The sequence below is a fragment of the Actinia tenebrosa genome, unplaced genomic scaffold, assembly GCF_029948245.1.
Source record: "Actinia tenebrosa isolate PJP-AT-01 unplaced genomic scaffold, QUT_ActTen_1.0 PGA_scaffold5__44_contigs__length_20552954, whole genome shotgun sequence".
NCBI classification, from domain to species: domain Eukaryota; kingdom Metazoa; phylum Cnidaria; class Anthozoa; order Actiniaria; family Actiniidae; genus Actinia; species Actinia tenebrosa.
In genome coordinates this window covers 13,240,483-13,312,571 of record NW_028292582.1, presented here as the reverse complement: position 1 = coordinate 13,312,571, position 72,089 = coordinate 13,240,483, and the positions used below count along the sequence as shown (strand labels likewise).

The 72,089-nt window shown below is 38.4% G+C and overlaps 3 protein-coding genes and 2 long non-coding RNA genes across 5 annotated transcripts; 3 read left to right on the top strand and 2 right to left on the bottom strand.

Annotated features, from left to right (window-relative positions):
- The first annotated feature begins 25,364 nt into the window (after window positions 1-25,364).
- Window positions 25,365-28,397, top strand: LOC148906618 (uncharacterized). Its single transcript, XM_089037732.1, has 7 exons — window positions 25,365-25,832; window positions 25,907-26,009; window positions 26,621-26,841; window positions 26,999-27,048; window positions 27,260-27,341; window positions 27,800-27,970; window positions 28,262-28,397. Exons 1-6 carry the CDS (start codon window positions 25,422-25,424, stop codon window positions 27,950-27,952), a joined length of 1,020 nt encoding a protein of 339 aa, XP_088893858.1. The 5' UTR covers window positions 25,365-25,421; the 3' UTR covers window positions 27,953-27,970; window positions 28,262-28,397.
- A 447-nt stretch (window positions 28,398-28,844) lies between these two features.
- On the top strand, window positions 28,845-45,167 carry LOC148906616 (uncharacterized). The gene is made up of 3 exons (XR_016121293.1): window positions 28,845-28,899; window positions 29,185-29,268; window positions 44,856-45,167. It is a non-coding gene; the product is annotated as an uncharacterized LOC148906616 (long non-coding RNA).
- LOC148906617 (uncharacterized) lies at window positions 29,613-37,935 on the top strand. Its single transcript, XM_089037646.1, has 7 exons — window positions 29,613-29,968; window positions 30,502-30,573; window positions 31,260-31,320; window positions 31,490-31,555; window positions 31,710-31,897; window positions 32,115-32,232; window positions 37,180-37,935. The coding sequence occupies exons 3-7, from the start codon at window positions 31,313-31,315 to the stop codon at window positions 37,700-37,702; spliced, it is 903 nt and encodes a 300-aa protein (XP_088893772.1). The 5' UTR covers window positions 29,613-29,968; window positions 30,502-30,573; window positions 31,260-31,312; the 3' UTR covers window positions 37,703-37,935.
- On the bottom strand, window positions 41,555-48,224 carry LOC148906615 (uncharacterized). The gene is made up of 6 exons (XM_089037731.1): window positions 47,674-48,224; window positions 46,696-46,876; window positions 46,063-46,244; window positions 44,131-44,275; window positions 43,675-43,734; window positions 41,555-43,405 (listed from the first exon to the last, which is right to left on the bottom strand). The coding sequence occupies exons 1-6, from the start codon at window positions 47,827-47,829 to the stop codon at window positions 42,600-42,602; spliced, it is 1,530 nt and encodes a 509-aa protein (XP_088893857.1). The 5' UTR covers window positions 47,830-48,224; the 3' UTR covers window positions 41,555-42,599.
- A 780-nt stretch (window positions 48,225-49,004) lies between these two features.
- On the bottom strand, window positions 49,005-50,138 carry LOC148906614 (uncharacterized). Its single transcript, XR_016121329.1, has 3 exons — window positions 50,072-50,138; window positions 49,428-49,499; window positions 49,005-49,047 (listed from the first exon to the last, which is right to left on the bottom strand). It is a non-coding gene; the product is annotated as an uncharacterized LOC148906614 (long non-coding RNA).
- Between the last annotated feature and the right edge of the window lie 21,951 nt (window positions 50,139-72,089).

Genomic DNA, 72,089 nt, shown 5'->3' with positions numbered 1-72,089 from the left:
GCTACGGACATCAAATACACAACGTTACGCAGGAGAAGGTGTCACTGTCCGCATTTGACGGCAAGAGGTGGATGTGTGATGATGGTATCCATACGATAGCATTTGGACATCACACGATAAGCAGTTCTTCTTTGACGAACCCACGTGTGGGACCATCATGGAGATAATACAAGATGGGCTGACCCTTCTTAGCTAGCGCACTTCGGATCTGGTAAGTTTCCAAAGACCAATTAGGATCCGTAGCTCTTTTGGATCCTCCTTCTAATTCACCTGGCTCATAGAGATATCGAACCGTGACATCGCCTAATCTCTTTTCCTGGGGGAAGACCGCCCTCGACCTTCTGACGTAGGACTTGTGTTCCACGTGTTTCTTTTTTATAGCATCCTTGGGTTTCATTCCCGTAGCCCTGGCCGCCTCGTTGTTTAAAGCCGCGACGACCTGGGGGAGCCTCTGAGTCCATTCCCTGTTGCGTTTGGAGGGATCTTCCAGCTCTTTCCAATACTGGTATCCAAAGAGACGCTCGGCCAAGGTCTTATTGAATCTTTCGACGATGCTCTGACCCCTGTGGTACTCAGCTTCGGCTCTCCTAATCTTGGTGTCGTGGTCTTTCAGGGTCTTGGTAACCACGCCCATGAACTCTGTCCCCGCATCCACTTGCAGCAGCTTAGGCCATTTCAAGACGCGCTTATAAATCCTACCTAGGGCTTCTGCGACTTCCCCAGAATCCTTGCTGGTTATGGGTTCGGCGTCCTTATATCCGCTTGCGATATCAACTACGGTCAAAGCGTATCTATAGGTCTTTCTTCTCACCTTGTCGTGCGGTAAGAAAAGCAAATCCGCCTGATGAACTTCATTGGGGGCATTTACGGTAAAGCTGGGCCTGGGAATGTACTTAGGCACGGGAAGATAGACCTGCCAGAGGGTTTGTTTTTCTAACCAGTTCATGGCCGTTTCTTCTGATACCCTGGCCGCGGCTGCAAGTTTCTTGATGGCCGACGCTCCTCTCCAATAGCCTTCGGGTCCATAGTAAATCCTTTTGAGTTTGTCCTCTACGCGGCCCATTATATGAATTCCAAAACAAGATTGATCTTACGTCCGTTGAAATCCACCGTCTTTCCGTCCACTTTAATGGTGATGTTTATGTTTTCTACCAAATTAGACAAATCATAGCTCAAAGAAATGGGAGCGTATTCACCAGGTCAAATGGATTACCTTTGGGCAGAAACTTGGACATGAGAGAAGACTTTTCTCCATTGCTGTAACTATTGACCAAGTCGCAATAGACTTCGTAAGAGGATGCGACTTTCCATTTCACGGGTATGGCCGTGTCGGTAATCGTCTTGCCCGAGGCACATAATAAAGATCCCAATGGGTCAAACTTTCCAAAAGTTACTGAATAGTTTGGCATATTGTGTTTGAGGGTCATTTCGTGTGGTAATCCTGTGGTGAGAGTATAACCGCGCTTGGCGAGCTCCTTAGCAAGGGTGATTGGCGTGTAATGTCCATCGGGTAGCGTTACCAGTTGATAACTGCCGGGCCCAATAAGTACGTTGACCATGCCATTGACTAAATTATACCAAGAATTGTACAAAGAGCAACTTATGAGCCTAACCTTATGGGCTTTGATGGGGGGATTCAAATAAGTGGTAAAGTTATTTTTGTCGCTTTCCAAAAAGACGATCATATATTAGACTAAATACGACAAAGCCGCGCCTCCTGCCAGCCCTGCAACTCCTACGAATACCAGCTCATTGTCTTTTTGTTTCTTAGAAGGCTGGTAGTAATTCTTAAACTGAGGCCTTTTCAACCCCGTCGATGCCGCGGGGTGCGCCTGTGCATAGAGCTTAAAGGCGTAGTCTGCATTTTCGATGTTCCTATCCGCCTGCATCTTGTCTTGGTAGTTCTTATCCAACCAATCCCTGTAAGCTTGTCTTTTTTCATTCCAAGCTGCCACGTCCCGCTGATATTTCTCCAGCGCTAAGTCGTGTCTCTTCCTTTCGGCTTCGAGACTACTTCCGCCAGTTGCTGCCTTTTCTATGTACTTAGCCGCGTAATTGGCGCCAGTAAATGCTAAAGCAGCAATTAGTGAACCTCCTATCATAGCAGCCATTATACATTAGGTAGGTACTTTTCCTTCCGTAGGTAATCCTTTACCATGATAGCCCCGCCAACGGCAGCGGTCATCTTAGCAAAATTAGCGAAGCTTTTGCTTGGGTCTTCGGTAAAGTCTTCTTTGAGCACTTTCTTACCTACCCAACCAATACCCGCAACAATGGAAGTAATGATAGCTGCCTCTTCAACAGTTTTCAATAACGCGGTTGACATTATATTACAGAGCGAGAAGGTCATTACTCCATCACGGGTATTTTACTCATAGGCTCCTGCATTGCATGTACGGGTTCTACTTTTGGCTTCGTAGCCCGCCATTGTAAGTAGAGGCTGCCTGCTGCTATAGCAACTCCTAATGCGCCGATGACGTACCCAGGATTAATAAAGGATTCCTCTTCTTTTTCCTCCACCTTTTCTTCTTTTTTGGCTTTGTTCTTCCTGTTCATCTCCGCGAGCTTCTTTCCGGCAGCAACTCTGCCTGGAGATTTAGCCTTGGTAATCTTTTGCTCGGGTTCCTCCACCTTTGATTCGGCTTCACTCATTTATATCTAAGGACTTGAAGGACTTGATAAGTAACTTAAGGATGACTTGATAAGTACTTGAGGCGACCTGGGTAACTCCTGAGGATGACTTGACTAAGTACTTGAGGCGACTTGATCAGGTACCTCAGCAAGTGCCGCCTCGAATACCCTTTCGACTTCTCTGTCCTTCTTGAAGTCCTTCCAAGATGTTCCGAAGGAACCTAGTACCTCCTTCAAGTCGACATGCTGAGCTACGTGAAGTGCCGCAGAGGCGACTGCCATTAACTTACCACACTTCAAAGACAACCACCCGCAGGTTATCTTAAGTTCTTGGGCGATGACATAGTCATCTCTTATGTCCTTCTGTAGTTGCTCCACGTCGTCTATGGGCAGCGCAAGTCCGAGAAGCTTGGTGGCAAGTCGGATAGCGGAGTCTGCTACGGCGTCCGTGGTCTTACTTGCAAGGGCAGCCTCATACCTCTTATGGAACTTCTTGACTTCCTCTTCTGACAACTTGTTAACTTGCTCATGGGTAAGTTCCTTGCCTATCATTTCTTTGCACTTCCCCGAAGATACCAGGATGTTAAGTTGTTCCTTAAGGTTACTTTCATTTAGCTGTGTGGGGACTTCATCTATCAACTGCTCAATCTCCATATATGTTAATGGAATACGGAAACCTCAAAGAGAAGATCATTTTGGAATGTTGGTGCGTCTTTAAATGCCGCATGTATTCGCGCAACTGTTCCTTGGATATCTCGCCGCCGTAGTCGCTTAAGATGGTTTCCAGGTCAGACTTACTTGGAGTATAAAATACTACGAGAGATCCTATGTTTTCCCTAAAAGGCTTAGAGACACTGGTAAGCTGCTGCGAGAGCAACCAAACGCTAATGTTGTCATGTCTGCCGCTAAAGTCGAGCTTCACTAATTCGGAAGTGCGTCTTTTTACGTCGTCCCCGCAGGCGATGTCATCCAATATGAGCAAGGTTTGCGTATCTTTAGGGAATTGTTTGTGCCAGAACTTAAGATGTCCAGATAACTCGTTAGGGTCTAAGATATCCACAAAGAAGTCGTCATCTTTCACTCCTATGCCCGTCCAGGTGCGGTTATTCACGTAGGTGGGACAAAGTAGCGCGATATAGTCGAAGCGGTATCTAAAGAGTCCTAATATCTGCTCTACTACGAATTGGGTCTTTCCGCAGCCGGTGGGTCCTACTATCAGAGCGTTACAAGGCATGTGATCTGGGTTCATTTATATCCCTTCTTTCGAAGGAAACTTGTTCCCTGATATATATGGAGGACGTTGACATACCCGTGGAGGCTATCAAGACATTAGTGAGCACCTTAGAGGAGAAGACAGAGTTGCATAAGATGGTAGAGGCCCAAGAGAAGGAGATAGACGTCTTAAATGAGCGCATCAAAGAATTAACGGATCAAATGCACATCCTTAAGCGCGCGGAACGCTTCGGGGCGTTAGTAACCATGGCGAGCTGGGCCAAAGAAAGCGTGGCTGACTTTATGAAGTATCCCATGTAGAATGTTAAGATGTGGTTAAGATTTTGTTAAGGACCCCGCCAAACTCCTTCAAAAGATGCCTTAGAATGTTAAATGGAGGTTAAAATATTGTTAAGGATACCGCCAAACTCCTTTGCGAAATGCCCCAGAATGTTAAATGGAGGTTAAATTATTGTTAAGGAAGGTCGGAAACTATCTCAGAAACCCTCCTAGAATGTTAAGATGTGGTTAAAATATTGTTAAGGTTACCGTCAAACTCCTCCAAAAGATGCCTCAGAATGTTAAATGGAGGTTACAATATTGTTAAGTATATATGGACTGCTTGAAATGTAAGAAGGTATTTAGTACCAAGCAAAGACTACAATACCATGTTTGGCATGGAGTTTGCACAAAGAAACCAATCAGTAAGGCCTGCAATGAATGTAATAGGGAGTTCAGCACTCTTCAAAAGCTGCAGCAACATGTCAAGAAAGGGGTTTGCCGTAGAACTACGCAGTGTAGTTACTGTGCTAAGATCCTTAGTAGCCGCCAACGTCTTCAGACACATAAGCAGAGACATGAGAAGAGTTACCAATACCTTTCAAAGAGGTACGATCTGGAAGGGGTGGATTGTTACCAGTGCGGCGATCTTATGAATTGTGAACATAAGGAGGGTTACCTAAGGAATCGAATAGACCACTTTAGAAAGATAAGCAGAACGCTGCCCCGCTTTGACGCGTTAGAAGGTGTCCCATGGACTAACAGGGAATACTGGAGGCAGCAGTGTGAGAGATGTGGATGCGTAAGAGAGGAGGAGCACATATTCAACTGCCTCTTAACATTCTGAGGTGGTTCCTTAACAATAATTTAACCATATGTTAACATTCTGAGGCGGTTTCTGATATAGTTTCCAACCTTCCTTAACAAAAACTTAACCATATCTTAACATTCTGAGGCATCATTTGGAGGAGTTTGGTGGGTGGCTTAACAAAGTCTTAACCACCATTTAACATTCTGGGATGGTTCCTAGGAGGGTTTCCGACCTTCCTTAACAATAATCTAACCGCATCTTAACATTCTGGGGTGGATATATGTTAGCCTACGCAGCCGCATTCCTAGGAGGATTCCTAATAACCCTTTCAATATATGGACTGTATTACATGCGAACCCCCCGCTGACTGCGTTAAAAAAGAGTCGCCGACCCTCATTGTCGACGACTCCACCTTAGACGCGCCTAACCACATAGGACCGAAGGAAGGATGCACTTTGCGACGTCAAAGGCCCAGCGGCCATCCTTCTTACCATACGACCTCAGATGCGTAAGCTCCTGTCCTTCGATGACGTATCGGACGCGATCTGGCGCCCACAGGCTGTACGTGACACCCTCATGCGCCAATAACAAGCGTAGCCTGTCTTCAAAGGCTACGTAATTTTTTATTTCATACGTTGCGCCCTCCTTTAAGTCTCGCCAATGTATTTGCCTTACCGCGTTAAACGCCATATATTCTATGAAATATCTTTAAGTGCGTCTTTAAAGTGTCCGCGCTCCTAAAGCGCTTGCAGCACCACCTACAAGGCAGGCGAATTCCTCGCGCATACTCTGTGATGCTCCTGCAGATGTCATCGTAGTCGTTGCTTATCAGCACCTTAAATCCATTTTCCTCGTAGCCGTCTAAGAGGCGGCGTTGATCCTCAGACAATACCCCGTTGCCTTTCGGAGTCTTCAGCTCGATGCAGAATCCACGGTACCGCCTGTGAGCATTCAAGATAAGCAGATCAGGCTGGCCGCGTTGATATCCTTTCTGCCAACACTTTATGCGCTTGCCGTCGCTGTCCTGCAGTTCGCCTAGGCCGGGCGTTACGAGCATTTGAGGGTAATACTTGCGAATGTAGTCCACCACCTTTTTATGTAGGTCGAATTCGTTTTCTATTTTGAATACCAACTTGTTAGGACTGTTAAAGCGCTTGTCTAATTCGTACTTACCAGTCTTTCTTAGCGCGGGTAGGACTTCCTCAAAAACCCAATCCTGGAATGCCTCTGCCTTTGGCATCTTCGAACTGAATATCAATTGATACAGCCCAGGTTCGGTTACGTACACAGAATTCGGGTGAATAGTAGATGCATAACGATTCGTTACCCTTAACTCACTCAACTTTTTTTTGTGCTTTTCAGAGACGTGGTCTTTGATAGCCTTTTTGGTGTTCTCATAGTCCAACGCAGCAGCCACTTCCTTCGCCTTAAAGTACAAAGTTTCGCCTTGCACTATGCATTGCAGTTTGGTGTTGTTGTTTTCGAATACGCGAAGCATATTATACATAAGGAATATTTTAATTTTTCGTTCACTTTGTTCACGAAACTAGTAGGCAACGCTCTTTAGTTGATTCATTTCTATGCTCAGTTGCGCGTCAGACACGACGAAGACGTAGCAGTTTATCTTATCGCCGTCGCCCGCGGAGTCATTCTTTGTGCGCTTGATCTCCAATGTTATGCCATCCTGCGTATTTACTAGACGTAACCCCTGGCCATGTAGGTCTTCGGCGTTCGTCGTGCGCATGTCAATCCATAACGCATACTTATCCTTAAAGAATTCCTCAGGGCTAATTTGGTCGCCAAACTTACGCATTGCCTCCCTGTACACGTCTGCGGGCTTTATTCCCTGGGAGTAGACCTTGTTTGGAACGCCGTTGACATTTACCCCCACGTTAGTAATGTTGGGGTTAAAGAACGCCTCGGAGTTGCGCTTGCCGGCCTCATAGGGCTTAGCAAACACCAGCATCAACCCCGTGAGACTTCTTCGGGGGAGGTTAATACTTTGATTGATAACCTCGTCCGTCTTATCCAAGAAGCTGAACGTCTTGTACATCACTACGTGGTCGTAAAGGAATGCCTTACCGGAGCTGTATTCCATGCCAGCGCTACGGGCCAGCTCTTCGCTGTATACCGTCTCATACTGCAGCTCTAAGTTGGTGATAGAATAGGGATCAACAGCCCCGCTAATTGCGCTGTCCATGCCTCCAATGACATTCGTAGTGTCTGCCAAGGTTACTTCAAACTGTAACTCGGATAGCTGTCTGGGGTAGTACGCACCATGATTCGTAATCACTTCGAAATCCAAAGGGATAACGTACTTGCTACCATAGGCGGTCTTTACCCTCGTTGCGTCTGCCACTGCGGTTGCTCCGCTGGAGTCCGTAGGCGCCGGGTTGGTGTCGCTGCGAAGCTTACGTAGAATAACACTACCAATTCCCTGCTCTATCTTTTGTGCACGGTCGAAGGCTGTTAACCACAGATCCTTATACGTGGCGTACAAATCGTACCTGTTCAAGTCCAGCAAGGATTCCCCGGCGAACTTGATTCTCATCTTAGAGACGAGGTTCCTGCCCACGTTATTAACGGTATAGCGCTTGTCTTTGGTACTTGGTTGTATTGCTAGGTCAAACCTTAACGCCAAGGTGCCAGGAACTAAGACTAGGTTATCCGTTAGGCGGGGCACGCCTACGTACAAGGTTTCTCCTGGTTTTGCGCTGGATGACGTGAATGTGACCCGGTGAAAGGTTCGTTCTGCCTTTAGTCCGCCAACCTGCTTAGGTAATACGTTGGGGTTTAACTTTGAGCTTATCATATATAATGGAAGTAGAAGGAACGGATTTTGACCCCCTTACCGAAGAAGGTCAAGTCGACATTAACGACGATGAATATGAGTCCTTGCTTTCCGATGACAAGATAAGCAGACAGGGCCTTTTTGAAAAGCTAAGACGTAGGTATGGTAAAAGGGCCCGCAATGCCATGGATTCCTTAAGGAATAAGTGGCGTAATAGGAACCCTGGTAAGACAATGCCAGAATACTTAAGGCTTAATATCTTGAAACCAACGCAAAATATCGTCGTAAATATCCCTAAGATCGACGCAAGTTCCTACATGGATCGCTTATTACGTTCAACCGTCCCAGAACCACCCAGTTCAACATGGATCTCAGAACTCCAAAAGCAAATGGAAGCCGAGTTGGAGGCTAATAAAGAGCCGGACGATTTCGAGAGAATCAAGGAAGAATTTCCAAACTGGGATGCAACGAAGGTCCAAGTAATGTACGATACTGAAAACGAATGGGATCGCGAAGTCGTAATAGCTAGGCTAGCAAGAGCCGGCTCAAAGCCATACGTAATTAGGGATATCAATGGTAAATACTATGCAAACAAAAACATCCCTAAGACGCTTAAAGACGCATTAGGAAAGCCTACCTTACGAAGTCGGTTGGAGGAAAGCGCGGCAGACACTGCAAAGGTGGTCCAAGCATTTAGCTCATACGTAGATGAAGTCGCCCAAGAACGACAGCAAGTAAATGAACAACTGCAAGGCAACATAGTAGAGGAACAAGCTGAAGAATTAATGCGAGCCGCTGAAAGATATGAGGAAAAGGAAAAGGAATTAAGGTCGGCATTGGAGGAAATTGAAATGCTAAAGCAGGCGATGGATGAGAAAGAAAGTGAGTACATGAAACAATTCAAGCTTGCCGTCGATTCCCATGAAATGGAAGATGAAGACTATAAGGATAGAATTGGTAAATTGATGCGTGAAAGGGATAAAGCCAGATCAAACTTTGACCGCGCAGTGGCAGACATTGGAGACAGAGACGCTGAACTTAGGCGCGTAGGGATATTATTAGAGTCCTCGGTAATGCGGGAACGGCAGCTTAACACGGAAATCAACACCAAAGAAGAGCAAATTCGACAAAGAGATCAGGCCATTGAGGACTTGGAGGGTCAAATACAAAGGCAACGGGAAGTCATCGAGGACCAAAATCGCTCTGAAGAGGAAAGGGAAGCGGCTCAAAGGGAATTAGAGGCTCTTCAGGAAAGACTGGTGGAATTGCGTACGCAAAGAGAAGGCTTGGAGAGGGAGTTGGGGCTTACCACCAAGGAAAAAATAAAGAAAGCTCTCATAAAGTATGGCATTCCCTTAGTAATTTCGGTTGCTATTTCAAGCGTAATATCAGCTATCCTTTACGCTATTAGGGCAACAGGCGCAGGCGTAAATAAATTAGGGGCTGGCTTAACCGAATTAGGAAAAAAGATGGCAGCCTCCTTACCAGGGCTGCTTGGTAGCGTAATTAGCTTGGTGCTTAAGACCGGTGGAGAATTATTAAAGTTCGTAGGTAACAACATCTGGATATTAGTAGTAGCTATTGGGGTGGTCCTCCTGAAGAAGATGAAGGCTTAATCTTGTCCTTATCATCGGGCGGTGTCCTGCTTTGAGGATAATGAAAGACGGTATTAGCACCGCCCTGGTAATTCGGAACCAACGGCAACACACTCATGGTAGAAATGGGCTTATGACTCCAGGCTGCATTAGCGGGCCTGCGACCTATGCGATTTATCCCAAACTTGCCGTCATCAGAAGTGACTTGCAACTTAGCATATTTACAATTGGCTAGCATATGAAAAGTCACTGGCGTTAGGTCTTCAGTGGACTTAGTGTTGGGCTCCATCGAAAAATGGGTAACTTTCCTAGTGTTCGTTGAAGTTCGATAAGGAAGCAGGGGCTTATTATTCTCATCGATAAGCCTAAACCCCACATTTGCATGCGTATTTGCATTAATGCTAATAGTGCAAATGACCAATGCAGTGCCCCCAACTTCAACCCACAGTCCAACGTCATGCCAAGCGCCGTTGTCATATCCTTCTTCATCTAAGCGGTGGGTATAGCGCGTTTCCCTCACGTATGGATTCATATATTTCAAGGATCAAAGATCCTCCTAAAGGCTAACCACCGTCAAAGCGCTGATGGTCATGTGGTTATAGACAGTATTCCTTTGATTTTCTATGCTATTTATGCAAACGCTCCCGGAGTCATCTATGCGCATTTGCAGCTTCACTTTCCCATGGCAGTCGGCAGCTAGGTGAAAAGTCCAAACGGAAAGATTCTCGGCGCTATTCGTTGGCGGCTCTACTGAGAAATGCGTAGGCTCCCTGTTGTTCGTCTTCTCGCGCATGGGCTGTAATACTCCATTGTCGTCGCAGAAACGAAATCCTACGTTCGCATTACTAACGGCTCCCAAAGAAAGACTGCATAAGATTAGCTTCTTCCCAGAGTAGTTCAGATCCCCGGACATCCCCGTGACATCAACCCAAGATGCTTGGGTGTATTTTTTCTCGCCTGTGTAAGTCGTATAAACACAATCTACTCCAGCTACGTAGGGGTTGTTCATCGCCATATATAATAGCTCAGACCAATGCTTGCGGTAGCCAAGCCGGCTTTTAGTAAGTTATGGTCATATTCCTCAGGTATCGTAGGCAGGACCTTCTTCTTGATTACGTTCTTTGGTTTCCCTGCAGGATTCTCTACGTGCTCCTTCTTTGGCTTCTCCACGAAATGGGGAATGTTCCTAAGAGTGTCAGAGTTCACGTCATTCACACCAAACTTCATATCCTTAGTAGCTCGTCGAAGTTTGTTGTTGTAACCCACGACGGAATCGGCGTTGATGACCAAATTACTTGGCATTAGCCAACAACCGGGCGACAAGGCGTAATCTAACCGCACTTTAGATTGCTGCACCGCAAGTTGATACCTTTGAACTGACTTAGAAATCTCATTCTCGATAACAGCGCTTTCGAAGAGGACAAGGAATACTTGTTGTGTTTCCTGTGAAGCACCACTGGCATCTACGATGGGGCTGCGAATGCTAACCTGGGCCCCTAGAATGCAGTAGACAAAGGCTTCGATGCTTCGATTAATCCTTGCTAAATTCTTTAGTCCAATGCCCTTCGCGGCAAAGAAAGGCGCCCATGGATATCTCTGCTTGCTTTCTATGAAGTAGATAGATCAGATTCCCTTTCGTTCCGCTGCCTCCTAAGTCGGAGAATTCGTAGGAACTGGGATACCCCATACCCGGCGTTTCTATGCTGGCACCGACGTAGGAGGCATACGTATATGTTTCTCCTAAACCATGGGCGGCGCCCTCCTTATTGCGGAAGTCGGGGTCGTGGAGATGGAACTCGTTCTTTAGACGCTTCCATACTACTTTATCATATTTGTTATCCATTGCGTCGAATATCTCATCACCGGGCAGCGGCGCACCCAACTCCTTTAAAAGACGTCGCATGGTAAAGGCAACGTGAAATCGTAGGAAAGGAATATGGAACATATCCGAGGCTATACCACATCCTTTAGTAGCAGCCCAGACTGCAAAGTTCAACTGCTGCGGCCAATACCGCATGTTGGGCCTGATAACCATTCTCTGGATTCTTTCCCTGAGGCATGTTTCATGGCAGTTTCTCTAAAGATGTCTCTGACCTTTGTCTTGAAAGTCGTAGGACCCACGGGGATTTCTAAGGAGGTAACCATCTTAGCAAAGTCATCCGCTCCGCCTTTGTTGTCGTAAAATGGGTAATTCTGGGTGGTCACTAATAGATTCTTTGGGAAGTTTGGCTCCTTTTCTACCGTCTTCCTATGTTGAATCTTAGGATGCTCGGCGGTCGCCTTTGGCTCCAAGTCCGCATTACTGTACATTCTTTCGCCGTTGAAGTAAATCCCATCTGGCCTTCTTTCGAACTTACTAGGGTCTGCATGTGGAAACATCTTCCTAAATGCTCTCCAATTCCAGTAGTCCCGATTATCGTGATGTGGCTGCTCCTCAATATCATTCCCAAAAGCGTCGTACATTAGTATATATAATGGATGTTATACCATCAGCACCTCCACTTTATCCTGAACTTCCTAAGGAACCTAACGAAATGAATGCCGAAAACTTCAGACTTAACAAAGCAAACTTAATCCTGGCTTACTTGGAAGGGCAAACAAAACACTACGAAAAAGTTAGGAAGAAATACGTCAGAGCCCGGAGTACGCTACATAAGATTTCGATAACTTCAGGATCCATATCTGTTGTGTTAACGGGCTCCGGCGTTGCTACTTCGCTTACTGGGCCGGGAATAATTGTTGGGGTTCCTTTGGCCGGCGTTGGGGCAGCCTGTGGTATTGTTTCGGCTGTTGCTACGGGCATTATGAAACAGTTGTCAAGCAAAATATCCAAGCATGACACGACAATAGCTCTGTCAAGGGCTAAAGTAAATACAATTACCGATCTTGTCTCAAAGGCTTTGCGTGACAGAAAGATAGACGATGTAGAATTCTCGCTTATCTTAGCCGAAGAGGAAAAGTACAAGAAATTAAAGTCGGACATAAGGAACAAAAAAACAGTCGTAAAAGATCTTTCCGACGAATCTCGCAAAAAGATCTACCAAGAAGCGAAAGAAGAGCTTCAAAGAAAACTCGCTCAGTAAATATTTACTTTGAAAAGAGCGTGACAGGATTCTATTTACATATTGAACGCCGACTGTCTGGTTCATATGCAAATTAGAGTGTAAGACATAAATATAATAATTTTCACATACATAAGCGTCCAGATGTGTCTGGCGTTCGCTTTTGATCGTGGACTTTGGATCTGGGGAGGCCCAGAGTCCCGAGTTCAAGCCTCGCTGCAGACACATTTGGACCGGTTGCTGTGAGTGAAAAAAAAAGCCTCCCCCACTTACAGCAACCGTTAAAAAAAGATAAAAAATGCAATTCAAGAAAAATATATGTGTACTAGAGGGCCTCTGGCGCGGGATGAAATAAGCCTCGTAAGCCCAAAATGTAAAAAACCCCACTGGGGATAGCTTGGTGTTCTGCGCGATGCGTTCCCCAGTGGGGTTTCTGGCAACGCCAGTTTTGCATTTTTATCTTCTCGGAATCCATCCTAACAGGGGGTGGTTGGGGTCTATTTTGTAAAATATTTCGTAAATTACGTCAGGGTAATAAGGAATATCCTTATTCAGCCGACAAAACATCCACTCGGCTTTTGTCATATCAGAAACCTCAGGAATAGACTTACCGGTAATTTCTGACAAAAGATAGGGAATAGCTTTGTAATATTTCCCTAGTTTTAATTTTTTCAGCGTTTTCCGCAGACTTTGCGGGGTTGGCTCTTCTAAGTGGTCTATGATTTTCTTCTTTACTTCGTTGTCTAAATATACCGGGTGTAAACCTTGGATGTGGTCCATCCAGTCCCTAAAATATTTTATTCTCTTATAAGGTGTTTTCTTACGACCTCCATTGGCGTAATACTGCTCTCTGGTAGCATTTGGTACGGCATTACGAATGTTTTTACCACACTCGTAACACTGTGCTGACGTGTCATCTTCTATTTGCATTTTTTTGCCACAACAAATATACTTATTTGGTTTAGTAGGTACAAACTTAGGTTTCAAGCACTTTACACAGAAGTCATAAACAAACTCTTTACATTCTTCGCACTCCATATATAGACTAACATATTTAACTACATAGACACGGGATGCGGGTAATCGCGGTACGAATCGAGGAATTCACTTTAGACGGGTAATCCTCCGGTGGTCGTTGCGCTGGAACCCCCATCCCCTATACTACTACTCTAATAAAAAGAAATACACGTATTTCAATAAAGTTAGTCACCTGAATAGACTCTTCCACAGTCTCTCGCTCGTCCGTTCCGTATCCACGCTTAGAGACTGTAACGGTACAATAACCGAAAGGACTTATGGGTCCCGAAAACTTGGACCCAGCGTGCTTTGGGGACCAAAATACTCGTCCACAGTCTCTCTCGTTTCAATATTTTCAAGATGGCGGTGAAAACGAGAGACTGTGGACGAGTATTTTGGTCCCCAAAGCACGCTGGGTCCAAGTTTTCGGGACCCATAAGTCCTTTCGGTCATTGTACCGTTACAGTCTCTAAGCGTGGAGACGGAACGGACGAGCGAGAGACTGTGGAAGAGTCTATCACCTGAAAAGCTTCAAAGCTGAGACCGACAAGGATTATGGGTAGATACATTTTACATGTTTCAACCGCTTCATAACTGTCGATGGACTTGAGATCTTTTACCAGTTACAAGTTAACCTCCTCTGAGTATCCTCAACTGCTGCAATTTGTGTCAAAAGCTTCATTTGTTGGATATAAAACATTTCCCCATGATTCTCAGCGATCACAGCTTTCTAAGTTTTTTGTGACTAACTTTATTGAAATAAGCATATGAGCACAATAGAAAACGATAGACAATGGACTATCTTTTAGCTAGCTAAAAATTAGCGATTTAAGGTCTTTTAGAATATTGAAATCGAGATCTAGAATGTCACAATCATCCCCCATAGTTTTATACGAGTCTCCCACCCTCCACATCCATAAGACATATATTCTTATACTAACACAGTATTTAGGTTTACGCTGTCTTTAAAATTCACGGAGTCGAGATGTGTTAAGTTATTGCCATCTAAATACCTAAAACAACGGTAATTAAACGAGTAATGAAGTTATAATAATTTGAATATCAGTCATTAGCAGCATTTAATAGGCGCCAACGCCATTCTTTGATTAGATAATTTATACGCCGATTTTGAACCAAGTTATCGAGCTTCGAAACAAGTGTTCAAAACTCGTTTTCTTTATTTTTTAAAAACTACGGTAAAACTAATGGTATCTGAAATTTTACTTCGAGAAACACTTATCCAACCTAAATTTTGCAAAATCTTTACTCCTACTTACACTCTATATAACTTCTTCAGATCTTGAAACGTCCCAGGCTGAACTAACTCAATAAAGTTATTCGACATTTTTCTGAAGGAAAATGATATTCAAACAACATGGGTGATGTGCAATTATTCCAAAATATTGGTATGAGGAAAGACGCGCGCCAGTGTTAGTTAACATAGCGAAAGAAAAAGGAAATAAATATCGTGTTGCTCAGTTTGTGAAAAATGTTTTTCAGTTTGTCTCGATTTAAGCGTATGGTATACTGATATCAATGAGTAACGGACACTGGTTTAGTTAATCAAAAAGAGGTAATGAAGTTCAGTTATTTGCGGTTTTGCATCAAAACAAATACTGAAAATGATTGGTGTTTAATAACCATTCGCCTCGTAAATAATTGACTTTAACTTTTGATTAAAAAGATTGTGTGACTGCAGGAATCAACTATAATAGGCGTGATTTTTTGACTGTTTAATTTAACAATGTTAATTTTTAAAGTATATATAAGTATGATTCAGAATAGTCTCCTTCACAGTTCCCAGCGCCATCTTGGAAGGTAACCGTACCTGTGCATGAAAGCGAGACGAACGATGACCTTGCAATGATAGAGACGTGAATAATTGTTCAAGGTGTTAAAAAAAGGTATCTATCATTGCAAGGTCACCGCCTTCGTCGCTTCGATGCAAACGAACGTTTACCTATCAAGATGGCGCAGGGAAATGTGAAGGAGACTAAGTTTTTGGGATCCGTGTAAGATCCTTACATTGTATTGAGTGACTTCAGGCCCAGTAGCATACGTTGATGGACCAATTTTATGCGGTTGTCTGATAACTCTCTAAAGAAGTGAATAACACATAATAAGAAAAGTATTATTCCTTACATTACGTACGTTATGCAAATCAAACATTGAGTGTCGTATTTCCCTGTGTCTGTTGTCTGCGAGGCAGACCCACGAGTTAGCATCGTCCCCGTATCCTACCTCGATTTTCCAAAGTTTTTCTTTTTTTACTTGTCTTTTTTTTTTTCCTTTTTCTTTTCTTTCCTTATAAAACGACGGCCTTTTTGTTTGCCGCTTTTCCGCACAATCCAAATATGGGATTGATCATACCATATATGGAGTGAGCTTTCTCTACTTCATCTTCGACACTAACATATAGAGTAAAGCTTGATATGGTACATATACGACGTTACCTTTTGCCAATAATAAAAATATTTTGGTAGAAATGCGGTCAGATCACTCTAATGTTACAATAGAAACTACAGAATTTTATCTACTGGTACTTTTGAGGAAATTTTAAACATCTTATTACGGAGAGCCTCAGGATCATGCTAAAATTTTAACATATCGAACGTGGCCTATTTAATTATGTATTTTAAAACTTAAATGTATTTTAAACTATAAAGGTATATTTCCACTCACAAATAATATAAACTTTTCAAGACACTCAGTGCTTTCTGCGAAATCGATTCAATTTTGTTTCTTTGGAGGTATCTGTTATTGGAATTAATAAAAATGAAAATGTAAAAAGTCACTAAAATGTTAAAGTAAAAAAGTAACTGAGAAATTAATAATAAAATAAAAAGCATAAAAAAAAGATGCGGAAAGAGTGAGGGTTTGACAGCTACTTACAGACGCTCAATAGTATTGAGTCCATCGAACGTCCCCGGCATGATAACCAACAAACTATTATATGACAGATGCCTTGAAATGAATATTGAAATGAATTTCTTCAGCTAAAACTGATGTAAAAAATATTAACTCGCCATCATATGTGATTAGAGCTGATTTTATTTTTGATGATGATCAATATGCTTCAAGGATTTTCGTTCTTAAAGTGCAACTACGACGAAAATCGCTCAAACTTGGATTCAGCTGAAACTTCCTAAGAATACCCATCAGAGGTCCAATAATCACTGTATGAAGTGTTTTCTCGATATTCTGGACGAAAGTATGATATTTTTACGATTATTTTTTGGAGTCTGTGACGTCATACACTCAACATCGAACATCGCTCCATACATTTCTTTGTATGTAAATCCTTAATTTATTTTATACCTATGAAGCCCAAAGGGTGGCTAATGTGCTTATTTCACATTACTTGTGACTATAATTTATATTTTGGGGTGTTTGGGTATTTCTTTCTCCCTTTACTACTGATATTTTGATCATAAACTACGAAGAAATGTATGGAGCGATGTTCGATGTTGAGTGTATGACGTCACAGACTCCAAAAAATGTGGCTAAATGTAATTTAGGCTAAGTTAGACTCGAGGTCAATGACATCTCGCAGTAGCGTTGTCCGGACGCATACCGCTATCTCCGCTGTCAACGCATTTATTACCTCACGCGATCGTTGATCGACTCAGCTAGCAAGTTGTTTATAGCATGTCGCAATCTATTCTAGTCGATCTCTGTGGCCTGTATGAGATATGGATCATAGCTATCATTACGAAATTCGATAAGACGCTAAACACGTGATCACGCTAGCTTAATGCCAACCACGCGAGCCCTTATTCGCCATCGCTATCTATCGCTAGCACTTGCTATACGACGCTATTACGCTATTACGCTATTACGCTACAACACGAGTTTAATTTAATTTTTCATCATGCCACCGAAACGTTCGCTGACAAACCTCAACGAAGAGGTTCCTGAACGAAATCCGCTCAGCAGCACTCCGCAATCAACGTCCACCGTGACACTCTCACAGGAATACCGACGGGAGCTCGTGGACGAAGTAGTCAGGGCTGTTCTTGCCGCTACACAGCAAACGGCCATCTCGCAATCGCCTGCAGCAACGACAAGCCAACCAGCATTGCCACTGCAGTCAACAGCCCGGGACACACCAGGTACGTCCAATGTGTTAGTACCAAACTTTGTAAACACGTTCTCGCTCGCGAGCGTAAATACAACTAGTACCGCTAGCATAGTGACTTTGCCTATCCCGCAAGCTCGTTCGCTAGGAGCTGTTGGCGGTCCTCCCAGCTCAACGACTACGGTTTTATCTGGCTCCCTCACGTCGTCAAAGACCTTCGCAACGCCAGCAGTTGTTCAGCCCTTTGTTATTGGACCTGGTGCTTCTCCGGTCCCGGCCAAATTAGTCACGCATATCGTTAGCGGGAAGTTCCTTGATTTAGGCGAGCTAATCCCGTCCAATTTGGTCGAGGCGGCAACCGAGCCACAAGTGTTCCTCGACGGTCATATTGTTTTGACTGCTGGGCCTAAGCGTAATAAACGCAAGATCGAGGACATAGTTACATGGATTGAGACATTCACTAGCTACGCCCTGGTTATGTCTGAGTACTTCCCCCACCGCTGGAAGGATCTATCGCTTTATAAGCTGCTCATCATACGCACGTACAGGCAGTTCGGCGGTAAAGCTTGGCTGAATTATGATAAGGCCTTTCGGGAGCACGCGGCCGCGACTAGCCTTACCAACTGGGCTAACATCGACACGCAGTTGTATAGCTTCTACACGGCTGGTCCAGCGCATCGTGCTAGCTTTTCCCACAATGGCGATGAGGAGCAACCAAGGGGTTCAAACAGCAGTGGTGTCATCTGTCGTTCATGGAACAAAGGTCAATGTTCCTCGCGCTTCTCCTTGTGCCGTTTTGCCCACAAATGCTCTTCGTGTGCTGGTCGTCACCGCCTCGTAGAGTGCCCGGAATTTTTCAAAGAAAAAACTGAGACGGAGCGAAAACGACGAACTCCGTCTCCCGAGCTTTCAGCAGATAAATTGAAAACTAAAAGACGCTAGCTTTCAAAAAGTTTTTTATATCATGCTTTGTTAGTCATTATTTTGTTTATCGGTCATGGGTAACTCATGTTTATGTTGTACCTATCAAGTTTATTAGCTCTTAGTTATCATGCTACACTGCCGTGACCAGAATTGCCTTTCTGGAGTCTTATATTTGATACTACTGTGCGTCTTAAAAATTCCCATAGCGTGCCGTTTCTTGGCATGTATTCTGTTCCGTGCTATCGGTTCGTGGCCCGAGGCGTTGTTTGCATATTTGTTCTTGCTATGTTGACACGTCCCGTCACTTCATTTAGCGCTACTTAACATGTCTCCTGTCAGTTCGTTTATCTCAACGAGACAGCGCGACGCGCCGTGACATTTTAGCTCTTATCTCCTGATGGCTCAGGTCATCGGCACGCCATAATCTACGCGCTGGGCTGATGTTTATTTACTCTTACTTCGCGGCTAATCGGCTTTGTAATGTTCACATTAATTGTATAATTCATTCAAAGTCTTTGTACCATCTGTTGTGTGACTTTGCGTATTCATTTCAGCGTTGTGTGGCCTCCCTTCTGTCTCCGAGGTTACCCCTCTCCGTGTGGATTGCTCTGCAAGGGAGTTAAAATTACACCCTGACCCCGTCAAGGTGGCATACGTTTTAGATGGCATCCATGATGGCTTCCACATCGGCTTTCAGCACTCGATGAAGCTCAAATTGGCCAAAAACAACAAACAATCCGCCATGCAAAACCCAGTGGTGATTGATTGCTATCTTCAAAATGAAATCCTTCGGGGTAGGGTTGCAGGGCCCTTCGTTCATCCTCCATTGCCTAACTTGCAGATCAGCAGTTTTGGAGTAATTCCCAAGCGCGGGCAGCCGGGTAAATGGAGGCTGATAGTCGATTTATCATCGCCCAGGGGGTATAGCGTTAACGATGGGATCAACCGTGAGGAATTTACGTTGCAGTACGTCACAGTCGACGAAATAGTCAAAATGGTGTCCAAATTAGGCGTCGGTGCAATGATGGCTAAGTTTGATGTCGAATCAGCATATCGTAATATCCCCATCCATCCATCCGACAGACATTTATTAGGCATGCGGTGGAAAGACAAATACTTTGTAGATCTTGCGCTACCTTTTGGCCTTCGCTCAGCTCCATTTATATTCAATTCGGTGGCCGCTATGGTGGAATGGATTCTAGCTAACAATTATGCAGTTTCACACTTAGTCCATTATTTAGATGATTTTGTCATGGCGGGGCCCCCATGCTCGGACGCATGCGCACACAATCTCACCACATCGGTACGGTTGTGCGAAGACCTTGGCCTCCCCCTACATCCGGACAAATGTATCGGACCTGCTTCGACTCTAGTAGTCTTAGGAATCGAATTAGATTCAATTAATCAAATTGCTCGTTTGCCTGCAGACAAACTCTCGAACCTGCAGCAGCTGATAACCAGGTGGCGGTCGCGCCGACACTGCAACAAGCGCGAGCTTGAGTCGCTAATAGGCCACCTTCACCACGCTGCCAAAGTGGTGTGGCCCGGACGCACCTTCATCAGACGCCTAATTGATCTGCTTCGCTGCTTTCGCAACCCGGCGCATCCCATCCGACTCAACGTGGAGTTCCGTCGCGATCTGGAATGGTGGTACCAGTTTCTCTACTCCTGGAACGGGGTAAGCTTCTGGCTTTACCCCGGCATCCCAGTCGTACATGACATAGAGGTGATATCTGATGCCTCGGGAGCAATAGGCTATGGGGCGTTCTACAATCAGGCGTGGTTCAACGGTCGGTGGCGTGCGACACAGAAAACAGAATCCATTGCGTACAAAGAACTCTTTCCTATTGTACTAGCGGCCCATGTGTGGGGGCACGAATGGTCGAGACGACTCGTGCTCTTCCGCTCAGACAATGAAGCAGTAGTGGCCATCCTGAACCAAAGAACATCAAAAGTTCCAGCTCTTATGCGGCTCCTCCGAAGCCTTCTGTACGCAGCAGCTCGGTTTAGCTTTACATTCTCATCCGAGCATATCCCCGGAATCGATAATTCGATTGCTGATGCATTGTCTCGCTTTAATTGGCAGGAATTCAGTCGGGCAGCACCTTCAGCGCAGCTACAAGCTACGCCACTGCCAACACACCTCATCGCACAATTAACCGGTCCCTACTAGACAGCCAATGCCAGGAACTTCTACTCAACGGCCTCGCACCAACTACACGTCGTACGTACGCGTCAGCCCAAAGGAGGTTCGTCGACTTTTGCAATCAGCTTGGCTCAGTGACGTGCCCCACGGACGAAAGCACTCTTTGCCTTTTTATCACACATTTGTCACAGTCTATACAGCACAAATCCATTAAAGTCTATTTGTCTGCCATTCGATCCCTCCACATTGAACAGGGTTTCGCCGATCCACTGACGAACTGCCACAGGCTTCAGCAGGTCTTCCGCGGAATAAAACGCGCACAGAGTTCGGCATCCTCGCAACGCCTGCCCATCACCGACTCGCTCATGCTTCACATACACAATGCCCTCGACCTGGCAACTTTTGACCACATCATGTTTTGGGCTGCCTGCACACTGGCCTACTTCGGTTTTTTGAGATCCGCCGAATTTACAGTTCCCCTTATTTCAAAGTTCGACTCTGCCATCCATTTGCAAGTTTCTGATTTGGCCTTCGACAAGTTAGACCGACCCTCCTGTCTCCGAATATGGATAAAAGCATCTAAGACGGATCCCTTCCGAGAAGGCTGTCACGTGCCCATCGGCTTAGGCACTTGGCCACTATGTGCGGTCTCAGCGATGAGTGCCTATCTGCACAAGAGAGGTAATGGCCAAGGTCCTCTGTTCATGCTTCAAAATGGCCAATCCTTATCGCGCGAGCTGCTGTCCTCCTGGCTAAAACGCATATTTGCAGCAGCCGGTATACCAGGCAATTTCTCTAGCCACAGCTTTCGAATCGGTGCGGCTACAGTCGCTGCTCGCAATGGCGTCCCCGACCATCTCATCCAAGCACTAGGCCGCTGGACCAGTACCGCCTATTTGTCTTACATCAGAACTCCTGCCGAAGCGCTAGCCAAAGTAACGCAACAGTTGTCATAAACTTCTATACGACAGCAATGATAGATGAGATTAACAATTAAAAGAAAACTGTTTAACCTGCTGCTTATGTGTCTTGTTCGTTGTTGCGCTCTCTCCTGTTTGTTGCCAGTTCCTGAGCTTGGTGCTTGGTGCACTTCGGTGGGGAGGTCCTGGTTCCCTGTCCCTCTCCTCCAAGCACCTTGGAGAATCCATTGGGTGGTGACAGGGTGACCATGGTTACCGCTAATTTGTGCCTGGCTCCGCCCATCCCACCGAATATGCACCTAACGCCAAGCTTATCATTAACGATGAGTTTAAATGTGGCTAAATGTAATTTAGGCTAAGTTAGACTCGAGGTCAATGACATCTCGCAGTAGCGTTGTCCGGACGCATACCGCTATCTCCGCTGTCAACGCATTTATTACCTCACGCGATCGTTGATCGACTCAGCTAGCAAGTTGTTTATAGCATGTCGCAATCTATTCTAGTCGATCTCTGTGGCCTGTATGAGATATGGATCATAGCTATCATTACGAAATTCGATAAGACGCTACACACGTGATCACGCTAGCTTAATGCCAACCACGCGAGCCCTTATTCGCCATCGCTATCTATCGCTAGCACTTGCTATACGACGCTATTACGCTATTACGCTATTACGCTACAACACGAGTTTAATTTCCCGCCCGCCGTCCTTACCACTGGTACAGGTAAGTAGAGGTAAGTATTCCATTGACTGATCGCGGTCAATGTGACAGGTGTTCGGTGGGTGGTGACAGGGTGACCATGGTTACCGCTAATTTGTGCCTGGCTCCGCCCATCCCACCGAATATGCACCTAACGCCAAGCTTATCATTAACGATGAGTTTAAATAATCGTAAAAATATCATACTTTTGTCCTGAATATCGAGAAAACACTTCATACAGTGATTATTGGACCTTTGAAGAGTTTTCTTAGGAAGTTTCAGCTGAATCCAAGTTTGAGCGATTTTCGTCGTAGTAGCACTTTAATCAAATTTGTATTTCATATGAGAATAGTATAAGTCAGACAGCTACTACCAATAAGCTGAATAAAATTAATTGTGCACGCTAGGGACATCCTGGAAGTGGTCGTAGCTAGTCTGGTACTGAGTCTTGGTTTTGCTACATTTCTCTAATGGTGGAGGTATAACGACTACGCAATGAGCGCAGATACTATTTGGTTATACAACAAAACATTCAGTCAACTTTATGCTTATACTCTTTATGCTTATGCATATGACGCTCTTTTTCAATGTTTATTCTTATTTTATTTTTTATATTTTTAGTGAATGGAGGACCACACACAACACTTTTTTTTTTTGATGACATTGGAAAACAACACTTACATTTCTATTGGTCCTCGAGTGATCCCAATAAATGCATGATGCTGTATTGTAGTGATTTGATTGAATGAGAGATCTCTGAAATTGCATAGATATTTGTGGTGCATCAAAAATGAAATGAAAACACGATTAAAAGAAAAGATCGAACAATTGTAGCTATATGTATTTACAAAGCATATTGGATCTTGCTTTCGTTGAAGGTCCCTTCATCAAGGTTTTTCAAATGGTTTTCTCTTAGTATCCTAAAAAAACATAGAATAAAGGCAATTTTGCAAATATATTTCCGTAAAATTAAATTTGTCTTAGACTGATCAACTTAGTCCAAAATTTAAAATTAATAATAATAATAATAATAACAATAATAATATTATTAATAATATTAATAAATAACTTTATTGAGTAAAATATATCAAATCCTATTCTTAAATATTTATATGTATATGTATATATGGTTACGATTAAAGAATAAAATTATATAATACAATTCTAAAAAGATTCTAAAAAGTGATTCTAATAAAATAAGAGCATCTCTCTCCATCCCAGAGCCATTTCATTCTCGGTACGCACGCTACGGTTGTGGGTATGGAACCTTTTTTTAAACAGGTCGGGTCGTTAATATTCAGCTAAAAGTTGGTATTCAGAAGGGCCTTGTGTTACATAAATCTATACAAATAATACTGATAAAATATATACTTTATACATACAAAGATATATAAGAAAAACTATAAACTATCATGATATGCATATACAAAGAGAAAATTTATATGAAATGACATTTAGATGAAATGACATTTCGTGGAGCATACCTGGTTCAGAATGAGAATTAAATAACGCAAAACATTTTGATTTCCACTTACAGTGAATAAATTTGCGCTCCTTTAAAAACTCCTGGTATTATCTCTTGGATTCTATTATTTGGCAAATAGCTTTAAAAACGATCAACAAAAAAATATTGAATAATTCTACTATGACCTACATAATTACTGCATAAATAAATTGGTTTGATGACACTAACCGTGGTATATAAAAGTATATAACACGATGAGATGTGAATGATGAAAAATATTGAATAATTCTACTATGACCTACATAATTACTGCATAAATAAATTGGTTTGATGACACTAACCGTGGTATATGAAAGTATATAACACGATGAGATGACTTTAATTAATTAGATAACTATAAATTTGTTTCTTACAGAATTGTAGTCCCTATTATGTTTTCAGTAGATAGATGTGGCCACATCTATCTAGTACTACTTTTTCGTGGGATTGCCAGCTCACTAGATACACTGTGCTGACGAGGCCCAATACAGGCCGAAACAGCTGTCCACAGTTTCTAGTTGAGCTGGCTCATTTTTTACGCGACTTGAAGTTGTGAAAGGCTTGTATGGCACTCTTATTCCACCATCTTCGCTTGATGTAAACTGGGTCCGACCCAAATATCTAAATTTAGATCTTTGGGTCGGACCCTCTTCAGACTGTACTCTAAACCAACTGAAGTGGAACATGGTTCAATTGTTTTATTTTAGCCAATCACTGATTAGATTGGCTTTCTGGTTGCTTGGGTCTGCAGCTTGACGCCGCCTCGTTACTACACCTTTTGCTGTTCATTAACCGCAAAGGAATATTCATTCAAGCGAAAAAGCATTATCATTAGCGCGAACAGGCACACAATAACGCGAACGGAGTTTCAAGAGCGCGATGGAACATTCATTAAGGAATTTAGCATAACATTGGACAATCATGAATATGTTTGTGCAGGTTCATTAGCGTTTTCGAAGTTTCATTAGCGCCTTTGTGCAATCAATAGACAAAACCACACATTCAATAACGGTTTTTGGATATTCATTAGCGCAATACATTATTACTTTACTTTTTACACGGGAATTGTAGGATTTTAGCTTTCTTTACATTTTTTACAACCCATGAATATAATGGGAGACAGAGGAGAAGCTAGAAGGCAAGGCATTCCACTCGGAGAGCTAAGAAAAAGATTGCTTCTTAGAGCGACTACAAGAAACATAAATGTTATCACGCAACAAAAATGCATGCAGTGGTACAACCACATGCAAACCTATCTTCCCAGATGTATGAATAGAGAAGCAATTCAAAGATAAATACACTTCTTTCTTCAATACCTAACGCCATGTTTTCTTTGTAAAGAACGGTTATATTCATGGGTTGTAAAAAATGTAAAGAAAGCTAAAATCCTACAATTCCCGTGTAAAAAGTAAAGTAATAATGTATTGCGCTAATGAATGTCCGAAAACCGTTATTGAATGTGTGGTTTTGTCTATTGATTGCACAAAGGCGCTAATGAAACTTCGAAAACGCTAATGAACCTGCACAAACATATTCACGATTGTCCAATGTTATGCTAAATTCCTTAATGAATGTTCCATCGCGCTCTTGAAACTCCGTTTGCGTTATTGTGTGCCTGTTCGCGCTAATGATAATGCTTTTTCGCTTGAATGAATATTCCTTTGCGGTTAATGAACAGCAAAAGGTGTAGTAGCCATTTTCTTAGAGCAACATTGTCAAAATATAATATAACTGTAAAATCAATCTATTAATGAAGAAATTGCGAGCCGTGAAATTGAAAACCACATTCATCAGTCGGAGTGGTAAACGTTCCGTGTATGTGCCCGTTAACGTCGTGAAGAAAACTGCCGAAAAAAAATCAGAAACAAAAACAACGTGCTCTAGTACTAGCGAAGTGTTGCTCGACGAGCCAACATGTGAACTTTCTATTCATCAAAGAAGACAAGTTTTTTCTTTTAACAACTGGGAGAAGATAAGGCAATCAGTGATCGATGCTTTTATGGAAGAATGCTCCTTAACTAGAACTGCATGTTCTGAATGTAATGCGCAACCAGCCAAGATACGATGTCAAGAGTGTGGTCCACGACAGTTCTTCTGTGAGCAATGTGCAGTACATTTACACCTCAAAAGAAACCAGTTCCATCTTTTGGAAATTTGGAAGGTAAATTCACAACTTTGTAGCGTTTAGTAATTGTTTATGACATATCAAGTCATGTTTTTTTTACTATCCTTTAGGATGAAATGTTCGCACTATTCTATGTTGACCATGGCATCATCGGATACGGTCACAATTGCCCAACAAAAGTTCTGCGAAACTTTACTCTTGTCGATAGTTCTGGTAAGGCTGATGCAAAAATGTGATTTCACTTGTTTAAATATTTGTGTATTTGTGTATTCAACAGCTATAAACAGAAATAATAAAATCTTCAAGAACTGGATTATACGCCTTCGATATTCGCAGACATCCCATAATTTCTTTCATGTTTTTACATAAAATCATTTTATGCATACACCTATTTAAAAAAAACGATATTTAAATCCATAGTTCTTTTTGCTGTGCTTTTACTTATCACCTATCCAACATTCTATATGTGAACGTTTTGAAATAGGTGTATTTATATTATAAATGAATATTACATGATAGTTCTTATACTATGCTCACTTTGATTGGTCAAGAGTTGTGTGTTAGTAGAGAACAGATGCACAAATGATCATAACAGTCATTTCGAACATTTATCATGCGCTCCATGTTTAACGCAAAAACCGCTTAATTATGAATAAAAGAAATAGATTCCATTTTTCTGTGCGTCTGTACTCTTATAGAAGATGTCAAAATGTGGTGCATCTTGTGTGTACCTTTCTTGTTCTCGCCACATTTTGATGTATTATTTCATCCTCTCTTAAACAATCAATTGTATCTTTAATATTACTTAAAATGTTTCATTTCAGGGATACAACATTTCAAACATGTAGAGGTGTGTGACTGTGAGCCATATGGAGTCTCATTAGTACGGTGCAATTTCTGGCCAGGTTCGCCAGTGAAACCAACCACTGCTTTTCACATATCATTGATGAATTTACTGGAAAAGCTTTTTTTACAATGTCAAGTATCACTATACGACTTTAGTGAAGTTCTGGATTTATTACAGCCTCAACTTGGAAAAACAGTGGTAAGCAATGTTTACAGTGTATTCCATAGTATGCCAATATTTTTCATTTGAAATGATAAAAAAGGTGAACCTGGTTCCTTCTTTTAGGAGATTGGGTTAATGGGGCTTGAATACTACAATACCAAAATGCTAATTATTCTTTTTTTTATTTGTTTAGCGTACATCACTGTATGGAATTCTAAATTCTGGCTGTTTTGAAGAATTCAGGTATGTATTATTCATAATTCTTCAAAGACAAATAAAAAACTTATAGATTTTACATAGGACACAACTGCATTTACAGTATATTTTTCTTACAAGCACTTTTTAAAAATACACATTTGAATCACTTTTATATATAAATGGTGTTATTGTAAAATACCTTAGGTGAAATTAAATCAGGTCACCAATTTATTTTTCATTCTCTATTTTCTTGCAGGCAGTTCAAGTACCATATGCAGCATTTACATAGTTTTTGTCCAGGACTGACCAATGGCACTCAATGCCAATTGTGCCCTGAGGTATAAGCGGAGATTTCTTTTTTCTTCCTATTTTTTCATGCTCTTTGTAGTAGTGAGAACTACAGGTATATGAATTTTATTAAATTTTGGATATTCTTTTTTTTTTTTTCAACACAAAAGTCAATGTTAATTATATTCAGACAACACAACATTTTGGGTTGAGTTTAATAGTGTTTTTTCTGTATCCTCTATAGACTGTGATTTGAACAGGGAACATTGACAAAAAAATAACCAATCAATCATTCTTTACAACATGTGAGGATCATCTGAATTCTTATCCACACTGTACCAAAAGTAATGGATTGGTAGCTTTGATAAGATTTGCTGGGTAGTTCTGATTGGCTGTACATGTGATACAATTAAATAGAAAGTGTACCTGGTCAAACTGTTAACACTATTTTTTTTTTTCAAATTACATTAGCCTAAATTATTAAAAGCATCTTAAATTATCATTTCAGGATGAAGGTGTATTGATAGAGAGTCTTGATGCTTGCATGGGTCTTGCAAGAAAGAAAAAGAAGGGTGGAGGACTAGTAGAACCACGCCACAAAGAATTAATGTTCAGTGATCAAACAGATATTGACAACTTTGTTGATAATTATGGTAAATAAGGGACTAAGATTGAAGAAGTAAGTATGATACACATCTATATATTTGACTGTTACAAAGCTAAATGTTAGTCATCATAGACAAAATCTTGGATCTTCCACTGAAAACCTATGGCTATCTGTCATATTTCTTGTACAGTATTTATGAGCATTAAGGAGCCATTATGAGCATTAAGGAGCCATTATGAGCATTAAGGAGCCATTATGAGCATTAAGGAGCCATTATGAGCATTAAGGATTTCCATGTCACACAATCTTTTTTAAAAGTGCAGATTTACTATGTTCTTGTATAAATTATTTCTCTTTTATTAGAACTGCAACTGATTTCATGCAGGAGAAGTGCTACTGTCTCTACGGTCTAAAGGAAAAAATAAACTGTTTGATGAGAAGGGTGTTTTTGGAAGAGTGTGCCGACATGACTTTCCAAAAAGTTTTGTCAATCTCAAGTATGGGGAAAGGTATTTTTCTTTTTTCTTTTGCGCTACATGCATAATGTGTGAATGACAAGGGAATCTTGTATGCGTTATTGCTGTTGAACAACAGTCACCAGTATAATGATAAAAATGTCATGCGATATAAATTATACTGTATTTTACATAAACACTGCTTCTGTTCATTGTATTAAGTATTTTTGATTGTCTTGAGCAATTTTTATTTATTTACTTTAATTTATTAATTCTCTAACTGGCTGCATGCCTATACTAACATAAAGCTATGTGTATGTTGTATTTTGAATGCTAGAATAAAAATTGAAAATATGTCTTATTTTAATATTAATTTTGTTCTTTTAAAAATATATTATACATTGTGAATACACACTTGTCTTTTCTTATAGGATTTCATATTCAATATACGAAATTAACAAATTAAAAGAGAGTTTAAAAGATAAACCTGGAGTAAAACTTGTCATTATGTATGACATTGCATGTATTTTAGCATCTCATTTAAAGGTGAGTTTATGATTGAATTTGATAGTAACTATTATTTCCATTTATATACGGGATCATGTTATTGTTGATATTAAATATTTTAACTGTAGTATTTGTGGCATGTTGCATTAATTTGTTTGATGTGCTATTCTCATGCATACTATTGAATTCTCTGTTTTTTTTCTTCAAGCATGCATGTCAATGTTTGTGATATGAATAAAGAATAAAGGGTCAGTAGTGAGTGTGAGGGCATAATAGCCTCCCCTGCTTTATTAGTAACATCATTTTAATGGGTTTTTCTCAAAGTGTACCAACCAAGAAAATCTGATTGAGAACATAGACTTGGCTATTCCCATATTCCACTGTTATGGACATAAAGCATCTTGCCAGGTAAATATCTGTACTTTATAATCAACTAATCAACTGTTTTTTAGAATATGTCATGTATGGCAACAAAAGCACAGAAGCTATTCTTAAACAGGTTTAAGGTACTCTAGACTATTCAAATATTCATACTTTTGTACTTGTTTAATTTATAGATTGAATACAACCCAAGACGTATTGCAGGAGTTGGGCTGACTGATGGTGAAGGGGTTGAAAGACTGTGGTCTTACTTGAGAGGATATTCATCAATGACAAAAGAAATGTCTTCTGAAAAGAGAATTGATGTTCTTACTGATGCATTGATCTTTTATGGACAAAGGCTTCACAGGAAATTTGGCACAGCTAAATACTAAGTTACATTTTTCCTCTTTAAATGTAGTACTATTTTGTTGGTATGAATCAATTTTTTTACCCTGGCAATAGACAGACTGATAGTATTACAGAGCCAAAACAGTATATATATATTTGTTATTTGATCTGAGAATATGTGTGGGCCTTGCTTGCCTCATAGCAGCTAAAGATCATGTTATTATGTTTTCTTATTATCATTGATTGCATGTAAATTACAGTAGCTTATATCATAATTATGTACATATTTTTATTTCTTTTTTTGTAGGGAGGTCTCTTAAGGACAAATTATTAAAAGCTAAGGATCTTGCAGTCACCGTGGAAAACGATATTAAAGATATTGAGGCCACTCTTTCTTGTATGTTTTCCATATAATTTTTGTTACAAAAAGTTTAATATTATGAACTCATTCAAGTGAATTCCCTTTCCCTTCCTTAAACATGATATATTGTAATAATGTATAATATAATAATGGATGTTAACTTAGTGAAACAGTGTTTCTAAAGAAAAAGTTGGAGATTTTCCTTGGCTCATGTGAAATCCACTCTATCATAATATGAATATATAAGTTGATAATCTGAAACACTGTAAGAATTCAAATTCTCCATATTACGGTTATTCAGATTATCAACCTATATCATATTATAATAGAGTGGATATCATGTGAGCCAAGGAAAATCTGAAATGTTCAAATTGACTGCTATATGATCACAAATGATCAATGTAGTACCCATACTGCTTTTCACTAGTATGACAACAACTGTATCATTGTGAAAATGAAAGATGATCTGTACTGCACTGATATAAATTATCAATGAATGTAATGTATAATGACAGTCTCGAACTTCAAAAATAAAAAAATTATTAAAAAAAATTTTTTTCTCACTTTAGACCCATGCACAGAAGAAGTTATAAAACAGTGGAAAACAGCAGAGCTTACAGACATTAAGCCAAGAGAAAATGGTAAAATATCACACTAAAATTACTGCCAAAAAAGGTTGAATTTTCCACTTTTAAGGAACATAAAAGTCACAAGGGAAGAATAAATACAATTGTGTAAAACTTAAAATATATTTTCAAAATTTTACACATTTCATGTATGGAGGAGGTGCTTTCAATATTAATCAATAATCTAGGTGCCATAATCTATCTAAAAAGATGGACTAGTTAATTTATCAAGTTTGATAAATAAGTTTAAAACACTCATTAATAATTCATAAGCTTATGTTCCAATTGGAGCCACCATACACGTCACGTGCATGAACCTTTATACCCGATAAAGTCCACTTCATTAGTATTCAAGTGATTTTATATAAAGACACGTGTCTTCATCAAGGTCACAGTCAACCCTAAAAATCTTTGACTAACGTGCCTGTCTTTGCCTTGACACGCAATTTCCAACGTGTGGGAGCTTCTATTGAATCTGGTTGTGCATGCCCGTGACGTCAAATCTCTATCGAAGTATAAAAATCCATGTTCGTGACGTGTATGGTGGCTCTAGTTGAACCAAAATCTTATAAATTGTTCATGAGTGTTTTAAGCAGTTCAAAAAACTCGTAGATTGTGTTTTATCAGGTATAAAACACTCCTACTCGTTTTTTAAGCACTACTAATCATTCAGAATGTTTATCTTTTCTTTTGAACTTTAGTGCTCGAGCTTCTTTGGGATGAAAAGTATGTGGATACCCTACTTGAAGTGCAAATGTTAAGGTAATGTTTATTTGTAGTTACTGTAAAAGTTAAAAAAACATAATTTCATTGTTTCGTTGTTGTTTTAGTGCCTTTTTTTATTTCAAAATATCATGATGCTCACCAGACTGGGCAAATAATGTGTACATAATATCCAAAAAATTAACAGTCACTTCATTGTATTTCACAGTGCTGACTTGAGATGCATGGATATAGGTCAAGAGGCAACAGAGTCCATTCAGAATAAGAAAAAGAGGTGAAAATTTATGCCTGATTATTGTGGACAATGATTATTGTGCAATTCTCTGTCAACTGCAGATATAAAACCACATAATGAAGCTGATGTGCTGCAAGGTCACTCATGACAAGTTTATTCGTATATTCATTATTCATTATTCTACAATTTTTAGGAAAGAAAAGGAGTTGGTCTCCATAGAAAAAAAGTACAATATCAAAACAAGATGGAAGGAGGATGCTACAGTTTTTGAAACTGTCAAGAAGCGATTGTTTATTAAGAAGAAGACTCTAGCATTGCTTGACATACATCGTTTGGCTTCAGAACGCACATTTCTTTTAGAAATGAAGAAAAAATATGCAGGTTATGATTTATCGATATTCAAAACTATTTTCAACTGTTCTCCTGCAAGTAGCTTGATATACATTTGTGGCTGATAATTTATGCAATCTAGTATAATTTATATGGTGTTCATTTGTTTTAGCAAAGCAGTTGAAGCACATGCAGCATATTGAGTATCTGGATCTGTTGTTAAACAAGCAAAAATGTATGACAGTACTATTGTTTTTTTATTTTGCAGATGGTCAAAGCATAGCCATTAAGCTGTCAACACAAATCAGTAAAGCCACAAAATCCATGGAAAAGTGTTTGGTTGTATTTAATGCATTGGTGCCCTTGGGAAAATTTTGTTACTTAACGTATACTTGAACAATACTTAATGCGTATTTATTTGACTTAATGTGTATCTGAACAGGTATCTAACTTGTATTTTAACAACTTTGTTAAATCCACCTTTTATTTGATATGTATCTATACAGGGTTTAAAATGTATTTATACACAAAAATAGGAACTCAGTTGTTCAACCTCAAGTTAAGTAGAGTATTTTTAAGCTACTTGATCTGCACTGAACTACTGCTTTTTCAATAATTACACTTAAAGTAGTGTACTTAATGTATATTTGAACATCCCCTCTACCTATTTGAAATAAAGTAGTACTTAAGTAGAGTATTTGATAGGTATTTGTTCCGTATTTAACAACTACTATATTATCAAATACATATTAAGTATATGAGTTTAATCCTTATTTATACACCCTATCTCCCCATTCGAATTAAAGTAGTACTTAAGTAGGGTATTTGATAGGTATTTGTGCCGTATTTAACAACTACTATATTATCAAATACATATCAAGTATATGAGGTTAATCCGTATTTATACACCCTCCCCATGTGAATTAAAGTTGTACTCAAGTATTTTAAAGTACTAGTTGTACTATTAAGTATTTGTGCCGTACTTCAGTACTATAGTATGAGATAATATAATCTCCATGAGTACATGTACCACGTTAAGTTATACTAACAACTACTTACAACAGGATCTGAATGGGGTTTTCACTGTTAACTGAGAAACGGCTAAAAAATTAACTGTTATATATTATACAATACAATACAATACAATTTTATTTGGCACCTTATACTAATAGTACATGAGTGTTTGATTCCAAATATATTATAGGTATATATATATACTATGTATTAGGTAATTTTCTTAATTCATTTTCACGTATCAGCATACATTGATGAATGTATGCTGATATGGCTCTTTGTAGAGACGCTGATTTTGAATTGATTAAGAACATAAAACGACTGTCAGCGCTCATATTGTTGAAATTAATGCTGGTGTTTTTTTCTATGAACTCTCTTAAGTCGTTTCTATGAGAGTCATATAGTGGACACCAAACTAGAAAGTGTTTTTCGTTTTCTACTCCCGACTTACACACTGGGCAAATCCTTTCATCGTAAATGAGATAAGGCCTCTTATACCTCCCCGTTTCTACTTCAAGCTTATGGTTACTAATTCTTAATTTTGTAAGCGCCACTCTGTGCTTAATATTGGTGACTTGACTTAAATATTCTTCAAAGTTATAATCCGTTTTGAACTGACGAAAGACTCTGAGTTTATTTTTATGTCTGTCGTCTTTCCTTTCATCATTGTGGAGATTACTCCATAAAATTTGCCTCTCAATGTCATATATTCTTTGAGTTATTATTTTTCCATTTTCATACCATCTTGGAGAAAGTTCATTTTGTTTCATCCAAATTATCCCCAATCCGAGTTGTTCTAAAGTAGTTTTAATTTTTATGCTCCAAAAGGCTTTTTTAGTTTCATTTTTAATATCTTGGTAGACTTCGGCTGAAAGTTTTTTTGGGTGTAGTTCCGACTTTATAATTTTATGCCAGAATTTAAAGCTTTTACTGCATGCTTTGCATTTTAGCGGAAACCTTCCTAACTCAGCTCTGCATGCAAGGTTACTAGCATTCTTTGTCACCTTGAGGAGCATTTTGCAAAATTTCAAATGAACAAGTTCCATGGGCTCTTGGTCTTTGGTGCTTAATGTTTCGATACCCCATATCTCACTTGCGTATAGAAGTATTGGTGTAACAAGCGAGTCAAACAGTTTTATAGTTAATTTGATATTGGATGTAAAAAAATTCACCCATTTGTTTTTTCATCTGAAATAGTGCCTTTAATGCAGCTTTTTTTAATTCTTGTTTTGCCAACGTAAAGTTTCCAAAGGTTGTAAAATTTAATCCTAAATATTTATATGATTTAACGTTTTCTAGTTTAGATTTGTTCAAATAGAATTGGAAGTTATTCATTGTCTTCCCTGTATTATTGAAAACCATCACTTTTGTCTTTGTTATATTAACTGTTAAGCCTGTTCACAAAATGCCTCTAGCTTGTCGAGATATTTCTGAAGCCCTTTAGCAGATTTAGAGAACAGAACCAGGTCATCTGCATATAAAAGAGTACTAATCGGTTTGCCATTCAGCATTACATTAACCCGTACGAACGACGCCGGGGGGGGGGGGGGGGGGGGGGATGGGGGGTACTCCGCCAGAATTTGGGTAGGGGTGTTCTGCTGGTATTCTGAAAGGGGTACCCTGTTTATGACAAAAAACTCAAATTTGTAGACCCTGTTTATGACAAAAGATATAATTTATTGGACTGAGTTCATGTTTTGATTATCATGTCATCTCGCGTATCGTTTTTTTACGACCATAAAAACCAGTTTTGGTCAATACGAAAGTAGAAACCCTGAATATGACAGGAAGCTCTGGACGAACTTGGAACTTGAATGAAATTGCATACCCTGTTTATGACAAGAAGCTCGAAAAACCATGCCCTGTTCAGCGGACCATCCCCGTATAGTCCATATATGGGAGTACCCCCCCCCCCCCCCCCCCCGGGAAAGACGCAGCGCTGCTGCAGTGCTCATTAATCAACTTTTATGGTTGCACGGGCGCGCTTCTGTAAGCATTGTTCAAGCAGTACTCCGATCATGAGACGCAGTTGCTACAGCCAAAAATCTCGCGCTGCAGCACAATTGCAAAATGCAGTGTAAAGTATTGATAACACAGCGCTACAAATCGTTGCTTGAAAGCTGCGTTAAAGACATATTATTATAGTTGAAATTTGATATGTTGTAGTACGTCTACGAACGATGCTAGCAAGCTGCACAATCACTGCATACTGATGCGACAACTGAAACATTTACCGTAACATGTTTGTAAATATATGCCGTTAATCCTAATTAAGGTAGCATAGAAGCACAAGTTATATATCTGCAATAATGACTTAGATATTTACCTTACGTTTTCCAAAATCTACTGCTGGATCGAAGAAAGCTTGCTCATAATGTAATCTTCTGTCAAGGCTAGCCGGCTTTCAGCTACTGTATTCTGTGGCTACGTTGGATTTCGAAACCTCCTAGTTTACATCCCGTATGTAAAAAAAATATATACCTTTTGAATTCTTCTCCATAAAACTTGGACTTGTTTTAAATCGAAGTCAGCAGTCCTTATAATTCTCGAAACCTATTGTCAGCAAGCCCTATAAAGTTCTCGCACAATATGCTGCTAAGAACCCGCACATTCGGAGTTCAGCAGCTTGATTACGATAAGAAAAGATCGCTGTACCACGAATAAAACTTTTCAACGTCCATTAAAATGTCTTTGAATAACGCAAAGACAGGAAAAAAGCAGTATTTTGCCGTAGATTGGGACGGCTTCTAATCCAAACAAGATACATGCTTGGCGGACTCGGCGGGAATTGTCGAAGTTCGCGCGCATTGTTGTGGCTTATCGGATATCATTTTATTTACTTTGATCACGAGCACAGTGCATGGCTTCAATAATCTGCTTATTATGATTGGCTAAGAAATCCAATCCTCAATTTCAAAATCTAAATGCGTGCTTACCAAAGATCGTTAGAATAGTCCGCCAATATGTGCAGAACGCACAACCTAGTCAAAGCACTACTTTAAAGATTTACTTTTGCTAGAATGAAGACTGAAGATTGTCAGTATATACGGAAATATATTAGTACACCGTGCCTGCAAAACAGTAAGCTAAAGCCGGCGCTGTTATTGTCATAATCAGAACATGAGAGACAAACCGTTTCATCCTTGAAGTAATAATACGTTATGGCTGGTAATTGGCAGCACAAGAACAAGAAGAAAAGCCCGTGGAGAAACTCAATTTGCTTGCTTTGACGATAGTAAACGACGGACAGAAGTAGAGAAGAGGCCAAGATTATACATAACATGAAGAATTATATGCTACGATGAAAAGTACACTACAAACAAGAAGATTCCAAGAACTGAACACTTACGATCCGATTTATCGGTTTTCCGTTTTCCAACGGCTTATACTATACCTATGACAAGGCCAAGATAACTGAGCTGGAGGGACTAAATGCAGCCAAATTTGTACCGCATCAATAAAGTCTACTATAAATCTTCATATTCACAATAGTAATAGAAACGAAACGTACAAAAAGAAACGCCAGGAGCATGGAATATACACCACGTTTATTTGTGCCGATTTGGTTCGTATCTGATTGAGACTTTTTTAACTTAGTATTGTTATCTTCTTCAATTGATGCAATGGATTCATGAAGCCATCCCAAAATGAATGATTCGCTATCTAAAGAATCCTTAATTGTGAATTAAGGAACAAACACTCTTCTGATAAATTTTTGAAGATGGCGCATTGTGATAGAAATCATGAAATCCAGATCGTATAGTAAGTAGATGTGACAAATATATATTAAGTAGCTATTAAGGCAATATTCAAGTACAATTTTTGTTGCACATTAAGTATATATTAAGTATAGTAGTTTAAATACATATTAAGTCAAATATTCAAGTACCAATTAAATATACATTAGTTAGCTGGTAAGACAAAATTAAGTACTCGATAAATAGGGATTAAGTAGTGATTAAGCAATCCATTATACACCTAGTTTGATAATGCCATGTTAAATACAATTCAAGTATATATTAAGTATATGTGACAAATATATATCAAGTAGTTATTAAGGCCATCTTAAGTGAAATTTTTGTTGTACCTTTTACAATCATTAAGTATATATTAAGTAGGTGGTTAAATACATATTAAGTCAAAAATTAAAGTATGGATTAAATATACATTAGTTAGCTGGCAAGACAGAATTAAGTACTTGATAAATAGGGATAAAGCAGTGATTAAATGTAAAGCAAAAATACAAATTAAATACATATTAAGTAGTTCTCAATTACATGTGTTAAGTAGTGATTAATTACATGTTAAGTATAAAAAAATTTCCCAAGGGTGGATACATCGGAAAGGTTGACTTTCCATGAGATCAAGGACCCATCAAATACAATTTTTAGTGCTGTTTCAAATGAGACTAATGATGAAATCCCTCAGTCTGTAAGGAAGAAGATAATCAGTTTGTACAGCTACAGAGAAAGGTGTGAAGAAGAGGTGGAGCTTGTCAAGACAGAAATGATCCATCTTGTTCAAGCAAAGTTTGCTCAATTGCAGGCTATAAGGAATCAATGCACTATGAACATGAAGCCTGGGTTGAAAGCATTACTATTACAAAAATGTGCTGCTATTTATGAAGACATCTCTAAACTTACGAAACAATTGGAAGGCTTGGGAGTTTCTCCTTACTTTGTGGAAGAGAAGATCCATTACATTAGCACCAGTAATAACCCAGTTATGATACCCACAGATGAAGACAATGACTTCTCAAATGAAATGGAAGATGTAGATGATAGTGACAGTACTAGTGAACATTGGGATACTGATTCAAATGACGAAGAAAATAATCAATAGATATTAATTCTCAATAACTTAATATACATGTATATGTAAAGATGTAGAGTGCAAATAGTATACCCATGAAATAGCCAGCTAATAATAAATGATTAGTGCTAACTGTGGAAGTAGAGAAATAAGCAAAGCATCAAGAAATCAGTGGAGTGCAACTTCAAATTGCAATCTATTGTTTATCTTGCTCCAGTGTGGATTGTATATTTTTAACCCATGTATTAAATTCCATTGTTTTACTTCTTGTTCTTTTCTTTACATTATGTTCTTTATGTTCCCTATGGTATATTATTTGCACTTTATTGATTATTAATATGAGCAAAGTGTGGAATACATAAAAATGTAAGTGAAGTAGTATTTTTCCCAATTCAAATCGAAAAGCAAACCTTTCATTCTTGCAATTATTGTAGACTTGTATACTAGTTATAAATGAAGAAATGAAAATAATAGGAAAGGGTTGTTTACCATTTTGCAATCAAAAAATTTACACCAATGTTTGTATAAATGAAAAAAACTGGAAATAAGATATTGAAAGACATGTCTATCCTATTTTGCATTCAAACATATTCCACCCTATTCAGACAAGTATTATGAATAACAAAAAGTGAAAATGGAAATATATCAAAATGGTTTATTCTATTTTGGAATTGTATAATTGGATATAAATAAAAAAAAGTGAACAAAAATAAAAAAGGGGGATTTCTCCCATCCCATTTCATTTCATGAACACATTTCATACTTTTACTAGTTGTATATTAATTAAAAATCTTAAAATGGAAATAAAGAGAGAATAAAAAGAAAATGTGAGCAATGAAACGTAAAGTGTAAATTATGCTAAATTGTATTTCACAAATTTTTGAAAACCACTCCACTATATTGCAAAAACAAATTTACTCCATTTCAGACTTCTATTATTTTTACAAATGAAGAGTCTAGAAATTTAATTTAAAAAACGTTTTGTTTTGAACACCATTCATACTTGAACTAGAAAATGAATAAAGGAAAGTGAAAAATTGAAAAAATATCCCATTTATAGCAATGAAAGAAATTTATTAAAATAAAAATTATGCATCCAGTAACATTCTATTACATTAAGACATAATTCAGGAGAGGAGGACATTTTTTACATTTTTTTACATTAAATGAGAATGTAATGAAATGGCTACTAAGAGTCCCAATAAAATATTGAAATAAAAAGAACCCCAGAAAATTATGATGACAGGAATTTTTTTCTTGTTATTTTTTAGAAGAAAATACATTGAAATAAAGCGCTGATTATGTCCCTAGCGTGTAAACAATATAACCATACTTCAGTAATACTAGCGCAATGTTTTTTTCTAATGGGAATTTTTGAAGGAAGTGGAAATTTCTTGTTATTTTTCAAATGAAAAAATATATATATCAAAATGGCCTTTCGTGTCCCAACTAGATCACTTACTGTTTTTTTGGAATTGCTTAAACCCAGTAAATTATCCTCAAAAACCTGTTATGGCAGTTTGTGTTTTAATTTGTTCTGAAGTGCTTGAGTGCAATATCCACATTTTTTGATAACTTCACAAATATTACAGATATAAGCCTGCAATAAACTGTTTTAAGTTCAGCAGATTAAGAGGTTTCAGAAAACACCATTCTTGCATCATTCCAGTGAATTCTTGCTAGTGTCGACACAAGCCCCTATTTGGCCATAACAGGTGCTGGGCGGGGCCAATTTCAAAACATAAGCCATTTTCTGCATCTGTAGGTCTCAGCCATGCAGATTAACCCTACTTAATTGATTTTGGAATTTTTGACCAGTAAATTATATGTGATGAAAGAGGGTATTTATTGAATCTTTTATAAATTTTAAAAAGTAAAATACTAATGAAACCCGGGAAATTATGATGAAAGATGGATTGTCTTGTTATTTTTCAAAGAAGTCGAAAATGTATTGAAGTGGCTGATTTTTGTCCCAAAAAATGAAAGTTAAAAAAAAAAAAAAAGAAAGAAAGAAAGGGAGAATTTCTTGCTAATTTTCACATGAATCCACTCGAGCATGTTAAGGCAGGGTATTTGACCAATTTATTTAACAACTTTAACAACGTATTTTCTGTAATATTTCAAACCTATGAAAATAAGTCTTGGACCTCAAGTGATATTCAGGTTGTTGAGAATTTTTAGCATGGTCATGCCGACTTCTGGTAGTCACGGGATTTTCGGGCGAGTAAAATAGTAGACTTGAAATGCATGAAATAGCCCGGTTAATTTAAAATGGGGTGATGATTTCTATATGAATCAAAAAGCTATTGTTTGGTTCTTCGAGCATAACAAGTTTGTTTTGGAACGGATGCCCTTCGGATTAATAATAATAATTGACAAAATAGGTCACGTGACCAAGTTGTGATATTATACATCTCTATTTTCTGCATGAAAAAAAGAATGATTTTCAACCATTCCAAACAGGGTCTTATTGATCTTATTTAACTTAAAAGTTGTATTGCATAAGCATTGTTTTTCATTGATCCAGTAAAATACCCTGACGAAATGCTTGAGATATTGGAATGCTTGATTATTATATTTTTCTAAAAGCATATTTTTTTATCCGTTTAGACCTACCGTATACACGGAGACGGCCTTTAGCCGCCTATTTTCGAAAATGCTTTTCAGAGGATAATTTTGAAAGCGCTGACTATGCGTTTCCATGACTCGACCGGGTATTTTCGTAAACGCTAACGTCATTAAACAAAGGAGAACGCAGGCTCAGGAACTATGCGCATGCTCATTGTTAGCTCCTACAAGTGTTTTCAAGTAAACGATCGAAAACGATGCGAAAATGATGCGAAAACGCACATTGTTTTACTCGGGTAAAAAAATATCCGGCTTTTTGTAAACGGGGCATATGTCACTAAAAAAGTAAAACACAAAAAAAAACCCGGGAAATTATGATGAAAGAGGGAATTTCTTTTCTTTTTTAATGAAGATAATAGACAATTAGACAATCTTCGGGCTCGAAAGTTTTTGGTGAGTACTCGGCGAGTTGTGCAAGTCAATCAATCAATCAGTTTATTCAATCTACCAATCTGGAAATATAGTAACAAGTATTTATAGTTTAGTTTTCGTTTAACATACAGCTATTTCAATAAAGTTAGTCACCTGAAAAGCCATAAAGCTGAGGCCGACAAGGATTATGGGTAGATACATTTTTCATGTTTCAACCGCCTGATAATTGTTGATGGACTTACACGTCTTTTACCAGATAGTCTCACCTCTCCTGAGCATCCTCAAGCTGCAGTTTGTATCAAAAAAAGCTTTATTTGTTTAAAATGAATTGTTTCCCATGATCCTCAGTGATCTCAGCTTTCTAGGTTTTTGGTGACAAACTTTATTGAAATAAGTGTATACATCGATCAAAACACAAATTTACCCCTGATAAACTGGCGCAACTCATCTTTACATATCAAAAGAAGGTCCTAAGTGGTTTTCAAAAACCCTCTTTAGCTCTGTACCGTACGTGTTACACCTTAAATACGTTTGTTTCAGGGTTTTTGAAAACCATGCAGTCATCAAATATATTTAAAACAATTAGTGTATGTAGTAGGACTCCATGCTGTCCAATTAAGAAATAATTGGACGAGGAAAATTCCGAGGACTGACAAAATTGTACGAGGCCATAGGCCGAGTCCAATTTGGCAGTCAGAGGAATTTTTTCGAGTCTAATTACTTCTTGATTGAGGAGCATGAAACCCCATTACCTATTAATTAAATAGCTGCCTAATTAATCCCATATCAACAAGACCTATCCAGTTAAGAAAATAATTGGACAGTTACCTATATGGGATTAATGAGAAGCTGTATAATTAACTGTATTAAAGTGTATTATTAAAATAAGACCATAAGTAGTGGTTTGAAAAACTTTTAATTAAATTCAATAGATTTGTTTAAGTTTATTATGTGATTTTATCTTTCACCTGCTTACAAATAATGGATTAAAAACAATTTGTAGATATTGTTTGTGATGATGGTATATATGGAGGATACTTTTTTCACTGTGTAATTAGGCACTTGGGTTTGTATCTCTCATGATGACTCTAGTAATATCAATATAAATAAATCCTTACCCCAATAGTCAGCAACAAATTGTCAAAGTAATTTCACATAATTAGTTACTTTAAATTAAAATATTTGCCTCAGATCGCACAAAACATTTAACTATATTGCCAAATGTCTACATCCAATATTATATTATTGCAGAAACAAAAACTTTGCAATATTATTTATATGTAGTGTATGAGGTCTGTATCTCATTTCAAAGCTTCAAAACAAATTGCATCGGTTTTGATAACAATTTAAATCCTTGTGACCACAGTTCAAACTGATTGATCAGACTTGAAATCTGGCTTGTTCAGTCCCGTCATTTGTTGCATGGGCGAGATAAACTGCAATGTTAATTTGCAATATATCACTGTCACACTGCTTTTCTTTCAAGGAAGTCAAGACAACATTGCACACAAAATGAGTTACCTGTTTAAGAGACACTAATAGCTTTTAATTAATTAAACAAAATCAACTAAACACTCAAAGTTTAGAGCTTTGCAATCTTTGACAACCATTAATTTTTTCTGAATTCAAAGTTGCTCTTTTCCATTTGAAAAGTGGTATGCAGTCTGGGTTTGTTGAATAGAACATGATTGTTGGAAAAATGATAACAGTTTGCAATGGCAGTTAAGTGTACTAATGCATATGTATCAACAATTTAATAATTATAAACATATATAGTTCCAAAAAATATCCATACCCCAAATACAGAATTTTTTAGAAGCACCCCCTCCCCCTACTCTCTGGAACTTCCAGTTTTCTTCCATACAAATCCTGTATTGCTATAATTTTTTCTTCCTGAGATACAGTTAAATGATGATGAGTGGACTTTTCAGTGTAAAGACTCCAAATTCTTGATAAAGCCTTGTTGGTGTAGAGTGTTCAATATAGCTTTCTTGAAGAGAAGTGAAGGTTTAAAAATATTTCCCTCTTCAACTTCAATTTCCTCTATGAAGTATAAAGGCCCAACTGCAGATGTTATGATAGCTTCTGCTTTGACAGATGTTTTCTGCACTAAAAGCTTGTAGTCAGATGTTTTGGCATCCCTGTCCAACCAGTAGCCTCTTAATTTTGCCTTTTTAGATATATGCTGGATACTCTGAGGGTGTCTGTCATTGCAATAGAATAACCAGAACTCTTCGTCTGTCATTGTGTATGTTGGGATCACCATACCCGTTATATCCAGTGAGTGTGCAAGGTTGTCCTTCACTGCTAATATACCATCGCTATCAAAATGCTTCAAAATTTCATTATGATAAAGTATTAATCGTTCATCTTGGCGTAAGGAAAGAGAAACAACTTCCACTTCATCTTCTTTGATTTTTTCCTCAGCTCCTTCCAGTGTTCTGTTTGCAGCTGGCTCACCACATATCTTTGTGAGGAGTTCTTTTTTTGTATGAACATCTATCTCTGGTATCTCTTGTTGTTGACAGCTGTCTGTATCACAGGCTTTTTGCTTACTACTTTGAGTAGTGGTAGCTAGCTCAAAGACTATGTTGCCTTTGCATGACATGATGGCCTGAATTTGTTTGTGACCATAATGAGTGGGTTTGCGGAAAGGAATACCATCAGGCAATCCTTTCACAACAAACCCACCTTTCAAATATGGCACCCGGGAGAATTTTCCAACAGCTTCACCTGCATTGAGACAAAAGGGAAGATTTAGCTCCACATGACACAATTAAAAAATTGAATAAAAGGTAAACTATAATATGAAGCCCAGGCCACCAGGCCACCTACAAAGTGATTTTCCCAGTCCAACCACTGGGCTACCCAGAGAAATGTATAACCAAAGACTGTGATTGGTTTAGGATTGCACAACAAGTAGAACGTAAATAAAAGGTCAACTATTAAAAGACATGTCCACACTCTATTACTTATCCTAATCTATTATTTACAAAGCTTACTATATTTTTCATTGAACATCTTTGCCAAATCTTGATGATCATACTTGTCATGGTTGGAAGCTGGAATTTTGAAATAAAAAATGTATAAGTATAACATTTTAAAATATTTGACATGAGAATATTCTTTAGTAACGAAAAATATCCATGCCACAAAGGAATTTTGAAAATTCCAGACAGTAAGGATGCCTCAAGCGGAAAAAAAATTACAGAAACAGTATGAAAGAAAACTGGTTCAGAAGATAAAGGGGAATTTAAAAAAAAATAGGGTACATAAGGGCGTGGATATCAGGGGCAGATCCAAGATTTTTTTTTAGTTAACTCAGAGGGGTGCACCCCTTATAATCAAAAGTAAAAACCAGTATTGGTTACTTCGAAGTATGGAAACAAAGTCAAACCAGGGGTTGCGCACCCCCTGGATCTGCCCCTGGATATATCTTCTGAAACTATATGCCTTACCAAAATGTTCCTTAAATTTCAATGTGATCTCTATATTAGAGGACAGGAAATTCTCTCCACCAGAAGAACCCATATTAAAAATCTGTCCAGATGGTTCCATGAGTATTGTTGATATTTCGCATCCCATGTCTTCTAGAAACATAACCTAATGATATGAACAAAAATTAAGTTATAAAAATTTAAGTGCACTGAGTATAAATATTGCATACATCACAAGAAACAACAATTATATGCCATGAATACCTTGTTCAAATTCAATTTAAATATGTGTACATTCCTAACTAATATCAATGTTAGTAAATATATTATCTAAAGACTGCTATTTGATTCATAAGAATTAATCCGAAGATAGTATATATTGCATTCTTTTAATTACATAATTATTATTAAGTTCAGGAAATGTAATTTAAAGTTTGAAATGTATTCAATATGCAAAACATTTGAAATTCAGTTACATCACTACATACAATACAGTAACAATCTGCATACAAAAATCTGACAGTGGTTATACCACCAATGGAAAATTAATCAAGAACCTTTTTATCCTTAGAATTTCACTGGTTCTTTCCTATATAAACAGTTTTAAACTTTATTGTTTAATGTTGTAAACATTAGGTTTATAAATCTGAGTGCTAAATTTAAAATTAGTAATCATTTCTTTTGAGGACAATATTATGTAATGTGAATTAAATAAAATTACAAGCATCCTTCTATTGCACTTTTAGAATGAAGACTGCACAATTTGTTCGACCTTTATTTGAGGGAGTTACAACATTATTGACAAAGCATTACTGGTGGGTTTATGAGGATGATGGCATTGTACCATAAATTATGTAAAATCATTTGAATGAATGCACTTAAGATTAAAGATTAACCAAGATCGTATTATATTTTATATTGTACTGATCGTCTGTTATGATGCATATACAGTGAAACCTCTATATGAACAATGTTTTTGGTCCCCAAGTAAAATTTACCTTTTTCCTAACTTTCAAACAGGAACCCCCTTCAAACTGGGTATTTTTTATCTCCGAAGTGTTCAGGGCTTCGCTTCCGCACAAAATTTATAAATTACATATTTCATACATACTTCTGAGAAAATATAAACAAAAAAGAGTGAAAAAATAATGAAAAGTTATTTGTTGCTTTGGCTATGAGAAGAGTTTTGACTCGCAACCATAAAGTCCACTTCTTTGTCCTAATTTATTTGGTCGAGTTACTTAAGACTTAACCAATTCATATATAAAGGTCAAACTTGACATAAAACTACCAAATCACAGTTTTGATTTCTTTTGAAAAGTCACCATGAGTTTTTCTAAACATGAATATAAGTATTCATTATATAATTACCAATAAAATATCTATTTCTCTATTTCGAAAAATTGATATCTTCACACGTGAAAATAACATGTTATTTTCACGTGTGAAAATAACACCATTGCGATGACTATTCAAAAATACACGGAAAGAATTGCCTGAAAAAGCCAAAACATACTTCATTGATAATTATATAATAAACAGAATATTACATGGGCGCTTGGAGATACGAAATTTATCTTCTCGTGTTGAAAATCTCACGATCTCTCTTCGCTGCGCTCACTCGTGAGAGATCTTTTCAACACTCGAAGATAAATTTCGTATCTCCGCGCGCCCATGTAATATCCTCTATATGTGTGCCCTCATGCCGAAATATTTATGTAATGAGAAGACGATGGCATAACAAAATCCAGCATATTCATTGCTCATGAGTAAGCCTTACGTGCGAAAACGTCTAAGTGACTTTTTGGGATATTTTTAAGCAATATACTAAACCAAATACCAGCAAACATTATTTTTCGTAATTTTGGTCAGAAAAGAAGAAAAACGCTCCTTAGTTACGCATTACGCATTTATCATATTATATAAAATTATAATATTACAAACTGTACCAACCTCCCTGAATAGCTGCTTTTTGTGTTTTTTTATTAGCGCTTCTTTTTCTTCTGCACACATTTCATCAACAGGTTTTTGTTTGGTCTTGGCCACATACTCTTCCTTTTGAGCTTTGGACATTTCTTGCCATAGCTGTGCTGCCTGCCTATTTTTATCTGTTCTGCTGGCACCAGTACAGGTATCTGTTGGGTTTGAAAAAAAGGCAAGGTATATTCTCATTTTTATCAATTAAACGTCGGGTTAAGCAATTATTTAAATCCTTTCTCAGTTATGACTTGTTCTTTACATGTATATGGAGCTGTTAAGGTGCCGTCAAACAATGCGTTCCTTTGTTAGACTTTTGATCGACGACAGTCAAAACGCCGCATGTTTTGAGCTTGTACCGAATTTGTCGAGGTCGCGTAGTTTTGAAAACCACGGTTATATTCCATCAAAAAAATAAAACATCGTAATCCCGCACCAAAAAATGGTCAATCCCGCAAGCCCAAGCGACCCCTCGTATCGTACCGTGCATATCGATCGTTACGCTGAGCTGGTACGTAAGATTGCCATAACAACGGCCTATAAACAACTAAACGCATGAAGATCGAAAGTTTCACGTAAGAACTCTTTTTACACTAGGAGAATACTCACCAGACTTTAAAAATTCAGCACAAAATGCGTTGTAGCAATTTGGGCCTTTTATAAAGCTAGGAGCTTTTCTTTTGGGTGGTTGTGGTGGAGTACTCGCGTCCGGCGTTCCTGTCGATGACTGTTCGAGCTGTATACAACTGGCCCCTCTTTTACGTTTGGATGTTTCATTACCTATCCATTTCTAATATTTTAACGAAATAAAAAAGAGTAGTTCTTACTTTTATACGAGCAATTATCAGTAACTAACACGAATCACAAAGCTCATAATTACAACACGCCGTGATCTGTGACAGCCAACCATGCCAGCTGACAAAAGACGCGTGTAGCGAAGAAAGACTATAATCTTTAAATTACTGTGTCTATTCTTGGTTTTCACCTACGTCATCATGAATTTCAAAAGCATAAATTCGCATTATAATGAAATAGAAGTTTTATATTCTTGTAAAGCGGCCCAATTTACATATACTCGCCAAATTTTAAGGCTGTAGAGCATTTAGTTGCGGAACTATAGGCGAGTAAACATTACGCAATATTTGGTTAAAATGTATGGAGCGGCCATCTTGGTGTTCCAAGTAGGTTCACCATCATGGCGGACGAAATTCCAAAGGCTTAAAATGATGGAATATTTAATATGTTTGACTATTTTTCACTTACAAAGACTTTAAATAGATATTTTAAACGTGTCTAAGGGAAAATCTTTCAACTAAAGTAAATAATTTTAATACTTTTATAGCTATTTAGATAGACGTGACAGTATTGCGTGACACAAACTCAACCTTCATAACTCGAGAACCAAACATCGAAATGCCTCGAAACTTTTTCTTGTGACTTATAACACTGATTTCTAAAACATACTTGAGAAATGTCTTTATACGATCTATATTTTAGATTTTGATGTTTTGCTGACGTCATGTGAAAACCAGCAATAGACTAAGTAATTGACCGTTTGTAAAGAAATATTCTTCGATTCAAACTTACCTTTACTCTTTCTTCGTCAAGATTGGATTCTCCTGCTGCGCGTTTAATTTGTTCTTGATAAGCGGCAGCCTTACTTGTCATGCCGTTGTTGTAAAAACGCATTAAAATAGTTCGTTGCTGGTCTGTTATCTTTTGATATCTTTGCCGACCACTCATTGTTAACAGAAATTCGTTTAAAACTTGATTCGAAATTTATGTAATCGAAAGAGTCTTACAATTCAACTATTAACACGGCAATAGTGAAATACGAAATAACCTTCATCTGACTGGCGAAGCTTGCTTGACTTGCTAGAGCTTTCGCACATTCATTTAAATGATTTGATTGGCTAAAATAAAACAATTGAACCATGTTCCACTTCAGTTGGTTTAGAGTACAGTCTGAAGAGGGTCCGACCCAAAGATCTAAATTTAGATATTTGGGTCGTACCCAGTTTAGATCAAGCGAAGATGGTTATTCAGTCGTTTCATCTAAGGCTCGTAATTTACTTATTACGCATGTTCTTATGTTTTCAGTATATTGTGCTACGCATGCAAAACTTGTAGAAAAACTGTTTCCTTCTGTTTTTCTTTCGTTCTTCTCTCTCTCTCTCTCTGTCTCTCTCTCTGTCTCTCTCCCTCCCTCCCTCTCTCCATCCCTCCCTCCCTCCCCTTTAATATTTGCAGCAACTCGTTTCTTATTTGCAACAACTCGTCTAACATGACTCGACTCAATTACAGATGTATAAGAGAAGATAGATCCATGATGTTAATGGATGTGATGCTTCTGATTGCATTCTGAGAAAGATCTCTGCAAAGAAAACAAGAGAGTATATATTTATTACAAACTGATAAACTATGTTTTTGCTCGAAAGAAAAAAAGCTCTTTCCAAGATATGCTTCGCTTGTCACCCACAAAGGTTTCAGTACGAGGCAACGTGCTAAATTAAATTAATGTTTTCTTCTGTCGCTTATCACTGAGCATTATACCAATCCTCACACTGAAACGCTTGTGCGTGACAAGCGAAGAATATCTAGGAGGTAGGCTTTTAACATACAGAATCCTCAATGAAGAAAGTCCCTTCAAAGCGTTGTGGATCGATTGAAGCGATGCTATTTCCAGAAAGGTTCCTATAAGGAATCCATTTTTCAAGAGTGTTGCCATCAGTTCGATCAAGTACACTCAATATATTAATGAAATGGGAAAAGATTACAATCAAGCTAAAAAGGGTTGAAGATTTTACTTCATATTATAAATTACAAACTGTACATGAAATTGTCCTTTTTCCTATGCTAACAATAAATGAATATTTCAATAACACTCACAGTTTTTGAAGAAATCGCAAATTTGTGAAAGTTTCATTTTCAATCTGATAAATATTGTTCCTTGATAGGTCCCTAAAATATAAGCATTAAGATGAATATGATGATTGTGATACAGCAAATATTTTTATTGCGGGCCTAATGGGATTTTATTATTATTATTATTATTATTTTTTTTTTTTTTATTGTTATTATCAAAAGACCGACAAGTCTAAAATTGGAACAGGAGCGGATGTACGGGAATTTTTTAGGGGTGTTCCAAATGAAGTAATGTATATGGAGATGTTATGCATCGTAAAAAGTTAATTTAAAACAAAACAATAGTAAATATAATGAAAATATCATAATTCTAATAATGATGAATAATGATGGTACTGCTTACGTGAGACGAGCTAGTACCCAATCTACTCTCGTTTCTAAAAATAGGTCAAAGTAAATTTCCAATGGCCACTTACAGCTCATAGAGGTAGCGTAACACCTTGAATGCCCCAGGCTCAATCTCACTTATTTGATTTCTTGCCAATTTTCTTAAACAAAAATTCAAAGTCGGCAAATTGATATGATGTAATCATTTATGAGCATATATTGAAGCAATGCCTATTCGAAGATGTTTCTTTATTTGTAGTCTGAGCAATACTACCTCAAGCTGATCAATCTCTAGTCACGACTAACTCACAAATGGAATTTATTATGTCAGGTTTTGCGAAGGGAAAAAAACAGTAGAAGGCTGCAAGAAATATTGGATCCAGGCAGATTCTAACGAATTTAAGTCCAGGAATCAAACCCGAAATTCCAGACTCGAGTGCAAGCCGAGTGAGAGGCAAGTGCACCCTTCAGTTTCCAATATAAAACGCGCGCTCGTGTTGCCCAGTGAACTATAATATAGATCTGTGCAAAAAGCAAGAGTGAAACAAGCTTAACAGCACGAGGCGAAACTATTGTTCTCTTAGTTTGAGTTTTAAAAAAACGTTGGTTCTATGAACGAGACGCACCGAGTCAATCTTTTTATTTTTTGTTTTTTGTTTATTATTATTATTATTATTATTATTATTATTATTATTATTATTATTATTATTATTTCGATACATACTGAACTTACAGCGTGTTTAGAAATTGAAGTTCAACATAAAATACCCCCTTTGAAAGTTTGGTTATGTTGTTATCTGACATGTCTCTGGTAAAAGAAAACATAGGCTTTAAACTTTTGACTAGCCGCCTAGTTTTTGAGATCATTGGGCTCAGTCTCCTGCGAGACTATTCTTCTATTCGCCTAGCTTGTGAACATGGCTCTCTATATTCATCTAACAAGTATACATATTCATGTAAGCTATTTTTTTCATTCATTCCTTTCTTCATCTTATCCTCTTAAATTGTCATGACTTCACTGGGTTTTTTTTTCCCATGAATCTATTAGTTTATTTTTAGTTCATTAGCTTGTTCTACACGGTAATTTAGAACCTATACATATTGTGGTTCAAATATACTGTACATTTTTAATGCAACTATTTATGAGTGTCTAGAATACAGCATATAACGTGATGCTTACAACGTGTATGTATTAGTTGGGAATCTACATGGAATTGATGATATTTTACTGCACTTCACAGTAAACCGCTAACATGTGCACCTGGCTGGGCATGCTTAAAAATTAAAGATTGATATGAGTTAGAAGTATGTTTTTTTGTTCTTTTATTTTATAATATACAAAAGTAAGAAATATACGATAATATTATATAATATTTCCCCAAGTCAGACGACCAAGTGCCATTCCCTTGAGTACCATTTTTTTGATTACAGATAAAAATTTCTTTTGTTCTCTATTTCTGTTATATAAAAATAATAAGTAATATATACATTTCTATATATATACAATGATTTCGCCACTCTGTATGTAGAACTTAGTGCTTTTAACTGACGATGAAAGTAGAAACTGCTCGAAACGTCTTGTTTAAATTCAAAAATGTTTTTTCTCTTGAAATAACATTCAAAAATGCAAATGATTATTGATGTGATCCTGGGAGGTGTGAGATGGATCTCGCTCTCTCTTACCCCCCTGTGTGACCCAATAAGATTCGTGCTGTGAAGTGAAAGACACTTGGTCTGAAATGGGGAAAATTTCTTGCCCAATCCGAAACTGTTTATTGCGGAATATTATTATAAATATTATATGAATATTTGGAAGGCCTTCGAAGATTATATACCTTCCAAATGACACGTGGTCTGAAATGGAAAATCATGAGGCCCGACCAAAAAGGAAAAAAAAAAATGATTATTTGTATTCCCTCAAATAACTTCTGTGAATAAGAAAGTCAGGGCAAGACGCCATAGGCCTATTCTGAGTTCAAAAAGCAATAGGTACATTATGGTCTAGTTTTAGTACAAACAACGCCATATAAGGCATGATGAACAAAAGATGTACTGAAGCTAGATCACAATGAAACCAGTTTGTTATCTCAGAAAAGGTCCATTCTAGCCGTGCAATTTTAAGGAATCCACATAACTACTTTGAGGAAATAACAGAGAGTTTATGTTCCCCAAATGGAAGAAATAGAATATCCTCATAAATTGTCCTTTTGTTAGTCAAGGTGCAGCCATATTGTTTATTACTGTATATAGGTTTTTAGATCACATGCAGCTTTGCCGGGAAAAAAACGTCATGTAAAAGTAACTTCAGGTGGGGGCTGCGTGAATGCACGATATAGTCTTTTGATATTACTCGTACTATACTACACGAATTCGATCTCAAAATTGCATGCAGTAAGAAAGTACAGTATTTTAAAATTATTTTCTCTAAGGCATAACATACTCGATTTATATATCAGATTACTTATTTGCGTGCATAGCAATAATGAAAATGTCAAATACAAACGCCAGATAAAAGCGTATGAATAACAACTCTTCAAAAAATTTTCAGGTTGCCGAAAAGGATTTTTTTTAATATTTGAGAAAAATATTACGACTGCCTGTGGATCTTACACAATACAATAAACTGACTTTTTTTCACGAGGGTGACGTAAGAACCCCAGGAGTTATTCTGTTAGAATAGTTGTAGGCATCTTGCATGAAAATAAACTTTGAAAATTTAGATTAAAAGTTTTCCAAATTAGAATAATATACCTTGGGTGAAGAAACCTCGCTCCAGAGAAATTGCAAAGTGGTCAGTACTAAACTTTACTAGTTGTGTGAGATGCTTACACAATCAATCAAATAGACGTCCAACCATGCCCATGTGCCATTATAACAGTAAAACTTTCAAGAATAGTAAAAACTTTGGAGACATCTGGTGCTGGTGAATTTCTTGTTTAATTTGTTCATTCAGTTTCTTCAAGCAAACATTATCTTGAAACTTTAATTTTTTCCAAATCTTTAAAATTTTATTTTGACTTTAATATTTATTTTCCCCTGGTTAAGATCTGCACCTTACTTAAGTATACCGATTCTAAAATTGTTATTTGTTATAAGAAAATGTGCATAGTGCAACTCTTTGCGATTTTTCTCATAGATTCCCATCCAAATATAGATAATGCTTGTCGGACAAGCATTTAAAGGGATCTGCAAAAGCCCTTCAATAGTTTCAACGAAGATTTAGAGCAATGAAAACTGAGTATTTTGTATATTATTATATAAGTGCATAACGAAATAGCGCCGCGTACATTGCGTTGCATCATTTTGTCTTTCTTCGTCTATCTAAATTATTTCAAACATGCGTCAGTTTTGTTAAGTAAAGGCTTCAAAGAATATATTTAGGCATCTAACGGAAAGCATCAACGGAACCATTGATCAGTCACGTTTCATGTAATCTATACATGTGCCTGTGCTGTTTCACAATTGAGTAGTAAAACGATAATAACTTAAAGAAAATTAATTAGGTAACTTACTCATGTTTGTTCGCAAAGTATCTAATATTTTCTTTACAAAGAAACGAGAAAGAAAAAGGTATATTTTACTAAGAGAAAACCCATGGGTAAAGAGTAGAATGAACTTGCAGCTTTTGAGACTGAAGTAAGAAATACGGATAAGAAGCCTCTTATTGCTCTTATTGAAGAAATTGAAAAGGTGACTAGCTCCCTTACTAAAATTCTGATTAATGTCTGTAGTATAGCCAAACCCATTCATCTAGCAGAATTAGCCATGACCCAAGTTGGTTTGACACCGTCTGTAGATCTGAAAAAGATAATATCAGAACCCTCGGGAAAAAATTATGTAAAAATCCTACAAATGCTCATTTATTGAGAAAACATTTGTACCGGAAGAAAAAGAATTTTAAATCCCTGTGTAGACACAAAAAGAAAAAGTATTTTGAATCTCGTATAAACAACTTAAATTTGAATGACTCCAAGAGATTATGGAAAGACTTAAAGAATATTTTTCATATCCAGAAAAAGCAGGCGGTACAATCTTGCCCTATTAGAGTTGACGAAATATTCTCCTATTTTAAAAAGTTAAACTCGGAGAACATGAATGATATTTCAAACACATCACAAAGTGACCGTACGGATGATGAATTAGGAAGTCCCGATTATGAAATTGCTATTGACGAAGTTCAAAAAGCAATCGATAATTTAAAGCTTAAGAGCGACTGTCCAGAAATATCGAGCAAAATCGAAAATTTGTGGCCACAATCAAAAAAATAAAAGTCCTTCATTTTTGGTCTGTAGACACTGTTTGATGAGTTCATGAACGTACTGGGGTCGGTTTTTCGATCTACGTAAAAAATCCGGATTTTTTTGAAAAAAACGATTTCACCCCGTGTCGGTCTAAAAATTGCTCAAGAAACGGCTGCGAATTACGCTTTCAAAAACATTCTCGCTCCAAGTGAAAACCCAAGTTACAATCAAATTTGCAACTTAATTCAAGAAAAGGGGTGTTGAACAATTGTTCCAGGTGATTTTAGACGTTTTAAACTAAACTTTAGATAGAAAAAAATGCATTCTTCCAGCACAGTTATTCACAGTCTCGATTTTACCTCACATTTATAAAAGCGATTTTTCGCATGTGGCCATTCTCCAATTTTTACAAAACTCAAGCTGTACAATGTTCAAATGATAGAATAACACGAACTACAAAAATTAGTTTGGGTTTTTCCACAGGCCTTATGAAAACTTTATGCGAAGTTGGAAAAATTTGCCATGTAAATATGCAAATTAGCAGTTTGTTTACATCTCCACACCACAGATCACGGCCGCGAAAAAAGTCATCTAAAATAGTTTTAACAGCTTATTAATCCACACATTAGCCTATCTAAGGACTATCTAAGTATGATTGGCCTTTGTTATTATTTTAAACGATTATTTGTTGAAGTTAAGCCTACACTTCCGGTGTTGAAGACACTCAGCTTGCTTGCCTCGGTGGCATTCCATCGGTGCGTAGTAAACTTAGTAATCATAAGTGACTGTTAACATGCTCTATAAACGTTACTATTCCTCACTAGTGGTATCCAGCTTATCACATAGTATTTTCACATACTGAGTATGCTTGAAAGTTTGCATTACTTTGTAAATAAGCAGGGATCAAACCTGTCAAAGCGGATTATGTGAGCTGATGGCGTGACAAACAACAGTTTGCGCGGAGCCGGACGTGACGTCGTTTGGTACAGTACGTTTTTTATTGCCTGAACATCTTGTGATTTGGCATAAACTAAAGAGAATCACTCGTTATCAAGACTCTCTATGAGCTTTCAATGATATTGTTCTTTACGACAAAAAGACCCCGATTTGAATAAGGCTGCGTTCATATTGTATGGCAGAAGGGGCGGGGGCAGATGAAATCTTTAAATGACAAAACAATTCTTAAGACCACCCAAAAGTCCCCCAAAAAATAATATACCCCCTCCCCTGGCAAACTCTCGTAGCTTCATCTAAATATTTTGCATCCCCCCCCCCCCCCCCCCCCCCCATTTCTCTGAAAAAAGGTTTTCAACCCACCCACCCCACCCCCCTTTTTATTGGTAAAACTTTTTCCGATCCCCCCAAAATTTCATCCCCCCCCCCCCCCCCCACTCACCACCACTCTCTGCCATACATTATGAACGCATCCTAATGTGTCATGGAATTCAGACATCAAAGAACTAGTTTATATAATAAGTTAACTGGAATCATCGAACCACATCCCACATCGATTTGCAATCAAGTAGCTTGCGTCCCTCGTGTTGTTCGACTTAACAAAGTCAATTCTTCCATTCGTAAGATAACTTCACTCTCTTCGTTGGCCTCCCCAAGACTATTTCTATATGTGTAAGGGACTGGTCATAGAGTATGGGGGGGGGGGGGTGGGGGGGTTGGGGGGGGGGGGGGCAAAATCAGGGGATGGGTCACATAATTTTGAACTCCTTAAAAGGGGTGGGCTGTTGATAAAATTTGACAACTAAAATGGGTGGGCCTGCAATTTTGCTTCTAAACTGGTTTTGGGTCATCAGGATTTTGAGCATCATTTTATGTGGGCCACGATAAAAAACACTGATTCTATTCTGATTTTGCACACCCCCACCCCCCCTATATTTTATGACCAGTCCCTAGTCAATGATGTAGTAGCGTCAAGCTTGCACAATTTCACGACTGAGCACTGCGCAAGTAGTCATGGCGTCGTATAGACCGTATATATTAGTCAATTTAATGCTAGCAATCCACCAACCTTCCTGAACCAACAGTAAGAAAAACACCAGTCTCTTTTAACACAGTTTTCGATCCACTTTTGCTCAAACCCCACTCTGCTTTTGGATTCCTTTTGACATCGGCTTTGTGCAAAGAAAGAGTTACGGGTACAGAACATTTCGCTGATGTCCGTTTCCAGCTGACGCCCAAACGCACGGTGATTCCGACAGATTGTAGGGCTGTCTATGTTTCTAGAGGGCTCAAAAATACATACTCTTGCGAGAATTAATTCGACCTCGGTTTCAACTTCAACTATACTAAAACATCGTTTGTCCTCGGCGATATCCCGTTTACATCTTGTCAAAGGAACGTTAGTGACAGATCTACTTCTTTCTTTTGGGTCAAACCCACAATGACCACCAATGATAGCTTGAAAAGAACATGATTCACGAGCCTCCATAACTGATGCTCACCATAATTAACAAATTTCTATACTGACTATAAACACTTTGTTAAATGCTGCTTTTATTATTGTCTACCTGGTAAGGTACAACAAATTTTTGGAATTTGATTGAAACTATCAAATTCCTGGACATTTCGGCCACACACGCGTCATGTTCAGATCACAGTTCTATCAAATCGCACTATCGACATAAAATGTTATACATATATATATATATATATATATATATATATATATATATATATATACTTTAAAATGTATTTTCCTTTTTCTCATAGTCTTATATCAGATTTACGCTTCCACGAAACCAGGCGAGTCTATCATACATTCGATCTATTGTACAGCCATGAAGCTAGTGGGGTAGGGGAGGGGGAATTGTATACCCGTCTACAACTGCACTCATACATGTAACCAATTTTAAACATGACTTCGATCAAGCAAGAAAACATATGACAGCTAAAAAAAAACAAATCTTGATAACGAGTGATTCTCTTTAGTTTATGCCAAATCACAAGATGTTCAGGCAATAAAAAACGTACTGTACCAAACGACGTCACGTCCGGCTCCGCGCAAACTGTTGTTTGTCACGCCATCAGCTCACATAATCCGCTTTGACAGGTTTGATCCCTGCTTATTTACAAAGTAATGCAAACTTTCAAGCATACTCAGTATGTGAAAATACTATGTGATAAGCTGGATACCACTAGTGAGGAATAGTAACGTTTATAGAGCATGTTAACAGTCACTTATGATTACTAAGTTTACTACGCACCGATGGAATGCCACCGAGGCAAGCAAGCTGAGTGTCTTCAACACCGGAAGTGTAGGCTTAACTTCAACAAATAATCGTTTTAAAATAATAACAAAGGCCAATCATACTTAGATAGTCCTTAGATAGGCTAATGTGTGGATTAATAAGCTGTTAAAACTATTTTAGATGACTTTTTTCGCGGCCGTGATCTGTGGTGTGGAGATGTAAACAAACTGCTAATTTGCATATTTACATGGCAAATTTTTCCAACTTCGCATAAAGTTTTCACAAGGCCTGTGGAAAAACCCAAACTAATTTTTGTAGTTCGTGTTATTCTATCATTTGAACATTGTACAGCTTGAGTTTTGTAAAAATTGGAGAATGGCCACATGCGAAAAATCGCTTTTATAAATGTGAGGTAAAATCGAGACTGTGAATAACTGTGCTGGAAGAATGCATTTTTTTCTATCTAAAGTTTAGTTTAAAACGTCTAAAATCACCTGGAACAATTGTTCAACACCCCTTTTCTTGAATTAAGTTGCAAATTTGATTGTAACTTGGGTTTTCACTTGGAGCGAGAATGTTTTTGAAAGCGTAATTCGCAGCCGTTTCTTGAGCAATTTTTAGACCGACACGGGGTGAAATCGTTTTTTTCAAAAAAATCCGGATTTTTTACGTAGATCGAAAAACCGACCCCAGTACGTTCATAAACTCATCTAATAGTGTCTACAGACCAAAAATGAAGGACTTTTATTTTTTGACTGTGGCCGCCCCGTGCTCGATATTTCTGGACAGTCGCTCTTAATAAATCTCCTGGAGTCGATAACGTACCAAATGAGATCTTGAAAACTGGAAAATCCATACTCTCTAACCTGTTAACAATCTTATTTAATAGAATTCTTAGGTCAGGTCACTTTCCTCCGAAGTGGCGTGTTGGCCTCATTATACCTATCCTCAAAAAAGGCGATAAAACAAATATAGAAAATTATCGAGGTATAACATTACTATAAACACTAAGTAAATTATTCACCTCTGTACTAAATCAAAGATTGAATGATTTCTTGGAGAGGAATAATATTCTGAAAAAAGAGCAGTTAGGCTTTAAGAAAAAACATTCAACTGTCGACGGAATATTCACATTAAAAGCTCTTATAGATCGTTTTGTAAAGAGCAAGCCAAATAAGGGGACAAATATGCTTTTTTCTTGTTTCATAGATTTCATGAAGGCATTTGATTGCATACCGAGACAGCTCCTTTTTTCTAAAATCGAAAACGCTGGTATTAAAGGCCGTTTTCTATCCTTGATAAAATAGATGTATGAGAATGACTGTTCTGTTATCAAAACAGACGGTATCATAACTGAGTCCTTTCAATGTTTTAAAGGAGTGAAACAAGGTTGTATGTTAAGTCCTACTCTATTCAATCTCTTCCTAAGTGACCTTCCAGACTTTCTTAAACAAACAAATATAAATGATCCGATCTGTTTCGATAATGCACTATTAAATTGTATTCTTTATGCTGATGATCTAATTTTATTCAGTAAAAACTATACAGATCTTCAAGCCCTTTTAAATAAACTTGAACTATTCTCTAACGCAAATGGTCTAGATGTAAATATTGAGAAAACTAAAATTCTCATTTTCAATAATTCAGGGAGGCGGTTAAGTAATTACGTTTTTTATTATCAAAACAAAATTTTAGAAAATGTTAAACTTTACAAATACCTCGGCCTCACATTTAGTGCTTTCGGAAATTTCACAATTGCAAAACAGGAACTCAAGAAATCTGCTCTGAAAGCCTTATTTAAGTTGAAAAAGGAGATGGGTCACTCTTTTCACTATGACCCTCATCTCACCATGAAACTTTTTGACACACTAGTAAAACCTATTCTGTTGTACGGCAGTGAAGTCTGGGGTCTGAGGTTTCTAAAAATAACCCTATAGAACTTGTTCATACCAAATTTTGCAAAATGTTACTCGGAGTGGGAAAATATGCAACCAATTCTGCCTGTTATGCAGAACTAGGTCGACTCCGTCTGCATGTAGTGCAAACTTTTAGATGCATAAGATACTGGCTCAATCTAGTTACACCTACATCGAGCCATAAAATTACATTCTTAGTATATAAAGAAATGATAAGCTCCAGACGTAAAATTTGCTGGAGCCAAAAAGTAAAAGAGTCATTATTAAAAAATGGGCTGGGTGATATATGGCTAGAAGTAAATTCCAATACCTCTCGCCAGCCAAACGTCTTTGTTACTATCAAAACGAGATTTGAAGACATAGAGAAACAAAACTGGCTCGGGGAGATCTTTAATGATAAAAGGGACACCCCTGACCAAAAGAACAAATTAAGAACGTATCGCCTCTTCAAAGTTAGTTATACGTTAGAAGGTTACTTAATAAATGTAAAAAAATTCAATCACAGAAGAGCCTTAACTAAGCTAAGAATAAATAACCATGACCTAGAAATTGAAAGAGGCAGATACTCTAGTTACAAGAAGGTAGAGGAAAGGAAGTACTTTCATTGTACTGATATAATAGAAGATTAAATGCACTTCCTAATTAAATGTTCTCTATACTCCAAACTTAGAGAAGAATTCTTTATGCAAAATAACATAAGTAACTCCCTTACGGAGGACCAATTGTTCCTGAAGTTGATAGATCCTCCCCATATTTTACAATCAGCTGCAGCAAAATACGTTTACAATTGTTTTGCTCTGCGTAGTGAAAAAAAGCAACAACAACAAAACAAATAAAAATCAATACTTTTATAATATTGCATAAAGATGATTAGGATTAGTAACGCATTTTATCGAAATAATTATATGAACATTTATATATACAGCATATATATGTACGTATGACGTGTATGTGTGGAATATGTGAATATAGATATTATGCACATACATAAACATACGTATATATTCGTAACTTATTTGGAACTAAGTTGATGTGCAATGATGTACAAAACGCCAAATAAAATATGTCTGTCTGTCTTTCTGTCCGCCTCAGATTATGGTGTGGGCAGGTCCCTCTACTTTCCTTGGTAGCTGTCCGGGTAAATTGCTTGCATTTCTAATTTTCCAGAGCAACTTTCATTTATTATCTCACCTCTCTCGGTCAATAATTACAAAAAGTCACCAAGCCAAAATAAAACGGCTGTTTTGTAGTATCGTGATTTCAACCAGTCAAAATCTTGTTTTTAACCGCGTGCATTCTAAAGCTTAAACGAAAATAGAAAACCAAAATTGAGAGCGAAAGCTTTGTTTCGGAGCTAAATCCCATGATCCATCCGTGTTAGCAAATTGCTTCAACAAGTACCTTGGGTGATCCACAGAGAGAGAGAGGTCCTTTTACACCAAGACTACTTCACATTTCATACTTCAATATTGTTTGGCCAAGAAAAAAAGTACCTGTTTTATCGTTTCCTTGTTGGCGTTCACCATCCAAAGCAGACATGGCTTTTGTGTTATCAACACTATCTTTCCGAATTTTGATATTTTTCAGGATATTATGGCTTGCCACTTGTACGACGGGTATGTAGATGCTTCAAATTGTCAACGCTGTCAATCATTATGTTTGTTCAGTGCGCAGGTCGTATTAGAAATAAATATGATTTTAAATCCAGTATGGGCTTACTAACATCGATTATTTACGTCAAAAAAGTGCATTTGATTGATTGATACCCTATTTTATTATACGACTATTACGTAATTTTACCTTATAAGGTCAAGATAACTCGCAAAATATAGCACCGTATTATGCTAGTTCTGTCCCGGTTTAACCGGTTTAACCGGGACAGGACTAGCATAATACGCTCGCAACTTTTTGCATCATGTTTCGAGGTGAAATGACCCAAATTTTGACCTAAATCTTCACTATGACACGAACACTGACCTAGATTTCCTAGACATCAATTTTGAAATAGATGACGATGTTCTTTTAAAAGCTTTTGAAAACCCGCAGGATATGACAGTCGAAGTACAGAAGGACAACGAGCTCGAGACCACTAATTTCGCTGATGAAGATGAAGTATCAACTTTTATAAGAGAAAACAGGAACAAAAACACTGCAAAAAAGACACATAACGATTTACGAGTCTTTTACAGGTGGGCAAAAAAGATTAAAGAAATAAGAAAAATTGAAGAGATACCGCCTAATGAGCTGGACAAACTACTAGCCTGTTTTGTGGTAAAAGTACGCAAGCAAAATGGCGATGAATTTGAACCAGATACTCTTACCTCCTATTTCCGTAGTATCGACCGCTTTCTTAGAGAACAAGGCAAACAATACTCCATTTTGCTGGATAGAGAATTCAACCGTTCTCGGGAAGCCTTGGCTTGCAAAAGAAAGGAGCTCCGTAGGCGTGGGAAAGGCCAGAAACCAATCAAGGCACAGGGGCTGAGTACAGATCATATTAAGATATTATGGCAAAAACAACAGCTTGGCAACAGTTATCCTCAAGTCCTTCTGCGTACAGTTTGGTTTTACAACACTGTTTACTTAGGTTGGAGAGCACAAGATGAGCACCATCGTGTAAGATACGGCGACTTTGAAGTCAAAACAGATGGAGAAAGAGAGTACGTAGAATGGATTAAGGAACGCGGAAGCAAGACTAGAACATACGAAAATGAGTTCTTCCCGGATCGTCCGTTCAATCCTAAGATGTTTGCAACTGATGGACCTCGTTGTCCAGTGAAATTATTCAAGAAGTACATTTCTCATGTACCACCAGAAATGAAAAAAACAGAATCTCCTTTCTACTTGGCAGCCATTCAAAAACCATCATCAGATATATGGCACAAGAGACAACCACTTGGAAAGCACTCGATGGCACAGTTCATGAAAGAGATGTGCAAAGCCGCCGGTATTGAAGGCCGTTTTACCAACCACTCGGCACGAAGAACCATGATTTCAACGCTACGAAAAGAAAACGTAGAGCCTCTGAATATAATCGCCCTGGCTGGCCAGAGAAACCTAAAGTCTTTGGATAGTTATTCAGAAGCGTCAACAGAGCAACAGCACGTTATGTCTTCCAAATTAAGTGAGCACATCGAAGGAAGAAAACTAACGAAAGATTCAGCCTTGAGTCGTAAAGTACCGCTTCAACTTTCCAATACGCTGACATCCAATCCATTTGAGCCTGCAGAACAGCCAGAATCCAAGCAAAGCATGTTTTATGGAGCTGTTTTCAATAACTGTTCTATCAACTTTGGCAGAGATCATCATGCTTTGGCGGTTGAACCATCCCCCAGTTTAAAGAAGAAATTGAAGAGAATTGATCCATTAGACAGCATGAGACAGCGACGATGAACTATAAGAACTAGTGAACTCACTAAGCTTTTTGTTTTTTGCTGTAATTAATTCGTCTTCATGATTCTAACTTTTCAAAACTTTTGATTGTTAGTAAACTTATTTTGAATCGATGCGAAGTGTGATTTTACGAAGATCATATCTAGTTTGACGAGTTTCATGTCAGTTGTCATGTAATTTGCCTATTGACCAATAAGATTAAAGACACTTAATTGGTTTCCTTGTGTTTACGTTTTTTTCTGAGATAGCGTGCGGACCTTGAAAACTTAAAAAATACTGATAAACTCGCTCAAAAAGGGACAAATACATATTAATTTCCAATGTCGTATAATAAATAGCTTATTTGGGTTTTTCCCGTAATACGGGCTGATATTTTACTCGTTACTCGTATTTTTCCTCGTCCCTACGGGACTCGGGAAAACACACTCGCAACTCCTAAAATATCAGCCCGTATTAGGGGAAAAAACCCAAATAAGATATAATAATAGGTCGAAAATAAGTTTTCGTATTATTTAGTGTTAGTATGTTTTTGCATTCTAAAGAAAGGTAAAACATATTTCAGTTTCTTTTTTCGTATACCTTTACCACTGCATGTTGTAAAGTGGTAAAATTCGTAATTGTCACTAACGTTCTTGCCTTTCAACTTATTATATTTCACAGATTGCTTCTGCTACACATTCAATATATATATAAATTAGGTTGGAGAGAGAGTCGAGGTGAGTGCAGAAAAGATGGAGGTGACTTGGTTACCATGGAAACAGAAGAGAAATGGAAATTCGTTAATTCAAAGATTCAAGGAATCGATAAGTATCCCAATGAATGGTACATTGGCCTGAAAAAAGAAGGAGGAGAATGGAAATGGGTGAACGACCAAAGACTTTCAATAAACAAGTGGCAAAGACATGAACCAAACCGTGATGGGGAATGTGTGGCTATGGCTAAGAACTATCCACCCGGAACACAAGGACTATTTAAAGACATCGTTTGTTTACAACCATTTATGCATGTGTGTGAGTACAGGAAAGGTACGTAGCCAGTTACATGCACTTGTCCAGTAAAGATAATCTGATAAGCAATATATATATTCGAACTTCGAAAGCGTTTTTTGTGCTGGTTTCTAATGAAACAAGCAAACCCAAAATTATAGTGGAATATTATTATCATGGTCACTAAACTTCTAGAGGCCACCACATCAAGAAAATATTGGCTTAATCTAATGTTTCGAGAACCGTTAAATCAAAATTAATGTAAAAGTTGCAGCTTGAGTAGCAGAAACGTATATTGGAGTTGAAAAGCGTGAGAGTAGAGGTTATCTTGAAACCAAACTTTATTCCAAATACGGTATAAAAATTTATTTAAAATATCAAAATTAGTAATTTGCTTATCTGAATATTCCGGAGCATAGTTATAGTGTTACACGTTTCAACCCCCTTTCAAGTTTCTCACAATATTGATATTTTGCTGATTTTCTAATGCTCAAATAAATAAAGGCCTGGTCAACAGGCGCGGAAGGGAGAGATTTTATTGGGTCCAGGTCCATGAATCCAGCCTAATACACAGGATGTCTTAAATGTGAAAAAAAGCATCTCTGACTCGTTTCTTGGGTAAACTCCAAACTCAAACTTTCAGTTTTGTTAATTGTCACAACAAAAGACGATAGCTATACCAAGATGTATTGTCATTATGATCACTTTACAGCCTTCTGATAAATTATACGCGGACTTGAGTATGTTCTGTTATATCATGTAGTTTATGCTACATACTCGAAGAGCCCGCTGTTAATCTATCTCATTGCTACTGTTTTTTTCCCCAAGGAAATCCAAGATGCAAGGACGGTTATTATCCACCTCGCTGTAACGAAACAAATCTGGGGCCCACTCCTGCAGAACCTACCAAAACTACCACCTTCAAGAAACAGAGAACAAATCAATCAAGTAAGCAATGTCTGTCAATTTTGTTTGCTTCATTAGGATACCTTATCCCAACAACATTCTGAATTCCTTTACACTGGCAGTCGTTAAGTTGTTGCAGTTGATGCTGCTCATGTTGCTGTTACTTTTGTTGTCGTAGTTGCTGCCGTTGTCATTGCTGTTGTTTTGTTGTTATCGTTGTTTAGTGCTATGAGCGTTATCACTGTCATTACGGTGTTGGTTAAGCCTTGTTCTCACTAGCGACACAAGCTGAAGTAAGCATAAGCACAAGCGCAAGCTAAGGCAAGAAAAACGGAATATTCCATCCTCTTGCGCTTGGACTTGTCTCTAGTGAGAACCAGGCTTTATACTAAAACTAAAACAGTGTGAAACTCAATACCCTAATATTTCATCATGATCTCAAATACAATCATTCATAAAAGCCGGACAGTGTGATAGAAATTTTACGGTGTCAGTTTGAAAAGGTATTTAGTGTAATTTATCAAGAGTAGGCATCATAAAGAAAGTAGTAGCAGGCTGGCCAAAAAGCGTAGTAGAAAATCTCCACTACTCTTTCCTTTTCCAGCTCTTTATGCATTCCATGCTCAATTTTGGTGATGTTAATGACTGCATTGTTACAGAGTCCAGTTCATAAAGGTAGGCAAAAGTATTTCTTAAATCAAAAGATCATTTTCAAATTTCACTAAATACGTTTATGTTTTTTGATTACAGACTCATATATTCACAGGGTTAGCCTCATTTCGACGTGAGAATATTCAAAACTGACCAACGGTTAAGTAATGAATGCACAACTTCAACAATACAAACACTTTGAAATTCTACGGACCTTCAATGAAACACATGAATATTCTACACAAAATCGAGGCTAACCCTGAGAAATAGAGAACTCGAAACTGGAGCGTTGATGGTACCCATTAACCTTTGCAAAATTAAGCTGCAAAATAATTTCCTATCCTTTGCATTGTAGAAAATGGCTCTATGGATAAAGGTGGTTTTTGTGGTAAGTAGAGCAAAGAAGTTGCTAGAGTACCTATCATTGAATGAAATGATTATAATGTACATTGGTAATCAATAACGATACATTGGATCGAAAGTGCTTTCAACTTAAGAAACAAAATTTTATTATGGTGTTCTCCATATATGTCTCTATTTATGCATGAAAATGGTGCTGTTTCATAATTTAGAAGTAAAAAGAAAATAGCTAAGTCTTGCGCTGTCGTCGCCTATTGATATTAATGTGCCAACCAGAGAGCTATTGGCTACAGAAACAAAGAGATCTTTAATTAGTTCTAATGCTTGGCAAATTTGATTGAGAAAAGATTCCTGACGTGAATGTTTTCAAACAGCGGTGAATATCGCTATGAGCGAAAGCTACATTTGTAACTTAGCACGAGACACCATGTAGATTTGCAAAGCATCTAATAATTTCTTTCCAAATAAAAAGTGATAGATAGGCAAAAATGAAACATTTATACCGTCGACAAATTCCCTGGGTAGTGATTGGCTATGGAAACCACTGTTATCCCTACAATATTAATAACATTTATGTGCTTAAGGAAGCCTCCAAATCAATATTCAATCACTGTTCAGTGCGGGAGGATATGTATTGTGTATTTTAAATGATGTTTATCCTACTCTATTGCATTCTTTCGTTGGTATTATGGAGGCCTAGGGTTTTATCGAGAAACTAGCTTCGTCCACTTTAGGGTTTTAAATGATCTCAGTAGTTGGCATGTAGGTTCCTCTATTTTCTTTGTCCCTCTTTGTGTAAGCTTTGATTAATACATAGCAAACTGAAGCCATGATTGCTGCCAAGTCTAATTTCCTAGTGTGATGAACATTATGTTTCATCCCTCTTTTCTCGGACAATAACTACGAAAGAATGGCCAAGCGGAAGTACAACTGCTGCCAGTTTAGTAACCTGTAGTGTTGTGATTCTTCCTTCAGTTGAAATATAATAATTATAATAAATATAAAAATAAAAACCTTGTTTTTCACCGATTGCTTTTTTCAAAGCTTAATCGAAAATAGAAAACATAAGATTGAGAGCGAAAGGTTTGTTTCGAAGCAAAATCCCATAATCCATTCTCACTTATCAACAGATTGCTTCAACAAGAAAAGAAAAGAAGAACCTGTCTTACTGTTTCCTTGTGGTGTTCTCACCATCCAAGTCCGAGAGATATGGCATTTGAGTTACTAAAACTGTCTTTCCAGATTTTGATGTTTTTTAGGATATTGTGGCTTTCCTCTAGTACGACAGGTAAGTAGTAACTTCAAATTGTCAACGCTGTCTGTCAATTATGATGCTCATTGCGCACGTTGTGTTAGAAATGAATATGATTTCAAATTCGGTATGGCCTTAATAACATAAATGTTTCACATCAAAAAAGTGCATTTGATACCCTATTTAATATATCGACATTAGTTTTCGTATTATTTATCCAGTTTTAGTACATGTTTTTACATCCTAAAGAAAGGTAAAACATATTCCAGTTCTTTATACTTCCCTTTAAGATAATAGTCGCGACTTAGAAATCGGGCCAAATACACTATCGTAAATAAAATCAAACATTAGAGTACATAAAGGTACATAGGGTCGTAAGAAGGTACATGGCAAACTACTCTAACGATTAATTTAAAATTCATTGACGGTAGTCTATTTCCCGATTCTCATGTCCATGTCGAGACTATTAGCGACCTTAAGATTTGCAGAAAACTCAGTGTAAATAACTTCACTTTGTGGTGTCGTGCCTTCAAGGTGTTTCTTCCATGTGGATGAGTTGATTTTACAGACAATGTTTTGAATGAAATCTCCCATGAATAGAACCCCAAAGAAAAATTATTTTACAAGTCTTAAGGTCTCTATGAGCGCGTAGCAATGAAAGCAGTGGTGCAACTAGTATATGATTAATGTGAGCTGTAACACAATAAATATAGTTATAACTTTAAATTCTTCCGATGTAACATTACCTCAATGACTCTTAAACCACCTTTCCATTATAAACAAAACATCCTGTCTCACTGTGCGAAAAGTAAAATTTTCGGAGCCGCATATTATCGAAAACGGACCGGTTGACGTTTGGTATTCTTTAGTTTTCGAACTTTTGATGCATGTTTGACGTGACGTTTGCCTAACGTATTCGATAATGAACTCGGACTGTTTTTCCGAATTCGATTAGAATACCTTGCGTCAAATTTCGCGTCAATTTACGGTATACTCCACCAATATGTTGCGTTTCCTGAAGTATTCGTACACACTAATGTTTCGTTCATTCAATCTTTTTCTATGGATTTGCCGTACTGATGCCACGAATTATCGCATATCCTTCAGTCTTCGTATCCAGATTATTTGGTTTTCCGAGCTTTTCTTGTAAGGTTTCGTTTTTGCGAGGTTTTCGCGTCAATTGAGCGTATACTAAACGAATATGTCGCGTGTTCTGAAGTATTCGTATGGAATGATTTGCCGTTTTCTGAGCTATTCGCGTCAATTGAGCGTATACTAAACGAATATGTCGCGCGTTCTGCAGTATTCATATGGAATAATTTGCCGTTTTCGGAGCAATTCGCGTCAATTTAACTACTATATATGTGCGAACATTTTCATTAGTAACACACACTGTATTGGTTCTGTTTAACGAGTTTTTAATAAAACATGATTTACTTAAATCTATATAATACATTAAAAGTCCTTAAAAATGGCAATGAATAAGCTAAACTTGAATAGATAAAAAAACTTAAGCAGCAGTAAGGGGGACTCGCGGTCAATGTCAAAGATTTACGGGTTTTACAGGCGGTTTAAGGAAGGCGCCGGCAGCGGGAAATACCCGCGTCCCGTTATTTGTTGCTGCTATGTTAGGAATATTTGTCTTATATATGCATGAATGTAAAAAGTTCGCCAATGACTTCTGTATAATTTGCCTAAGATCCAAAGTTAACATACCCAAGCCCAAGGGTTTCTGGTGTTGTGGTAAGAAAATGCAAATAGAAGACGACACGTCAGCGCAGTGTTACGAATGTGGTAAGAATATTCGTAATGCCGTACCAAATGCTACCAGAGAGCAATATTACGCCAATGGAGGTCGTAAGAAGACCCCATACAAAAGAATAAAATACTTTAGGGACTGGATGAGTCACATCCAAGGTTATCGACCGGGATATTTAGACAACGAAGTAAGGAAGAAAATCATAGACCACTTAGAAGAGCCAACCCCGCAAAGTCTACGGAAGACATTGAAAAAATTAAAGCTAGGGAAATATTACAAAGCTATTCCCTATCTTTTGTCTGAAATTACCGGTAAGTCTATTCCCGAGGTTTCTGATATAACAAAAGCCGAGTGGATGTTTTGTCGGCTGGATAAGGATATTCCTTATTACCCTGACGTAATTTACGAAATATTTTACAAAATAGACCCCAACCACCCCCTGTTAGTATGGATTCCGAGAAAATAAAAATGCAAAACTGGCGTTTATTTTGCCAGAAACCCCACTGGGGAATGCATCGCGCAGAACACCAAGCTATCCCCAGTGGGGTTTTTTGCATTTTGGGCTTACGGGGCTTATTTCATCCCGCGCCAGAGGCCCTCTAGTACATACACATATATCTTTCTTACGACCCACCAGAGGGTGAACTCCGGACAGCGTCCCGAAACACCCCCTGACTTTTCCAATCGCGAAACCCCCCATCGCGGGGTTGAATCGCACTTTCTACCCCTCCCCCCACGGTTGCAGTGAGTGGGGGAGGCTTTTTTTCCACTCACAGCAACCGGTCCAAATGCATCTACAGCGAGGCTCGAACTCGGGACTTTAGGCCTCCCCAGCTCCAAAGTCCCACGATCACAAGCGAACGCCAGACACATCTGGACGCTTATGTATGTGAAAATTATTATATTTAATTTGCATATGAACCAGACAGCCGGCGTTCGATATGTAAATAGAATCCTGTCACGATATCTACTGAGCAAGCTTTCTTTGAAGCTCTTCTTTCGCTTCTTGGTAGATCTTTTTGCGAGATTCCTCGGAAAGATCTTTTACGACTGTTTTTTTATTCCTTATGCCCGTCTTTAATTTCTCGTATTTGTCTTCTTCGGCCAGAATAAGCGAGAATTCTACGTCGTCTATCTTTCTGTCACGCAAAGCCTTTGAGACAAGATCGGTAATTGTATTTACTTTAGCCCTTGACAGAGCTATTGTCGTGTCATGCTTGGATATCTTGCTTGACAACTGTTTCATAATACCCGTAGCAACAGCCGAAATAATACCACAGGCTGCCCCAACGCCGGCCAAAGGAACTCCAACGATTATTCCCGGCCCAGTAAGCGAAGTAGCAACGCCGGAGCCCGTTAACACAACAGATATGGATCCTGAAGTTATCGAAATCTTATGTAGCGTACTCCGGGCTCTGACGTATTTCTTCCTAACTTTTTCGTAGTGTTTTGTCTGCCCTTCCAAGTAAGCCAGGATTAAATTTGCTTTATTGAGCCTGAAGTTTTCGGCATCCGTTATTGGTGAGTAGTGTGATAATTGGGAACATCTGGGTACAACTGAGGCGCTGATGGTATAACATCCATTATATATACTAATGTACGACGCTTTTGGGAATGATATACAGGAGCAGCCACATCACGACAACCGGGATTACTGGAACTGGAGGGCCTTCAGGAAGATGTTTCCGCACGCGGATGCTAGTAAGTTCGAAAGGAGGTCTGATGGGATTTACTTCAACGGCGAAAAAATGTACAGCAATGCGGACTTGGAGCCAAAGGCGACCGTTAAGCATAAAGAAAGGCAGCCTAATTTCCCGGAGAATTTATTACCGACAACAGAGGGTTACCCATTTTACGACAACAAAGGTGGAGCGGATGACTTTGCTAAGATGGTTACCTCCTTAGAAATCCCCGTGGGTCCTACGACTTTCAAAACAAAGGTCAGAGACATCTTTAGAGAAACTGCCATGAAACATAACTCAGGGAAAGAATCCAGAGAATGGTTATCAGGTCCCAACATGCGGTATTGGCCGCAGCAGTTAAACTTTGCTGTCTGGGCTGCTACTAAAGGATGTGGTATAGCCTCGGATATGTTCCATATTCCTTTCCTACGATTTCACGTTGCTTTTACTATTCGCAGGATATTGTTTGAGTTAGGAGCGCCGCTTCCTAGTGACACTATCTTTAACCCAAAGGATAACAAATATGACAAAGTCGCATGGGAGCGATTAAGGAATGAGTTTAAGCTTACCAACCCTGATTTTCGCAACAAAGAGGGTGCCGCCCATGGTTTAGGAGAGACTTACACCTATGCTTCGTATGTTGGTGCCAGCATAGAAACGCCGGGCATGGGATATCCCAGTTCCTACGAATTCTCGGACTTAGGAGGCAGCGGAACGAAGGGTAATTTAATTTACTACATAGAAAGCGAAGAAAAGTATCCTTGGGCGCCTTTCTTTGCCGCAAAGGGCATTGGACTGAAAAACCTAGCAAGGATTAATCGAAGCATCGAAGCCTTTGTCTACTGCATTCTAGGGGCCCAGGTTAGCACTCGCAGCCCCATCGTAGATGCCAGTGGTGCGTCGCAGGAAACGCAACAAGTATTCCTTGTCCTCTTCGAAAGCGCTGTTATCGAGAATGAGATCTCTAAGTCGGTGCAGAGATATCAACTTGCAGTGCAGCAGTCTAAAGTGCGACTGGATTACGCTTTGTCGCCTGGTTGTTGGTTGATGCCAAGTAATTTGGTTATCAACGCCAATTCCGTCGTGGGTTACAACAATAAGCTGCAGCGAGCTACCAAGGACATGAAGTTTGGGGTGAACGACGTGAACTCTGACACTCTTAGAAGCATCCCCCATTTCGTGGAGAAGCCTAAGAAGGAGCACGTAGAAAAGCCCGCACCAAAGAACGTAAAGAAGAAGGTCCTGCCTGCGATACGTGAGGAATATGACCATGACGTATTAAAAGCCGGCCTAGCAGCTGCAAGCATTGGTCTAAGTTATTATATATGGCGATGAACAACCCCTACGTAGCTGGAGTAGATTGTGTTTATACGACTTACACAGGCGAGAAAAAATACACCCAAGCATCTTGGGTTGATGTCACGGGGATGTCTGTGGACCTGAACTACTCAGGAAAGAAGCTGATAATATGCAGTATTTGCATTGGTACGAGCAGCCATGCCAACGTCGGCTTTAGGTTCCTGGATGAGAATGGCATACTGCAGCCTATGCGTGTGAAGACAAACAACAGGGAGCCTGCGCATTTCTCCGTAGAGCCCAACCCCAGCAGTGCCGAAAATCTATCGGTTTGGACTTTCCACATGGTCGCCGATTGCCATGGGAAGGTAAAGCTGCAAATGCGCGTAGATGACACCGGGAGCGTTTGCATAAATAGTATAGAAAATCAGAGAGATACAGCCTATAATCACAAGACCATTAGCACTTTAACGGCGATTAGTCTTTAGAAGGGAATTTATTCCCTGAAATATATGAATCCACACGCAAAGGAAGATTGGTTTCTTCATTATTTGGAGGAGAAGGAATACTTAGAACAGCATTGGTATGACACGGGATTGTGGGCGAAGGTTGGGGGCCTGGGATTGATCGTGTGTACTATTAGCATTAACACGGGGTATTCGTGCAATGCTGGGTTTAGGATCGTTGATGAGAATAACCATCCATTACTGCCTTACAGAAAAAAAGATAACAATAGGAACCCAGTCCATTTCTCGTCGGAGCCCCCACCGCAAAGCTCAGAGGACATAACGTCGATAACTTTTCATATGATAGTTAATTGTCAATACGCGAAGCTTCAGGTTCTTCCCAATGACGTTGCCTACCTTCGAATAAATGGCCTTGGTCCTAGTTCCCCTAATGCTGCCTGGTGCCATAAACCCATTTCTACTATGACTGCCCTACCCCTGGTGCCAAATTACCAAGGCGGTGTGAATACTATCTTTACTTATCCCCAGTCGAGGACGCCTCGGATGCCCGACGACGATAAGCCACCAGTAATACACGAGGATAAGATTAACCCTTCATCTTCTTCAGGAGTGCCACTCCAATAGCTACGACTAATATCC

What these genes read in the sequence shown, in the direction of transcription:
- LOC148906618 (XM_089037732.1), top strand. Translation starts at nt 25,422, where the DNA reads ATGAAGAAATTGCGAGCCGTGAAATTGAAAACCACATTCATCAGTCGG. An exon ending in TACTCTTGTCGATAGTTCTG is followed by an intron (nt 26,010 to 26,620) that starts GTAAGGCTGATG and finishes GTTTCATTTCAG; the next exon opens with GGATACAACATTTCAAACAT. An exon ending in CTCAACTTGGAAAAACAGTG is followed by an intron (nt 26,842 to 26,998) that starts GTAAGCAATGTT and finishes TTATTTGTTTAG; the next exon opens with CGTACATCACTGTATGGAAT.
- LOC148906617 (XM_089037646.1), top strand. An exon ending in AATGAAGAAAAAATATGCAG is followed by an intron (nt 31,898 to 32,114) that starts GTTATGATTTAT and finishes TTTATTTTGCAG; the next exon opens with ATGGTCAAAGCATAGCCATT. An exon ending in GGAAAATTTTGTTACTTAAC is followed by an intron (nt 32,233 to 37,179) that starts GTATACTTGAAC and finishes AGTATAAAAAAA; the next exon opens with TTTCCCAAGGGTGGATACAT.
- LOC148906615 (XM_089037731.1), bottom strand. Translation starts at nt 47,829, where the DNA reads ATGAGTGGTCGGCAAAGATATCAAAAGATAACAGACCAGCAACGAACT. An exon ending in TTGACGAAGAAAGAGTAAAG is followed by an intron (nt 46,877 to 47,673) that starts GTAAGTTTGAAT and finishes TTAAAATATTAG; the next exon opens with AAATGGATAGGTAATGAAAC. An exon ending in GAAATTTAAGGAACATTTTG is followed by an intron (nt 43,735 to 44,130) that starts GTAAGGCATATA and finishes TCAAAATTCCAG; the next exon opens with CTTCCAACCATGACAAGTAT.